Source organism: Vombatus ursinus, unplaced genomic scaffold, assembly GCF_900497805.2.
Source record: "Vombatus ursinus unplaced genomic scaffold, bare-nosed wombat genome assembly UNPS02011014.1, whole genome shotgun sequence".
Taxonomy (NCBI): Eukaryota; Metazoa; Chordata; class Mammalia; order Diprotodontia; family Vombatidae; genus Vombatus; species Vombatus ursinus.
In genome coordinates, this window is record NW_020950792.1 from 14,689,915 (window position 1) to 14,762,003 (window position 72,089).

Sequence of the window (72,089 nt, forward strand, 5' to 3'; positions counted from 1 at the left end):
CATGTTTGCCAGCATGTGTGTGTGTGTGTGTGTGTGTGTGTGAAAGAAAAAAATATTTTAGGTGTTTTTTAAATTTTAATTTGTAGATATTTTTACAATTATATCATCAATCAGGACATGATATAACTGCGAATATCCTGACATTGCTGTTAGAAATTAAACATGAGAGAATGCTTATTTTGATGAGACTAAGTACCTTGTTTAGGGGGCCAATAGTATATCAGAAAACATGTACTACATCTACAAAAGTATAAAGAGAATTTTTGAGCAGGATCATTAGTCTTAAGTTGCAGAATTGGTTTCACACATTTATTGCAAAAGGTTTGTTCCTTCTACGTATCAGGTAGTTTTATTGTTAACAGTCAATTATTTATTACTGTTCAGACTTTTAGCAAAATTTCCTGATTGGCTCAGGGTTCCATCCTTGTATTTTCCCTAACATTTGCATTTGAAAGGAAAACATCCACATATTTATTATAGATAAATGATCAAGAGGAAAATTTTTTTTAAAAAATTAGGGATATAAATTTGGAACTAGTATAGTTTGGAAACATAATTAAGCTTATACATTAAATTAGGAAAAATAGATAAATTCATGATTTTTTCAATGTATCTACTTGATATAATGACAACTGTCTTCAGGTTAGGTGATTCAAATGATAATAAAATATTACCTAGATACAACTGAGAGGAGAATGCCACTTCTTTTTTTTTTTTCAGCCAAAGCCAAGGTTTATTAAAGATAAAACATATTGGCCAAACCCTTAAGGAATCTGAACACCTGTGAGCTATTGGTTAGATTATACAAATCTGAGCATCTTAATGGAGACAAGATGAACCTTACATGAGAACACTACTTCTAATGTTCATTAGCATGGAATTATGTGCAGCCTGATTAGCTCCTGCTGTCATTTCTCTTTGAGTGTCCTGAAAATGTTAGCACTATTGGTTTTGTGTTCTAATCGTACTCTTAAGTAGAATTTCAGGAACAGATCTTAAGGAATAACACGTTTTTTTTTTCTTTGATTCTTATACTGTGTTTTATATACTAATTTATATTATTATCTTTTTCCTACCACTTCAACCTATTATAACTCACACCACATTCATGGTTTTTTGGTGCATTTTCTCAGCATGTACTATATGCAAGCTACCTTGGGAGATACAATGAGCTTATATTTGTATAATTTTTTTTTTAGGTTTACAAAGCACTTTCTTTATAATACCCTATGAAGTTAATTCCTCTAGTGTTATTATTCTCATTTTAAAACTGAACAATCTGAATCTTGGAGTGGTTAACATTTAACCAAATTGGGGCAATTAGGTGGCACAGTGGATAGAGCACTGGCCCTTAAGGCAGAAAGATCTAAGTTCAAATCCAACCTCAGATACTTACTAGCTGTGTGATGCTGGGCGAATCATTTAGCCCCAATTGTTTTCAACAAAATAAACAAACAAGAACAAAATAAAGTATTTACTGCATGCAGTGTAACAGAGTTACAAATTAGCATTTAAATCCACTTCTTAATTAAAATTTACTGTTCTTTCCATTTATTATTAGGCTCTCAGACAATAATACTTGTGGCATTCCCTGGATAGAACCTTAAGATTGCCTTGTGTTGTGTACTAAATAAGTGGAAAATATGGCAATTGTTTGGCTGAGATACAGATATGTAGAAATAGACACACATGTATACATACATACATACATACATATATAAAGAGAGAGACAGACAAACAGACAGACAGAGACAGAGACAGAGACAGAGAGGCAGAGAGGGAGAGATTCCTGTAGGAGTACTATGTTATAACATGCAAAATTCTCTCTCTCTCTCTCTCTCTCTCTCTCTCTCTCTCTCTCTTTGTGGATTTTTTTTTTCTGGAAGCTTGTCTGCAACCAATTAAAGTCCTTTATGACAGGTATGCTATGCAGTTCTTGCTATTCTCTCAATCAATTAAGACTCATATCTCCTGAATATATATCATTTAGGATAGATCTCTTTTTCAAGTCAATTCCTAAGGGAGTATTACATACTGTATGGCATGGCTTTGTAGTAGCATAAAAGACAATAAAGGAATAGTAAACATATACACAACTACAAAATGAGGTATCATATGAAAGTACAATAAGATAGCTTGTAGGTACTTGGGAGTTAAGAAAAGAAGGATATTCCTTTTGGCTAAACATTCAGACAAGATGCTGTATAAGACAGTATTTAAGCTAGTCTTCGAAAGAATGCTAGGATTTAACTAGATGATCAGAGAATGTTGGATAATGAGGCCAAATTAAAGGGGAGGGTACTCCAGGCAATAAAGTGAACAAATGTATCAACTCTATAGAATAAAACTCAGAAAAGTTTAAAGCTAAAATGAACCTACCTTTAAGATACTCTAATAAAACCCCAATTTTATACTGGAGTACGCTGGGGCCAATATAAATTATTTATCTAAAGTTACTCATTAGTAATTGAACTGGGCCTCACACCAAAACCTCTGGATTTCAAGGGGCTCCAAAAGGAAGGGGAGAGAGGTAAGTAAATGAAATGAGAAGGGAAAGAGAAAAAGAAAGGGATAGGGAATGGAAGAGCATTATTGAAAAGGGGAAAAGGGAGAAATATTCAAGTACTGGCAAGAGAGCAAAAGCCTGGAAGGAAGATTACTACTTAAGGTCCCAAATCATTGATTCATATATCAATACCTCATATCTTCTTAAGCATCATGACTATGTATCACTATCATTCTCAATAATGTAACTTTTTTTTTACCAGGTACCTGTTCACCACATGTCTCTTTGCTCTTAATCCCCTTACTGATAGAAACACCTAAAGAAGATGGCCTTAGTTTATATTTTTTCTCGAGTTTATATTTATTCTTACCTCCTTCAGAAATGAGTTCATATCAGGAATTAAATTTTAGCTCATCCTTTGAAAGTCACTATGAATTACTAACACTAGGCTTCCTCCTAATATGTCTGCTGGAAAAAGAGATCTTATATTGAATTATTGAAAGACTTGAGAAACCATCTTCTTATTAGGGAAATGATAGTTGCATAGGTTCACATTGTTGCTTTGGGGATGCATGATATAATAATAACTCCTCTTGTTATACTTCTGTCTAGGGACAAAAACAAGAAAATTAAGAGAATAGAAACAACAGAGGCAATGATGGAGCTATTTCCTATATTTCTATCTGTTCATCTAGTAGGAAAAAATCCTCCAGCCTATGATTATAATGGAAAAAACCTTTGAGCAGTTAAAAAACTGAAGATAAGTTATCGGAAGAATATTTGGTACCAAGTAACAATCCTATGCTCTACTTGTGCTGCCATGAATCAGGTACCATGATATAGTTTCATCTTTCTCCTTGCTATGTTTCTCTAGGCTCAAGAACAGAAAACTTAATACCATGTGACAAGTCTGGGACACAATAATTTTCACTGGTTTCTAGCATGAGACTGGTTTCTGGACACCTCTCAAGACATGGCAACAGTGCCTGATATGAGTATTTGAGGGCTAATGAAGAGATGTGACTTTGAATTAGCAGCCTTATCAGTAGGTCACTTATCATTCACTAACACTCTATCTCTCTATTCATGTCCCAGTGGTGAAGATGCTACCACTCCTTATTAATGTCCTATTTTCTGTGATGTGTGCTCTGTGGAAAAACTTGAGCAGTCTAAACACTTCAATAGACATCTAATTTCTTATTTTCTTTCTATTCATACCACAATGGTTAGCATACCTTCACCCAATAATACTCATCCCATCCTAATTTTTCTGAACACTTGTTTGAATATATAAACCTTATTCCACATAGCACATTGCCTGCTTCCTTATTCCATCCCCTTCAACCTTACCCCCTAAATGTTCTATTCCATATTTACCCACTTTTATTTTTTTCAATATTTCAATTTAGGGAACAAAGTAAGAATTTCCATAACAAACTACAATAAAAAGATGATTGTACATGAAACTGCAAATCTACTGTTTACAATTTGCTATTCCCTCCAAATATACAAAAAATTATCATGTAAATTTCTCCCCACCCCCAACCTTGCAATAGAGATGGCTAACATAAGACAATAAGATACACACATACATACTCACACATGTATACACATTTATGTAAAATTATTCTATACATACTTCTATTTATCAGTTCCTTCTCTGGATGCAGATAGTGTCTCTTCATATACCCTTTATTTTTAATTTGAATATTTATAATATTAACAATGACTTAGAAGATTAATAAGCTCATCATTTCTTATAGCAAAATAGTATTCCGTCACAACCATATGCCATAACTTGTTTAGCCATTCTCCCATGTGATGGGGATCCCCGAAATTTTTAGTTCTTTGATACCACAAGAGCTGCTATAAACATCCCATTCATATTCACAAATGGTTACTATTTGTGAATTTCCCTCCATCTTATTTTTACTCATTATTTTCTTCCTCAGCTTCTCTTTTTACCCTATCTCTGTAACTTATCTTCTCCCCACACTCTCTAACCCCCACTTTACCCACCTCTCCAAAAGTCCTTCCATCTTCTCCTCCACCTTGCCAAATTTCAATCAACACACCCTTCTAAAAGTTCCTCCCTTGTCCCCCAGTTTTCTCACCTCTCTATGTGTTCAGAAGACTTCCACACTCTTCCAGATGTACATGTTGTTTCTTCTTCAATCAAATGTGAATAAGGTTCCAATATTACTAACCCTCCACACCCACCTGTTTCCTCTGTATCAGCTCTTCTATTCACACCCTATTTTTATAATTCTTTCCTTTTACATTTATCTACCCAATTGTGTTTTTTTTTAAATCACCCCATTATACAATATACACAACTCAGCCCCAATCTTTCTTTTAAATGGCTTTTGTAATGATGGCAGTTTTAAGAATATTGATAACATTTTCATATATATATGTATATGAGAATATATACATATACACACATATATTTATATAGTTTAACCTTAATGATTAGTCTTTATAGTGTTTTCCTTATGCTTCTTCTGGATCTTTTACATTGAATTTTCCAATGACTTCTGGTCCCTGTTGCAAATACCTGAAAGTTCTTCAGTTCATCAAGTATCCTTTTTTTTTTCCCATTCAAGATTATGCTCAACTTTTCTGGGTAAGTTATTCTTGGACACAACCACAGTTCTTTTGCTCTTCAGTATATAATGCTACAAGACCTATGGTCTTTTAGAGTAGAATCTGCTAGGTGTTGTGAAATCCTGACTCTATTTCTGCAGCATTTAAATTCTTTTTTTTTTCTTATTGCTAGCAATATTCTTTCCTCAAACCTATGAGTTTTGGAACTTGGCTTTGACATTCCTGCAGATTTTCCTCCTGAGATCTCCTTCATGTGGTGAATGATAATTTTTTAAATATATATTTCTACTTTATCTGTTTGTTCTAGGAATTAAGGGCAATTTTCTTTTACAATTTCTTGTACTATTGTATCCAGATTCTTTTTTTTATCATAACTTTCAGGTAGTACCATAATTCTTATATTGTCTCTCCTCTCTAGATCAGTTGTTTTTCTGATGAGATCTTTCAGATTCTCTTCTGTTTTTTCTCATTTTATTATTTTTTGCTGTTTTTTAATGCCTTTTGATTCCTCTTGCCCAGTTCTACTTTTCATATTCATTTTCTTCTTAGTTTCCCACTAAACATTCTAGAATGACTGCCCTTTAGTTAAACTAGATTTCAACTTAAATATTTTCCTTTCTTACTTTCTCAAAGTGTTATGGTTCAGGGACCTGGTCTTTCCTCATGACATAGCATCCCTGACTACCCTTTTCAATACTAGTATTATTTTCACTTATAACACCCCCACCCAACATACTGATGGAAATTCTGATGGCACAAATGTGATACTCATGGGTACTTGATACTTTCCTTCTATCACTATTACTTAGTAATATCTCTTTTTTTGAAGTTCTTCAATCTAATTATCAATCTAACATCCAATCAAGATTATGATAGCTTCCCAAGATGCTTCATTTTTTCATTTGTGCCTGGCTCATGACCTTCATCTCCACCAGAATTCAATTCCTGCCTTTATGCTAAAAGACTTCAACATAAATATTGACTCTCCCTCAAATATCTAAATTTCATAGTTCATCAGTATCTATTCCGGTGCTTACTTCTCCATTTCCACCTCAGATACACATAAAGACTGTCAATCTCTTTATCTTGCCATCACCCACAAATATCCCACCATCTCGTTCATGAACTCTGAATTTTCTTTATATGATAATAGTCATCAAAATCTTGTCTGAGGGGATGTATGGAAATTGAGACTCTAATGCACTGTTGGTGGAATTGTGAACTGGTCCAACCATTCCAGAGAGCAATTTGGAACTATGCCCAAAGGCCCATAAACTGTGCATAACCTTTGATCTAGAAATACCACTAATAGTCTAGTATCCCAAAGAGATTAAAAAAAAGAAAAAGGACCTATATGTACATAAATAATTATAGTAGCTCTTTTTGTGGTGGCAAAAAATTGGAAATGGAGGGGATGTGGAAATGGCTGAACAAACTGTGGTATATGATTGTAATGTAATGCTATTGTACTATAAGAAATGATGAGCAGATGATTTCATAAAAACCTGGAAAGACTTGAAGTGAGCTGAACCAGATGAACATTGTACATAGTAATAACAATATTTTATAGTGATCAACTGTGAATGGCTTACTGTTCTTAGCAATACAATGAGAAAGGATTGATGGAGTCTGAATGCAGACTATTTTTCACTTTATTTTTTGTGTTTTTTTTCTCAGTCTGTGTTTTCTTTCATAACATGACTAGTATGGAAATATGTCTTCCATAATTACAGACACACACACACACACACATATATTTAATTTCTATCAAATTGCTTACTGTCTAGGGGAAGGGGAAGGAGATAGAGGAAGAGAGCTTGGAACTGAAAATATAAAAAAAAATGTTAAAAATTTCCTTTATATGCAATTGGAAAAAAATAAAATACAATATTCATAAAACCACAAAAAAACAAAATATTTTATCATTCCATCATAACCTATTTTTATGAATCTTAAGCTAACTCTTCATCCTCATTATGACCTCCAATCATTCCATCCTTCAGATTTTTCCTAGACCATCACTCCTTACTTGGCTACATTATCCATCTTTCACATGTTGTCCCCTTAGTAAGCTAGTTAAATCCTACTCTACTTTCTATAATTAATTCTTTTTCCTCCTACCATATCAGTAATCATGCCATTCCAAATTCTAACCTTAGATTACTTTCACCATCTTCTGTCTTCTTTCCTATTTACCTGCAAATGATTGTAGCTGAAGAAAATTTTATACTATGCTGACTGGGTTCAATATAAATTTAACTGGGTCATCATTATAGTAAGGCAATCATTTTATACCTCCCTAATTGATTCACTACCTCCCTTAGAAAAAGTTCTATTCTATTTTTTTTCCTTTTTCAAGTTTCACATGGCTTACCCATCTTGACTTTAACATCTGAAGACCTTGCCTCATACTCCAGTGAAAAGAATAGAAGCCATTTGCTTATTTGTTTGTTTGTTTGTTTGTTTGTTTGTTTGGTCTAGGCAATGGGGTTAAGTAACTTGGCCAGGGTCACACAGCTAGTGAATGTTATGTGTCTGAGGCCAGATTTGAACTCAAGGGGCAGCTAAGTGGCTCAGTGGATAGAGCACCAGCACTGGATTCAGGAGGACCTGAGTTCAAATCTTTTCCAATGGAAAATTGTCATAATGTAGGACTTCAGATCTTTTGACATCTATGAATTCCCTCTTTCCTCTAAATAAAAATTATTTAATGAATCCTTGCCTGGAAAATAGAATTTAAGAACAAAGTAATATGAAAAGCTATAAAGCAGAAATAGATAATACATTGCAGACAGTTTTGAGATCTGGGCTATTTAGTTTCATATTTTATCAAGAAAAAAGAGAGAACTGGGTACAGCTAGATGGTGCAGTAGATGGAGCTCTGGCCTTGGAGTTAGGAGGACCTGAGTTCAAATCTAGCCTCAGTCACTTGACACTTACTGGCTGTGTGACCCTGGGTAAGTCACTTAACCCAAGTTGCCTCACCAAAAAACAGAGAGAGAGACAGAGAGACAGAGAGAGAGAGAGAGAGAGAGAGAGAGACAGAGACAGAGACAGAGACAGAGAGAGACAGAGAAAGAAAGAGAGAGACAGAGAGAGACAGAGAGAGAGAGAGAGGGAGAGAGAGAACCATTGGAGTGACATGGATGAATCTAAAGACATCAAGTGTGAGGGTGGGTTAGAAGAAATTAGATGATTGAATAGGAAGTTTTGTAATTGAAAAATCCCTGATCGGGGAGTTAGGTGAAATGGATTCTGCTTCTGGTTCTTGACTCATATTAAGATTTGTGTAACTGTGCACTTCAAGTTTATTCTCTGTAAAATTAAGGGATTGAATCTGATTACTTTTAATTACTTTTCCAGTTCTAAATGTATGATTCAATGACTTCTCTATACCTCAATTTTCTCATCTGTAAAAACATAAACTAGAAAATATATAAAAATACCTTTTATTCTATCATTCTATAATTGTGTGACTGTGAAGTTGATGCCTAGGTGCCCTGGGGCAAGACATAGGGGAAATGGTCTTCACAAATTCTTCTAATATTATTTCAGAAGAAATTTTTATTTTTATGTTTCTGATAGGCTTTTTGACATTTTGAAAGCTATGTACAAAAGGGCATATGGAGATTTTAAGCAAAAATTTCAGTAAGCATTGGGGAAATGGGGGTATGAATTGATGTTCCTATGATCTATAAAGCTTAGGTGGTCATGGAAACTTCAAATGGCAAGTGTGACAGGCTGTTGATAGAATAAGACAAATTTGGGTGAAAAGCACCTGGGTAGGGGTTTGTATTTTTGTTGGATACCTAGAGGCAGAATTGCTAACTTTAGATGGGGAGGTGAAGGTGGAAGGAGCTAGAAAAAAAGGGGGAAGGAAAAAGTGGAGGAAAATTTTGCCTAGGGCAAGCCTTGTCTGACTAAATATATCTGTTGGCATACGGTTTCTTTTAATCTCTGTTCCTCAACTCTGACCCATTACACTGTACTTTGTTTGTTTTGGTCTCTGTTTTATCTTGTGCAATGGTTTCTTTTGTTTTTTTACAGTCACATTCATTTGCTATTCTTGTCTGTATAACCAAGACACCTGGACCATGCCAGTATATTCCGTTTGTAGCAACCCATCCTATTCCTTGATCTGGAAGCTTTACAGCTAAATCAATAAGATCATTTATAAAAATGACTAAGATGAGCAATTCCATTGTGTCAAACTTGGATTCTTATATTAACACAAAAGAATGAAGTAGCCTTTGTTTCACCCATATTCTTTTTTTGTTTTTCAATATTTTATATACATGCAGAGAGATTTATGAATAAAGAACAGTGGAAGAAATAAAGAAATACTCCTGTAATAAAGAATGTCATTTAATTCTTCTCTCTCCTCCTTCTCCTCCTCTTCCTATCCTCCTTTTTATCTCTCTTTCTCTCCTCTTTCCCTTTTCTATCCTTCTATCCCTCCCTTTCCCCCTTCTCCTCTTCCCCTTATCCCTTTTCCTCTTTCTCCTCACCTTTCTTCTCCTCCTTCTTTTCTTCTTTCTCTTCTTTCTCCTCCTCCTTCTTACTATATTTTTTCACATAATAAGAGCTTTTTTCAAAAGTGTTTTCTTTTCTATTGTTAAATGTTAAGTTTCCTGCAGTGTCAATCAGTATTTAGAACTCCCTTCCTATGTGGAGTAGTAATGGTTGAATAGAAAGGATAATGGATAAGAATTCAGAAGACACAGGTTTGACACCTTAGTATGTCTACATTTCATACTCACACCCCTTGGCTGACCACAACTCTTCTTTAGCTATATAGCAGAAATAACACAACTTACCATCATTGTCATGTACTTCATAATATTAGGAAGGGAGATAGTGAGGATTAAGTGAAATAATATGCAAAAGTTCTATTTATATACCAGATGTTACTTTAACAAAATACAAACACATCTTCTGGATGATGATTCATGATATAGTCAGTTGGCTACTTAATTTATTTTTCTCAGATATTTGATATTTTTATCTTAAAATTGAGAAATGAATGACTTTTAAAAGTCTGCTACTTATGACCACATAGCATAAATTTGTAAGCAGCTTGATAATTTCTGTCAGTTACTTGGAAGATCTCCAATAATATGATTAGGAACTTACATATAACATGTCATCTTAGTTTATAAAATGTTCTAATTTCCCCAAATATCCTAATTCTCATGTAAACAAAAGAAATACTCAAATGTAAATACACTAACAGTCAGTTCATGGGTATTTTGGCTTCAGTATGAATACATTCAAGATGTGGCATCATTTCATAATTTCCTGTATAATTTAAAGAAGTCTTACTATATCAAATAATTTATTGGTATATATTTTTTAAGACTTGTATTATACATAATTTTAATTCATAAATGTTTTTACATTCTTCATTCCTCTGGTAAAACACTTTTGCCCAACATATATTTCTTTCATTGACAATTCATTTCAAACAAAATCCACCTTCACTAGTACATTAGAATAGTATCAGAAAGTTTTTGTGATATAGTAGAATGAACACTGAACTTAGAACCATTGGACTTGTATTCACAATGAGACTTTTCCAATTACTACATGCATAACCTTGGATAAATCACTGGTCTCAGTTTATTTATTTGTAAAATGAGAGTATTGGATTAGAAGTCCTCTTAGATCCATTGAAGCTCTAGATCTATTACTTCTGTTCATATTCCTGAAACTGTTTTATACATAAGACACTTTGAAGGTCTCAAGTTTTACATTTAAAGAGAAGCAGGTGATCACCATATAAACTACATGATTTAGAATTCCTAGAAATATGATGCTCAGAACAATGTGGTGCTAGACTCACATTTTCAATTACTGTAGCCAGGAGAGCTCTATAATCACCTTTAACATGTAGAGTCTGTTAAAATATATTATTCCCAAATTAAAAACCAGAAGTCTGTAACAGCTACTGGTTGATGTTGCTTGAAAGTTGCCAAGTGAATATCCCAGAGATATACCCTTAAAGCTTTCTAAAACAGTGAATCCTTTCCTTTGGGGAATGTACCTCTGAGGAGCTACAGAGTTATTTTAAGGGGTCCTTGATCCATGTGTGAATTAAACATTTTAAATATACAGGGTGACTGTGCTGCATGTTCATTATTTTATATTATTCATGTTTCATACCAAGTGGATTAAAAAAAATAACTTTAATACCCCAACTTACTTATTTTATATTTACTTTGGATATATTTTGTTCTTACTTATACCTTTACATGTGTTTTGTTTTGTTTTTTTTTTAAGGCAATTGGGGTTAAATGACTTGCCCAAGGTCACACAGCTAGGTAAGAGTCAAGTGTTTGGTCTGAGGCTGAAATGGAACTCAGGTCCTCCTGATTTCAGGGCCAGTGCTCTATTCACTGCGCCACCTAGCTGCCCCTTATACCTTTACATGTTGAGGCAGCTAGGTAGCACAGTGGATAAGTGATGGACATGAAATCGGAAAGACCTGAATTTGAATATGACCTTGAACACTTCCTAGCTATGTAACCCAGGCAAATTATGTAAGCTCTTTCTTCCCCACTTTCCTCTTCATAAAATGAGGACAATAAAGGCACTAAACTGAGTATTGTTGTGAGGATAAAATAACATAATATTTTAAGGTATTTTGCAAAGTGCTATAGAAATTCTGGCTGTTATGACCATTTATTGATTGACTAGTTTATTCATTTGCTCATTTTACTCTAGTAGAAAGTAAAATGCTTGAAGGCAATAACTGATTCATTTTTCTGCTTTTTTTTTTACCCAGCACTTAGCATAGCTTCTAACAAATAGTAGTTACTCAATAAATGCTAATTGAACTGATTTGAGGAGAATTGAAGTGAACTGAAATAAAAAACTATTTTTTTGCAAGTAAGCATCAATTTTTTGGTTCCCTCTTCTTTCTGAGTGCCCAGAACAAGGTGAAACAAACTATGAAGAATAATATTTTTCCCCCACAATACATGTGTGCAAGTGGATATTTTTTTTTCTCTCCACCTGTGGAATTGAAATCTAATTATTGAAATAAACTGACTGTGGAAACCAGAGTTAAGGTTGTAATTCTTATCATTTCCATCAGATTTCTAATCTCCAAAATCTTTAACAATTACACCAAATCTTGCGTTAAATAATTTAATATGATAAACGAGAAAAAAATTTGTGGTCTCAAATAAATGTATTATTATTTTTGTAATATATTGATACTTTTGTTTTAAAAATATTTTTGCTATTCAGAAATTTCAGTCATATATAACTCTTTGTGATCCCATTTGGGGTTTTCTTGTCAAAGATACTGGAGTAGCTTACCATTTTCTTTACCACCTCATTCTACAGATGAGAAACTGAGGCAAACAAAGTTAAGTGATATGCCCAGGGTCATATAGCTAGTAAGTGTCTGAGTTCAGATTTGAACTTAGGTATTCCTGACTCCAGGCCCAGCATTCTGTACACTGTACCACCTAGCTGTCTTTTAAAAAATATAGATTCATTTAAAATTGTTTCCTTCAGAGTAACTTATTTTAATAACAAATTTTTTTTCAACCAATACTTATAGATAATACAAACAATGCTATTTGGAGACTTATGAACTTTTTTGATATTAAAAAGGGATTTTCATAGTCAAAAACTTTGGGAACTATTGCTATAAAGTAGTATTTTAATAGTCATGGAGAATTAGTATTTCTTTGAGGAATGACTACTGAGAGACTTGAAGTGATTAGGAGAGCAAGTGGTTAATTGTGGGAATTGTGTGAACCACATTGACTCCGTCTTGTGACTTGATTTTAGAGATAGTTCAGTTCTCTTTCTATTGAATTATGGGTTTACTCCAAATTCTGTCTTGTGAGAAAACTTTAGTTGTTGGAATTGGGAGAAAACCTTACTGTACTATTTGAACTTAGCCTTATGTGTCTGGAAAACTGGATCAACTTGATCTGCTGCTTAGAAACTCTTAACCAAGGACTTAGGTTATGCTGACCAAAAATCCAGTATGATCCAAAGAATGATGCAGAAAGTTTTCTTTAATACTTGTACATCTCCAGTAACACATACGTCTTTTCTGAAAACTGGCTCTGTACTGATCAATTTCTTTGTTCCTTTGATTGTTTATAGACACTGGTGGGGAGTGAGACACCTCATTTTTGATTTCAGGGAATTATACCTGTTCACTCTTCTCCTCCAAACTTGGGAAGTTTCTTAACTTTCATCCAATTAGAATTCAGATTATCCAATGTTGTATTGTTTCTTTTTGAATTTATTGGTTTTATTTGATTAATTGTTTTTAACATATAAAAGTCTGTCTTCCCCAATATTTGGGGTCCAGGCCTAAGCTGAGAAAGGGGACTGTTCCCACTTTGTTAGACAGTTGGCATCCTTTGCTTAATAAATCAATATGCTCAGAAGATTGAACCTTTGTTTCCTCAGCCATTTCATCTTTTACCTTCTGCACTATTTAGTTCTAGATTATATTCAATATGTTATTCTCTATAACCTCTAAGGTCACTTCCATTTCTAAATCTATGATCCAATGAAAGCAATTAAGAATTTTATTTATTTATTTTTTCATTTAAGAGGAATATATCTATTTAATGGAAATACACTAACTAAATAGACCTGGAACTTGAACTATGTTTCTTTGTTTGGATGTAGCCTTAATATGATTCTGAGGTCAGAAATATTTTGAGTAAATGCATGGAACTAATACTATTGCTGAAGTTATCACTGGATTTTAAATGCATGGCAGCTTTTAAATTTAATGATAATCATACTGTTAGATAAATAATTACAGTAGGCAATTTTATCACTAATGTTCTTTGCTTGTTCATCTGTAAAATGAGGAGGCTAGTATAGAAGATCTCTAAGGTATTTTTCCAATGACATGTTTATGATCTAACTAATAACTTTTTATCTTAAAATATCATAAGATCTCAGAGGTAGAAGTTAAAATGTCATACACCTCAACAAACAGTATTCTCTATATTCATGATCCATTCATTCTATTGGGACAGGAAATGCTAAATCATTTCTGGGTCTATTGATTTCAAGATGACTCATTAAATTATAAAATAAAGTTAAGGTATACCTTAGTTAAGGTATAATACCAATTAATACTCTATCAAATTAGGTCCAAATCAATCAATTCTTTTGAAAGTTCTGGATGAAATAATATGTTACCAATAAATTCAAGAACATTTTTCATTCAAATAAGTTCATTCCCCACATTTTTTTGTGCAATGATTTGTGTTTTATGGTAACCTTCACAGAGCAAGAAAAGAGTGACCAGAAAGCAATTTGAATTCAGAATTCCTCCAATTTGCTTGACAGACACATTGAATTTATTTAACTTTTCAGAAATGTAATTTACTGTAAAACTTTTTTGTAAAGGAGCATATGGTTTAAGAACTATAAACTAATTGGTGATATGCTATGATCCCATGAAGGTGAGATGAGTAATCCCAATTTTTATCTGCTTTATCATCTACAATGTTAAGTGTTTCATCTCATTCTTTTTCAAATTGAATTGTAAAGTTGGGGAAAATATAGCAAAGAAAAAATGTGGGGATGAAGTGGAGATGGAGTATTGCAGCCTAATATTAGATAAAGAGATATCCATGCCAAAACACGTTGAGGTGAAAACATTGGATAACATTTGTAGGACTAGCCACTACTATTTTGTACAATTCTATCCCAAACCACTACAAACTCAAAGATGAAAATTGTGAAATAAGCAACAATATAGTAAATTTCCCCTTTGTAGAAGTAAACTTCATTTTCATTTTGATATTCATACTTTGGATATGTGTACTGTCTCTCTCAAGTTTTCATTTCTTGTTGTCTCTCATATTTCTCTCCTCTCTGAGCAGACAGAATGCTTGGTGCTCCATCACGTAAGACAGATCCCTTGAGATCTTTTCATATTTTACAATATATCCTCTACTGGCCATGCCTAATCTATGAAGAACATAACTTACAAATAAATAATTGAATGCTGAGTGCATTGTATTTGCTTTTTATAAAAAGCCACACACCACTGACAACTCAGGTTGCTCTTTAAAAAAATATGAACAAATTGCTTTTTTTCTACCCATCTTTTAAACTCATATTTATTAAACTCATCCTTGAAAACAACCCACACACACACACATATACACATACACACACATGCACTTGTGTGCATGCACACACTCAACTAAAAGTGCACTACCATGCATTTTCCATTACAGTCAAAATAATGTCTTTTTCTAAACTAAACCATAAGTTAATATGTTTGTTATAATTCCTAATCCATTCATGGCCACTTCACTGTGCCTTTCCATGCTGTGAAGCTTCTATCCTTATTTTATAATAGATCCTCAATAAAGGATTTACCCAATGTACCAGATGTCTCCCAGTTGAGTTGCTAATCTATTGTGTCTCATTTTCTTAGTATAATGAATCCACCTTCTCTTCCCATTATACATTACCTATTTTGTTTTTGTTTTTGTTTTCTTGACTGTTTAATTACAATTTTTTTGGTAACTTATGCCCACCAAGCAATTGCCAATTAGCTCATTTAAAAAAAAAAATTCATTTACCCTGAGCTTAATGTGTTCCATTAATTACATAGGTATAACATCAATAGAGATTAGTTAAAGAGATTAGTTGTTGCAGTAGTGGAAATTTTGGGGGTCATTGAAAAATTATATTATTTTTCTAAATATAATCCAACTTAATCATATCTTCATGTTCCATTCTGGCACCAGATCAATTTCAATACTCAGATATTACCTAAAATAGATTTGTTGATGAAATAATGTGGTCACCTGCCTTTCCGACAATGTCATGATACAGGCAATATGTGGTATACATGTTTTTATTTCCATTTCTCTTCCAGTTTTTATGGTTAGATCCAACTCCTTTATGTTACTATGGAATTTTTTTAATTTGTGCTTTTGAACTGGACTTGTGATCATCAGTATAAAGAGTTTACAGCAGGAAACCAGCAGAGAAAGAACTGGCACCTAGGTCTTTCCTGATTCTGAGGCCAGTTTTCTGTACCCTTGAAGCGTTGTTTCACTCTTTGCTCAGAATGTGCTGTTTCCTCATAAGACATTATGTCTGCCATCAATATTCAGAAAAACATTGAACGTAGAATTTTTCTAGACCTTCTAGTATGGAATCTGGTACATTTGATGTATATATCAGAGCTATGTCTTTAAAAAGAAATTTAAAACTTCATTTTGGTTTCATTAGTAAAATTATTTCTTAAAATAGTAAACAGAATATGGTCTGAGATTATTTACACTTTTCAGACAACTCCATGGCTATAAGATGTAGCCCAGTGAAGAAAAAATAATACATACAAACATGTCTGCTCCCTTCCCACATTTGAAAAATGAATGCATGGATAATTGCAATAAAGAGTTTATAGAAAAGAGAAAGCAGACATGTGTTAGTGACTTTCAGACTTTCAAAGTGTTTTTTTTTTGTCATTATCTTGTCTTGTTTTGGTCTTGATTCATTCCTTAACAAGTGCCTTTCATTATATTTTTAAAGTTTCTTGAATTTTAAGATCTTTAAGACATCTTGAGAGTCAATTCCTGATTTTTTAAAAAATTGTGCCTGCTCCAGCATGTATTTCTCCTGTATAGTTCAATGGACCCAGAGACTCATTGTGAATTTAGTGTCTTAAGAGCCATTTTTGCTCCTTAATATAAAGAATCAGATGCAGAATTAGGAGACAGAATATCCCATTTCACTTTTGTAGATAAGTTCCTTATAAAAATCACCACAAAAACTCTGGTAGGCTCATGATATTTTAAAAATTCAATTGAGCAGATATTTATCAAAATTTTTACTGTATACAAAGCACCATATTAGGCACCAAGTGTAAAAATAGCATTTAGTCAGTTCCAGCCTTCAAACACCAAGATAACACAAAATGCATTTATTAAATATTATCTATGTGTGAGGAACTGTTCTAAGTACTGAAGTTACAGATACAAACAAAGAGAACAACAGATTCTGTCCTCAAATATTTTACATTCAAATAGGTTAAGAAAACATATAAAATAAGTTTTATCATCAGGGAAAGAGGGCAATAAACCTTTGCATGGGCATGATGATGATTTCGGGAGAGTCAGAAGCGCAACTAGGATAGAAATGAAGCTTAGCTAGCTTATGTCAGAACCCAAAATGGAAGACCCCTAAAGGAACTCTTGAATAAAGGAAGGAAATTGACAGGGTAGAGGGATGTCCTAGAATCAGAAAGGTCGAGGTACAGAGAGAAGTTCCAGAGAACAATGACAGCTAAATCATGGTGTTGAAGATCAAAGAACTAGATACACAGCCAGGAGGGGAATGATATATGGCCTACTTTTGCTTTTGGCCTCCAAAGTAGCTAACATTCTGTTGGTAGAAATGTCAGTTAACTGTATTTCCATTTAAATAATTGTATTTATTCTGTATATTGATCCTCTGGCTCTTATTTTACTCCTAATCAATTTATTAAAAATTTCCCATAGTTGTCTGAATTCTAGTTGTAGACCTCCACCTCTAATTTCTGGTAACTGCCCTGTGCAATGATAGGTGAACTTTTACTTTATGTTTCCCAGTTGCAGGCTTCCATGTCCCAACAACATCTACATTATCCTACCTCCCTCACTCTCTATCTTTCTGGGTCTCTTTGAAATATTTTCTTAAGCTGATACCATAAGCAAACTAGGAGAGCAAAGAATAGTTTATCTGTCATATTTATGGAGAATAGAATTTATGATGAAACAAGAGATAGGGAACATTATAAAATGCAAAATGGATAATTTTGATTACATTAAATTGAAAAGTTTTTGCACAAGCCAATGCAACCAAGATTAAGAGGGAAGCAGAAAATTGGGAAAGAATTTTTACAACCAGTGTCTCTGATAAGGACCTCATTTCTAAAATATATAGAGAACTAAGTCAAATTTATAAGAATATAAGTCATTTCCCAATTGGCAAATGGTCAAAGGATATGAACAAGCTGCTTTCAGATGAAAAAATTGAAGTTATTTATAGTTATATAAAAAAATGTTCTAAGTCAGTATTGATTACAGAAATGCAAATCAAAACAACTCTGATGTACCACATGACACCTATCAGATTGACCAACATGTCAAAACAAGAAAATGATAAATGTTGGAGAAGATGTGGGAAAATTGGAACATTAATGCATTGTTGGTGGAGTTGCAAACTGATACAACAATTTTATTTTTGTTTTTGTTTTTTTAGCTAGGCAATGGGGTTAAGTGACTTGCCCAGGGTCATACAGGTACTAAGTGTTATGTGTCTGAGGCAGGATTTGAACTTGGGTACTCCTGAATCCAGGATTGGTGCTGTATCCACTGCACCACCTAGATACCCCTGATCCAACCATTTTGTAGAGCAATTTGGAACTATTCCCAAAAGGTTATTAAACTGTGCATACCCTTTGATCCAGCAATACCAGTACTAAATTTGTATCCCAAAGAGATCATACAAATGGGAAAAGGACCCACATATACACAAATATTTATAATAGCTCTTTCTGTGGTGTCAAAGAATTGGAAATTGAAGGGATGCCCATCATTTGGGGAATGGCTGAACAAGTTGTGATACATAGATGTAATGGAATACTATTGTGCTATAAGAAATGATGAGCAAGTGGACTTCAGAAAAACCTGGAAAGACTTGTATGGACTGGCGCTGAGTGAAGTGAACAGAACCTGGAGAATGTTGTACACAGTAACAGCCAGATTGTGCAATAGATAACTTTGATAGACTTAGCTCTTCTCAACAATGCAAGGATCTAAGATATCTCCAAAAGTCACATGATGGAAAATGCTATCCACTTCCAGAGAAAGAACTATGGAGTTTGAATGCAGATCAAAGCATGCTATTTGCTTTTTTTTTCTCATTTTTTTTCTTCTTCTGGTTCCTCCTAGTGGTTCTAATTCTTCTTTACAACATGACTAATGTGAAAATACATTTAATAAGAATGTATATGCAGAGCCTGTATCAGATTGCATGCCATCTTGGGGAGGGAGGGAGGTGGTAAAGGAAGGGGAGAAAATTTAAAATCAAAGCTTATGGAAGTGAATGATGAAAACTAAAAATAAATGAATTTAAAAAATAAAATAAAAAAACCAAATATTTTCTTAAGATCAAGGATTGTCATGTTTACCTGCATTTTTATATCCAACATGTAGTTGGTTGGATGTTGTCCTTTGTTCTCAAAGAGGACCAAAATGACATACTGTTATAGTCAAATTACAGTGTGTCTGACTTTGACTGATTATACCAATACAAGCTCAGAATGCTCTGCCAGAGACAAAAGTAGTTCATGTGAATATTTGGGTCAGATTCTCTAAATTTGTACAGCTTGAGTTTCTTTTGAGCTACTTCATCTAGCACACAATACAATATTGGGCACATAGTAAATTATTAATGATTTTGTCTATTTAAATATCCTTATACTTATCTATATTCATTATTTCTCATAGCATAATATAATAATATTCTATTTAATTGTTATGGATTTTTTTTCAGCTATTACCCAATCCAAAGGCACTCACTTTGTTTCTTGTTCTTTGCTCTCTAGCAAAGGACAATCTGGGTGAAGAGAGAGAAAACAAGACAAAACAAAAAACAACAATGTTATAATAATTACATAATAATAACAAAACAATACATAAGTATAACACTGACTGACTTGGCCCCTATTCCCTGAAGTCCAGATAGGTTATATTTCACCCTACCCCCAGTATTCTCTAGTATCTTCAACAGGATTTGGGTATTTCTAAGTATTCCGCCAATGACTATCCCCCACCATTGATGTTCCCTCAATTGTAGGATATAGGTCCTGTGCACCCCAGTTCCATTTATTCACTAATAGTCAAATTAGCCTTAACAAAGGAACATATACTTCAAAATATGTGATACCAATATATAAACATATTCCACAATACATGGTACTTAATTCACTCTGTATACCATCATAGATTTCAGGGAAGGAAAAAGGTTAGATTTTTTACTTGGATTTCAATATAGCATTTTACCCAATCCAAAGTCCACCTTGCCAATCAACCCAGTTTCTTGTGACTTTCATGCTGGATAGACTGGCTACAACATTCCATCTGGAATCCTGTCTCCAGGTTGCTATGTTTCAAATTCCCAGGTCTGGGGAAATAGCTTCTAGTAACTGAAACTAAGAAGTAACAAATGAAAAGACTAGAACAGAAGCCCCAGACCAAGAGAAACCTTGGAACCAAGGGGTGAAAGAGAGAATAGAGGAAGTAAGTCCTTTCCTTCTCACCAGTTCATGCCACTTATGCTATGGGTTAACTTTCATCTTCATGCTCTATGTTCTAAGCAGGAGTAGGAAAGAACATGGAGGGGAAAAGAGAGGGAGAATCAGGCAATGCTATACTTTTCAATCTATGACTAGGGGCAGAATGCCTAACCAAAGGTTAGATAGAGCTGATCCTAAAAAAATAAATAACTTTGAATATACAAAATTTAAAAGTTTCTCCACACCAAATGCATTTAGAATAAGAAGGGAAATATTGATTGGTCAAAAATTACAGCAAATCTCTCTCTCTCTCTCTCTCTCTCTCTCTCTCTCTCTCTCTCTCTCTCCCTCTCTCTCATGTCTAAGATTATAATTAAGTGTTACCAAAAAAATAATAGTAATCTATCAATAAATTCACAGTCAAATGGTATGAATAGACAGTTTTCAAATGAAGAAATGTAAGGTATCAACAATTAAATGAAAACACTTTACAAATCACTGGGAACAAGAGAAATGTAAATAAAAATAGCTTTGAGATTTCACCATATTGCAAATATATTGACAAATAAGATGAAAAGGGAAAATAGCTATTACTAGAAAAGTTATAGAAAGGCTGTGACACCAATGCACTTTTGGTGGATCTTTGAATTGGTTTGAAAAGATGAAAAACAATTAGGAATAATATCCAAAAAGTCACTGAACTGCATATGCCCTTTGACCCACCGATATCTAAGAGGTATTAACTCCAAGGAGGTTGAAAAGAGATGGAAAGTATCCATACATTCAGGAACATTTATAGCAACATATTATGTTTTTGCAAAGATCTAGAAACAAAATATGTGTCCATCAATTGAGGAATGATTGAATACATTATGCTAGATGAACATAATGCAACTTTATTGTTCCCTAAAAATGATAAACATGACAATTTCAGAGAAATATGAAAACATGATTATGAATTTATTAATCAATAAACATCTTTAAGCACCAGAGGCAGAAGATAATCTTTGCCCTCAAGGAGCTCATAATCTAATGAGTAAGACAACAAAGAACTGTATAAAAACAAGCTAAATACTGAATACATAGGAAATAATTTACAAAGAGAAGACACTAGAATTAAGAGGAGTTAGGAAAGGCTTCCTTTAGAATATAACATTTTATGTGTAGCTTAGAAGAGGTCAATGAAGCCAGTATACAGAGAAGAGGAGAGAGAGAATTCCAGTCATGTAAAACAGTCAAAGAATATTCAATTTAATGAGCAGAATCACATGAACAACTTATGTCATAACTACAATAATAATATAAAGAAACAGCTTTGAAAGGCCTCAGTACTCTGGACAAAGAAGTGAACAATAATAACATCAAAACAACTGAGGAAATATAATTGTCATCTCTTGGCAGAAGTATAGAACTAGACATGTACCAGTCTTCTTTGAAAGACTTAGACTCATTGTTCTTTGATGGTACCTGGGTAAACACCCTGAAAGTAGTTTTTTCTTTCCAACTTAGAAAGAGAAAAAGCAAGAATGAGAGTAGGACTAGAGTACAGAGTTTGGGTCTAGAGAAGATCAAACAAGAAGGCATCTGAGAAAGAGGAGAGAAAAAAACACATAGGAAGGAGGAAGGTAGAAATACTTTTCCCACTTTTCTTTCATGAACCAGCAGAGGTGCCAGCAACAGTGGTGTTGATAGTAGCAATTTCCCTGCCCAAACTCAAACTACCCTTAAAGGTAAAACAAAAAAAAATAGCAAATTATCAGACTTCGATTCCTCATAAATGTTTGGTTATGTGCACTGAGGTAAAAACAACAGTAGAAGCAATAGCAATCAAAGACACAGAGACAAACTAGGGTTTTTATTCCCTTCTCTTATTGTCAGTCAGTCCTTTCAGTCATGTCTGACTCTTTGTGACCCTATTTGTGGTTTTCTTGGCAGATGCTAGAATAGTTTGCCATTCCCTTCTCCAAGTCATTTTCTGATTAGGAAACTAAGGCAGAGAAGGTTAAGTGATTTTCCCAGGGTCACACAGCTAATAAGTGTCCGAGGCCAGATTAGAACTCAGATAGATGAGTCTTCCTGATTCCAGGACTGTTACTCTATCCATTGTGCCATTTGCCTGCCTATCATCTTCTACTAAATTACTTTAACTGTGTATGACTGACATGTGTTTCTAACTTTCTCCATAATTCTGCTAAAAAGTGCCAAAAGGGGACATTTGTGAAAGAGGATACCAAAGACCACATCTAACTAATTTAATTTCTCTTGAACACCTGCAATTGACTCTTTTCTTTGCAATTCTTTCCTGTTTTTGTGACATGAGGGAGTAGTACTTCCCTGAGAGCCACAAAGTAAAGAGTGAATTTTTTTCTAGAACAAAGCTGGTATCTCAACCCTCCCAGAACATTGATAGGGAGTTTTTGTGTTAACAGGGGGCATAATCAAGAGCAAACAGACCAGAAGAATAAATGCTTTCTGTTATCTTAGAGGTTACATATGTATTTTCAGAAATTACTAATGTGAAAAGGGTTATGTGTGTGTGTGTATATACATATATATATATATATATATATATATTTGTGTGTGTGTGTGTAAACACATGCATATTTGATGGGGGATCAGTGAAAGATGAGTCACATAAAAAGAAAAGCATCAATAAAGCATTGTTCATGATACACAGAAGGAAAAAATAGTTCAAAAAAGGGTACAAGTAAAGCAGTTTCGGGACTCTTATTGAGAGTGAGGGCTTAGGAAGTTAATAATATATTATTAGAGAGTTAGTTAACTAGGTAGTAATTAAATTTTTGAAGTGAGAAGGAGGAATAATGCTAAGAATGGTATGATCTCTAAAACATGGGAATCACAATGAAATCAGGTTTTAAAAGCAGAAGTCAGGGGCAGATTAAGGTAGAAATCTGTGGGATCTGGATTGTAATGGAGAATGGGCTCATGAGCTTGGATAAAGTGTGCAATTTTGCATGAAAGATGAAATGAATTAGGAACCGAATTAAAGGGATCTGACAACTTGAGAGGAGATAGGATAGCATCACAAGAGTCATGTAGAAATTTCAAGGTTTATGGAAATAAAGTTAATAGAAACAAGTGAGTCAACTGAATTTAGGAAGGTTCTCAGTTTGGTGTCATAAGTAATGTGGGAATCTGTAGGTCAAGAAAATTATGTTGTTTAGAGTTTAGGAACAGAGAAAATGGGATTTCAAAAGGGAGAATAGTGCTTAGAATTTGAAGCAAAATGTAGAACATTAGGAGAACTGATACTGGAAGTCTGGATTGATAGGAACAGAAATTAGAGCCAGGAAAGAAAGGAGAAAAGTCAGGATTGAACAACAATTGGGCCACCATCCAGAGCAATATGATAGAGATTGGAGTAAAGGTTCCATAGGGACTGGGAGGGAATGGAGCCTGGAACACTGCTCCAGAGGTTATGAGAGTTTCACTTAAATTAGAATAAAAGGTTGAATGAAGGACCCATGATAACAGAATTCAATCCTGGAGCACTTTAAGTAGGAAAAAGCAAATTCTTAAGGTCTATCTTTTAGCAATGTATAATCTAATTTTTTAATAGACTTTAATGCTTTGCTAACATGAAACAAAAATCACAGTGCCTAAAATTCTAAATATCAAATTGTATTAGCATTCATTCATTTATTCCTCAACCACTTACTATCTTTATACATAAAACACAAAATACTAGGAAAGTGACAAAGATAATTAGTAGAGGATCTGTATCCTTCTAGAATTTATATTCTTAGGATCTGCTAATGAATAATCATGAAGTTATGATTTGTTGTTGTTTTTGTTCACATATCATTTACTTTTTTGCAGGTATATACATTTTTCTTATTTGTATTATCTTGAGAGCAAAGACTATGGCAAACCCAGATGTTTCAAAATCAATCATCCCATGACTCTTCCAATAGAAAGCAGTAATTTCTTAGATGTTAGTATGATGGATAATATGCTATTACTGATTGGCAGGGTAAGCATTTATTAGGAATGTTCTCCTTACTTTATGATTTTATCCAGTAAAGGAAGCTCTGATTCAAGGCAAGTGTCACTTGTAATTGTATTTTCTGATAAGGGGAACTGTTTTATCACCTTAAAGAAAAAATGTAGATCAAAGTCCATCATAAAATGTCAGAAAATTAGAGAGCATATTAGTAAATTTTAAATCACTAAATTTTACTGTAGATAGATCATTATGATTTTTAAAGTCTAGAATAGATAATAAAATAATGTCTACATGATACTCAAGACTTTTCTGTAACTAATTTTAAAATAAGTATAAGGATAACTAGATTTTATATTCATATAGTTTAAATATTTCACCAATAATTTTGTGCAAAGGATTATCTCCTAGTTTTAGCATATGGAGACCATAACAATGTGCTCAAATGACAATGAGAAGACCATTAAAGAAAGAATCCAAAGTGCTCAAACCTCTTATTTAATAAATGGAAGAATTAGACCTAGAGAGGTAACTTGCTTATGGTTATATAGTTATAAATATCTGAGGTGGATTTCAACTTAGATTTTCCTCCAACCAGTTTCATCATTCTATCAATTACACCAGAATAAGACATATTGCATCCAGGAACAAATATCTTGTCAAAGGCTAGAAAAGGGGCTTAGTAATAGTTTTAAGTAACATTGCATGATATAATATACAAGTAGTCATCTATTCACCACTATTGAGGACTGAAATGTGATGATGATGATGCAAAATGTTTTACTAATATCTCATTTTAACATTACAACAACCTTAGGATGTAGGTGTTATTTTTATCCCCATATTTTACAGATAAAACTGAGGTAGAAAGAAATTAACATCCCAGAGTTACAAAGGCAGTAAGCATCTGAGATTAGATTTGAACTTGGATCTATCTGAGTTCATTTCCTTTTTTAGTTTTGTTTTGTCTAGGCAATGGGGTTAAGTGACTTGCCCAGGGTCACACAGCTAGTAGGTGTTATGTGTCTGAGGTTGGATTTGAACTCAGGTCCTCCTGAATCTAGGGCTGGTACTCTTTCCACTGTGCCACCTAGCTACCTCCTCGCATTTTTTTTTTGCTTTTTAGTGAGGCAATCAGGTTTAAGTGAGTTGCCCAGGGTCACACAGGTAGTAGGTGTTATGTATCTGAGGCTGGATTTGAACTCAGGTCGTCCTGACTCCAAGGCCAGAGCTCTATCTACTGTGTCACCTAGCTGCCCCCTGAGTCCATTTCTAGGACTCTATGTGCTATGCCACCTATGAATTTAATAACACATAAAAGATTTACATCCCATACAGGAAAGATTTTCTTATATAAGTAGAGCTTGTATAAGATAACAATAATCTTTCATGAAAGTCATCCAGATGAAAACAAAATGTGGGTCAATTATCTAAACCCCCAAAATTTGGGTTAATTGAAGTACCCAAAATATCCAGATGTTTCTCTTCAATCTTTATTTAGAATTTAGGTATCATATAGATTGATCCAAAAGTTTAACTATTTGAATTAATTAAAAGTTATAATTACAATTAGAGCTAAAATTTGAAAATATATTTGTTATGAACCATGGGATGTAAATTGTATAATGTATTTAAATAGTGTTTAAAATGAATACAAATATTTTAATTTTCTTACTAATCTTTATGGAAATATTTAAGACAAAATTCTTTCTTATCTTCTTTCTTACTCTGAAACTCTTACCTAATATTTAAGTTGGTACATTAAAATGGTCTTTCATCACAAGTCCCCTAAAGTTATTGGGGGAAAAATTGGCATGCACAGACACTTATGTTATGCTAAGATTATATTTACAAAGATGTTTGACCTGTGATATATTTTTTTTTCTGAAACAGCTCACATAGTAAATGTAGCTGAAAATAACTTCTAATATCACAGAATAATGGCAGTTCAGATTTGAAAGGAGCTCAGATATAATCTTGGACAACACATTCAAAGAGACCTCTAAGATCAAACAAAAATGTAAGCCTTGTCACTAAAATTTTAAGAAAACCAATACTTTTGTATTTACAGATCTTAGTCAATCTGTTTTCAATAAAGTATTTCCTCTTAGCTAATGTGGAACCCTGACAGTCCAGTGTTCTCTTGCCAGCATTGTCTTTAGGATTTTGTGTACACTTCTTGAGAAATATTTCAGTTTCTATTATAAGATTCTCACTTTTTGGCTGACCTACTAAGAACATAATTTTGGGGAGGAGAATACTTCATAAAGTGATTTGATTTTTTAAAATCCAAAAACTGAAAGGAAGTCCCTTTCATTTACACTTTTTACTTGGACTTATATATATATTTTCCCCTCCATTACAGCTTGGTTAAGCTTCTTGTCATGCTAGATAACAAGAACATCTTTTCATATCCTGACATCTTGTCACCGAAACAATGAGTCATGTTAGTGGTGAGCTCTCAGAGAAAGGTTCTGGAAATTATCAAAAGGTTCAACATTTCCTTTGGCATTTAACAAAGCTGAAAATCCATTTAATGTGTCATGTATTCTTTTGTCAGAAATAGCGAACTACAGAGTTTAATCCTAAACATAGATGAATGGCTTTCTATATTGTTACAAAGGATGAGAATCAGATGCATTATTTTAATTATGCTTATACACATAATTATGCACAATGCATTTCTTCAAATAGTTTTAAAGGTACATTAAATTCAGTTTTTTTTCTGAAAAGCATCTGTGCACTTTGAAAGCTATAATACACATTTGAAAGAAAAAAACAACAACACTGGAAACCATTTTGCAGTTCCACAAAGCCTATGCTGACAAATTAGTCTCTAATATAAATGAAATATAGATGTTAGTCACAATAGAAAACTAGAGTATCAAAAGAAAACCAAATCAACTTTATTGAAACCATAAAAATGAAAATAAAAGTAAAATATTTTTCTTCAAAGCCCACAATATAAGTCAAATGTAACTTCTGAATCATTCTGCAATGCACTTTTGCAGAAAACATCTACATTCAGATCAATGTATTATGGCATTGTGTGGTTTCCTGAATACTTATCTTCCTTCTGCCTTGTTCACAATTTTCAAATTACATTCAAAATAGCAAATATGGACACCTTTTTCCAAGATCTACTTTGATGCTTCATTATGTTGTGAAGGTGACCCTCAGTTCTATAGGAACAGTAATAGAATGTATTTGTATCAATCAGGGATCAGTTTGGAACAAGTGTAGGCAAGTTCATCACCGTAAAGTTATTTGCTAAATTATTATTGTAATAAAAGAACTCTCTGTGAGCCATTATTGAGATAAAGAAGAGACATGATCACTATTGATTATAGACCTAAAATAATGGAGGAAATTATAGATACTTGAGGTGCTTATGTCTAACAGATACATTCTTTGACTATATATTCAAAATCAAAAAGAAATTGAGATAGCGATTATGGTTCCTTTGACTTCAACAACTTATTATTTATATTAATTTCAAAAGCAAAATATTAGGTCTTAGCTGACAGTGATGTGTGACCATTCATGGAATTTCATAGATATTTGACAATAATAAACATTTTAAGACAAATAAAGCATATCCTTAAGTGACTGTTCTATAAGAAAAGCAGCAATAAAGTTACAGCTGTGTCAGATTAACCAGTTTATACTTCCCCCACAAAATCTTTAAGAAACAGTGGTAGAAAACTTTAGTGTAGGTCATTTTGCCTGCTTCAATACAGCAGAATAATCTTAAATTAGAACATTCTTGTACTCTATTATTGGATTTTTACTTGGTTTTGTGAACTTGGAACTGCATTTCCTGAAATGTAGGGATTCAATTCCCTTCTGGCTAGCTATGTAAATTGATGTGTCTTCCTCCAAACCAGACCATTAATATCAGGGCCAGGGAGCTGTGTTGTAGAAAATGGATTAGACTTGTTCAGTGTGACCTCAAAAAGGCACAGTTAGTATCATTGAGTAGAAGTTTTACAGAGGCAAATTAAGATTTAATGTAGGGGAAAAATCTTTACAATTGAACTTGTCTAAAAAGTGGAATGGACTGCCTCAAGAAATAATCTTTTTCTCTTACTGAATTTCTTCAGGCAGGGGTTAGATAACCATCTGTCAGTGATACTGAAGAGAAAATTTTTGGTTAAGAATAGGTTGTCCTATATGATTGCCTCTAAATTCTCTTCCAATTCTTAGATCATTTTATTCTGAATGCTATCTTATGTATGTCTTTCTGGGATAATGGTGACCTCTTAGGGTAGATCTAATTGGTCTGTTTCTCTTTGGACAGCTGAAAGGGACTAAGAAATGGTTTTGTGCCTATTAGTTTATGAGGCATATTTGCGACTGCTAAAATCTGGTTTCAGTTTAGATCAAAGTAACTCTGAGAAATCTACAAAACACTCAGGGAAGGAATATGTACACATTCTATTAGTGTCTACACAGTGAAGGTAATTCCCTTCTGTAAGATAAACAATGGCCAGCAGAAAGTGGTGCATTTTAATTTGTCACCTGATTACATATGTGACAAAATTATTAGAAAAAGCAATTCAGTGTTATTCAACGCATTCATGTCCTATAATGAGTCTTTTTTTTTCTTTTTGATGAGGTGATCGGGGTTAAGTGACTTGCCCAGGGTCACACAGCTAGTTAGTATCTGAGGCTGGATTTGAACTCAGGTCCTCCTGACTCTGGGGACAGTGCTCTATCCACTGTGCCACTTAGCTGCCCTATAATGAGTCTTACTGAAGGGAAAAACAAAGTATGGATGCAAGAGAGGCAAACAAGTTCAGGTTTCAAGTCACTGTATTAGAAAAACAATAACCAAAAAAGAATCAAATTAGGGGAGTATGAATGTTTTCTAGAAAGCTAAAAGGTTTGAGTCAAAAATGAAAATGGTTAATGAAAGTAGTGTTAGAATAATAAGCAAGGCTGAAACAAATCTCAGTGCTCCTCTACACCTAAAACCATTTTATCCTGACAAAATTTCATAGCTATTATATCCCCTTCAAAATCTTAAGGAAAATGCCTTGGGGTAGATTTTAACTGACATATGATACAATTCTAATCCAATTTCAGATCAGTTGTGAAGTCTTGTACCTCTGATTTAATCCACATCTCTGATATCCATCTACTTCTCTGTGTTCACAGCATAAACCTGCTTTGCTAAGCCCTGATTACTTATTTCTACTATAGCTATAGTCTCCTAATTATTGTCCCTGCATTCAGTATTATCACTTTCCGTTAGACTCTTCTATCAAATGAAAAAACAAAAATAAAAACAAAAACACGATTTTACTAAAACACAGTAGTGATTATATTATTCTCGTACTAAAAAAATTCTATTGTTTTCCTGTCTCATTTTGGATCAAATACAAACTCATCTATTTTATATTTAAAATACTTGACAATCTAGATACAATTTATCTTTCCAGATCAAACAGACATTACTTCACCTCATTTACTTTATTTCTATATTCCAATTAAACTGACTGGCCTATTTGTCTGTTACTACTCATCCATGATATCCTACATTGAAATCTTTACCTATAGGTTCTGATCCTCAAGTCTATTTTAGAGCATTTACTGTATTCACAAATCCCAAATAATTTCATATTTGTTTCGTACATATCTTGTGTAGTAGGACAGCTGACCTATAAAATCTGAATAAGAATGTGTCTATGTCCTGGCTCTTTGTAGTAGGCCATGTGTCCTCTGTCCCCTTGTTAAAAGATTTGTGATTTGGAATGACTTACTAATCCCTTATTTATTCTTTGACTAGGATCTGTGTTGAAAATGATTGATAAATAAAAAGGAACTTCCGCTTAAAGGAGAGTGATTCCACCATTCCATGTCTCATCTCTCTCTATCTCTGTCTTTCTGTTCCTGTCTTTATCTATATATCTGTTTGTCTCTCTCTGTCTCTGTTTCTTTTTCTTTCTTTCTTCCCTCCTTTGTACAATACTTTGTATAATGAAAAACATTCAAGAAGGAAAATTTTTCACCTTTACTTGGAGATAATTGACATAAGCCAAACTAAGCTCTCTGTTTAACGCAGGAACTTTAAACCTGGGGGGCTATTAATTAAAAAAAAAGATATACAGTTTTATAACTTCATTTCAATATAATTGATTTATTTTTTAATCCTGTTTTATACATTTCAAAACATTATTGTTAGAAGAGATCCATAAACTTCCTCAGACTGCCAAAGTGGCTCATGACAAAAAACAGGTTAAGAACCTCTGGTTTAGGAAATGCTTTCTGGAGTTTTACTCGCAAATTGGGGACATAATGAGACAAAGAATATAGGGGGGAAAAGAGTTGACTTCCTCTTCACTGAGATACTCCCAGGAATAGACCCAGACTTGTTTGAGTCCAAAGTATCCCCACCTCCAGTAAAATGCAAAGAATTAAAATTAAGGAGGTTATGGTTTTTATATGTCTCTCCTGTCCCTATGCCTGTGCCTATACATTATAAATACTCAAATATTTGTTGATTGATTTGATTCTTATTTTTCTGACTCCTAGTCACTTGCAGGTTATATTCTATTGTGATATTTATGGAGTTAGGAATGTAGCCCAGGTCACTGAAGACCCTTTCAAGATCAGAAAATCAAGATCAGATGAACTTCCCAGGACCATCAAAATGGTACTGCCGACAATATCAATATTAATGGTCTCTTGTCTATATTTTTGTATTGTGGAATTCAGTTTTTGTGCTTTCTTCTTACTAGATGATTCAGATATCTCTCCACAGACTTGTTTTCTCTGTTCTGGCAATTAGACTCATTTTTCCTTCTGTTTTGATCTCTACTTCCTCAGGAAACAGTTTTTATTCACATATTTCAGTCTGTTCATGACAATAACTGGTATTCTATTTACCTCTCTGGTAATCCTGAATGAACTTTGACAATCAGGGATCTCCTGCACTTAGAGTTCAATACTGTCCACATCCAATGTGTGGCTAGGATAGTGTTCCATGGATCACAAGTTGATTTGAGGTAAAACACAAGATAATGTTGTTGAACAATGTAATTTGTTTCTCCTTAGAACACATTTATCTATAATAATATGTAAAACAAGCTTAAAGATAAAAGTGATCAATGGATAGAGCAATTTGGTCAAGAGCAAATTTTTGTCTGAGTATGTCATAGACCTATTTGGCAAGCTGGTGAAACCCATGGACCATTTCTCAGAATAAGGTTTGTAAATGCAGAAAACAAAAGCATAAGATGGCAAAAGCAATTAAGCATACTAAAATACAGTTTCAAAATATTTAACAAGAACAAAACCAAAATAATTTTAAAGATCACAGATTAAGAACCCATGAAATGTAGAAGATAGCTTGGATCTCTTTCAACTTGAAATCTACAATGATATGATCATTACATTACATTATACACTCTTTCCTCCCTATATTTTCCATGGGCTTTAAAGAAATAGAACAGAGTAATAGGAAATTGCATCCAAAAGTTAGTTATAAAAACACACTGAATTTTATAAAAGGAAGTATGACTTAGCAGATAGAAGGTTAACCTTGGCGTCTGGAGGAACAGGACTTAAGTTCTGTCTAGGATTCTAGCTTGATGACCAAAGGAAAATCACTTGCTTTTTCATTTTCCTGGTTCACTTCCTGACATTTACAATTCCAAACAAGTTGTCTCTCTTTATCTATGGAGAAGTTTAAAAAATAGGAATTCATTACAACCAGAAATCACAGACAAACTCCTTCCACAAAAAGTCACTATATACAGAAATTCTGCTACTGTTGCTTTCCCAATGTAGAAATCTCCCAACCACATTAAATAATATCTTCATTTTTATGAGTATACAAATTCTCAAGGTGAATTGATGTAGTTCTCAATGAAGTTAGATGCCATGAATTGTTTTTCTGTCACATAAAGCCATCCAAAATTTCCCTAGGGCATTTATAATATATTGTGGGAGAAAAAAATCTCTTACAAGTTTCATCTCAGTATTTTATGTTAGCTAACAGAGAAATTTTATATTAGGTAGCAATAGTTATTGTCTATGTTTAAAGCACTTGATTTTAAGAGTCTGAGAAAAAACTTACTTTCAGATAATATCAATGTTTTTACATTACGGTATTAATCCCTAGTGTTATATGACCTACTGTTGCAATTTACAAAGTTCCTAAAGTTAGGTACCTCTTAACCAAAATAACAATGCAGTTTTCTAATAATAGTTTCATCCCCAGCAGGAATTCAATTTCTGGAAGAAACTGGTTCACCATTCAAATGACATAGTGAATAAAGATAAGTTAAAAGTAACTATAAACTTGATAAGATTAATTCTTATCAAGTTTATGATAAACATCATTGAATTCAATTCAATACACAGCTATTAAGTGCCAGTGTTAGACTCCAGGGATACAAATGCAAAAATGAAACAACTCTCAAACAGCTAATATTATACTGAATGGTCACCAAGTGAAAAAGGTGATTTACAAAGAAAGCAATTTTAAGATGAAGAGAGTATTACAAATTGAATTGTGTAGGGGGAGAGGGAACATCAGGAAAGACCTCATGAAGGATGTGGAGCCTAAATTGTACTTTGTATACTATGAACTCAAAGAAGAAGAGAGGTAAATAAGCATTTATATAGTGCCTATTACATTATAGAAATTGTTCTAAAACCTTTACAAATATTATATCATATGATTCTCATAACAGTCCTGCAAGATAGGTGCTGTTATTATCCAGATTTTACATTTGAGGAGATTAAGGTAAACACAGGCTAAGTGATTTACCCAGGGTCACACAGCTAGTAAATGCCTAAGGCCAGATCAGAACTCAGCTTTTACTGACTTCAGGGCCAGTGCACTAACCAGTATACCACCTAGATACCTTGATGTGATCTCTGTCCCTCTGACTCCTCTACAGTATACAAATGAAAAATAATCAACACTTAATAATAATAACTTTTATTTCTTAGTCTGTGGATTTTGTTAGTATTCATATGCATATATGTAAACATGCATACATATATATGTATATATATACACATACACACATACATATATGTGTGTGTATACACAAACACACACATTTGGAGTAGGGCAGCAAAGATAAATTAGTGCTGTGTTGAACCAAGAAGATGACTGAAATCAGGGAGATGATGAAACAATGAAGAATCAAGCCAGTTCTTCAGCTTTTGCATTTTTGAGAGCAGAAAAACATATTAATTTCTTGTGTTGTGTTATTTTTCCTCTATAAAAATGCATCCAAGGGTATCACCAATTATTTTTGAAAATAAACACAATCTTCTCTAAATAGTCTTTTTTAACCATATCCCCATTAAAATATTTCTTCTTCATAATGTAGACAATACTTTTGTCATGAAATGAATCATATACATATACTTATGTATTAAATATGTTATATGAGTAAACATTATATAATATATTAACTATATTATACATACTATATACATACATACATAAACACACATGTGTGTATATATATACATTATATATATATACACATAATATATTATATATATATATATATATATATATATATATAATTTAAGAAGAATGAGTGTTGTCATTCTTTGAGTTCCAATGAGAAAACATTCTGGTATATCTCATGATCAGGTATTCTGAAACCTGTCTTAACATTTTAATGGCATTACTTCCATGGGTGTGTATGTGTGTTAGAGGAATGAAATTGTACCCAGATATTTTTGGACAATTTTAAATCTCTATCTCTGACAATTTTTGTCCTCTTCCTTTGCAAAATTAGGGAGATGAAACTACCTAATTTTAAAAAATGACCTGGAGCCTTTACAAGTATTGTGAAACAGTTGAAAGCATTCTGGGCCAGGAGGAAGGAAAGATCTGGGTTTGCATACCAACTCTGATTTTTACTAGCTATTTAATTATGTATAAGTTACTTTACTTTTTCAAGTCTGGGTTTGCTCATTTAGCCAATGGGGATAAGAATATCTATATTCCTGTCCTAAACAGTTGTAGAAAAGATCAAAAGAAATAATATATGCAAAACACTCTTCAGTCTTTAAGTTCTCCATAAATGTCAGCTATTATTACTGAATATCACCCCGAATATATTCTGGTTGTAAAAGAAGTCCTTTATTGAAAATACTTATCTCTCATCAAAATCTGTAGACTTCAGAGCTAGAGAAGGTCTAATTGAACTCTGTGGAGGTATTAACCAAACTAATTCCATATAAACAGATTTAGCCTATCCAGATGACTGGGTATCAAACAAACTGGCTAACTCTTTATAACTGGTACTCTTCCCAAACTCATTTTAAATTACATTGAAGCAGGATAGTCTTCATATTTTTGGACAGGAACCAGATTGAGGTGCCTTTAAAATTAATCCAAGGAATGTGTGCTGTTATTTAGGTTGTAGTTAAAAAATCAAATGCTCTAGACCCCTGCACATCATTGTTAATTCCCATAAATTTATTTTTGATGATTTTCTTCTTAGTCATGTGTCTTCAACATGTTTTATTCTAAGGTGAGTGATGTTTTTCCAAGATGTACCAAACATGTGAAAGGAAGTTGCCTTAGAATTAAAGAGATACAAGTATGAGCAGAGGCAAGAATGAACTTAATTAATATTGACATTTATTTTCCTTGTGGTGATTTTAATCTTAGAATTGGCTTAATGGACAATGCAAATTGCCATTTTTGCAGTTGTAATTTAAGTGGAAAGCCTTGAATAAACTAATATTAATAGCACTCAAGTTATTTTCTTACAAAAATGTCCTAAAAGGCTCCTTTGGTCTAAACAAAACAGTAGATGTTAATAGCAGAAATGAAACAAACAGAAAATAAATGTTTCCAGGCATTTCCTAGTGGAAGACAGTTCATATGTTCAAATGACAACCCCTAAGGCCTGCCTACCCACTTCCTGTGGAGTTTCTGGAGCTCTTGGTGATATTACCAGGCTTCCTCCCCCTTTCCCTATTAATTTCATCTTTCTCTTTTTTAATAATTCCAAAAAGGAAATTTCAGGAAAATAATTGTTGTGAAGATCAAAGGTCTATGAATCAAGAGTATACTGTATAAATGGCTTGATTACAAACATCCCCAACCTTTGAGTCTGTAGACTGAATACGTAATTTTGACAGCTTGGGGGAGATAACATGTTTATGTGAGCATGTATATGTCAAAGAACTCCTGAATCTTGGGGTTATAATGTAACAAAAATTGTCAGAGATAGAGATTTAAAATTGTCCAAAAATATCTGGAATGTAACCCCCTTGAGAAAAAAGAGACAGTTTTGTTCTTTGTGCTTATGTCTCTATTGCCTTATACTAGTGACATAATTGTTTAATAAATGCTTGTGAATGAGTTATTGATCTAGTCCAAGCCAGACAAAAATAAAAAGGTATTTTCTCTATAATATCTCTGAGAACTGATTGCCAGATTTCTATTTGAAAAATTTTAAGAATGGGAAACCAATGCCTCCTAAGGTAGCACATTTCACTTTGATACAGGTTGATTCAGCAAGCATTTATTAAGCACCTACTACATACCAGATAATATATTAAGCACTGGAGATTAAAAGAAAGCACATAAAAATGCCCAACACTCAAAGATCTCACCATATAATTGGAAGAGATAATAGAGTAATGACTTTGTATAAACAAGATAGATAGATGAATATATATATATATATGCATACATATATATAAATACATGTGTATGTCTATATGCATATATCTGAAACATGTACCTATTGCTCTGATCATTCTGCTGAATGGCAAATCTGTTCCACGTGCTACACAACAGCCCTTCAAATACTGCAGACAGCTTTTGTGTTTCCTCTAAGTCTCCTCTTATTTCCTATGTTATATTAACTAGTCCTTTTGCCACCTTAATCATATTCATATAGATGTAATCTAGTTTGTCAAATTATTTCATTAAATGTATCTAACCAAATAAATTAGTACTCTAGATATGGGACTTCATGACTGTCATCTTGCTCTTATTGATGTTTAATACCTCTTTCTTATCTAAATCTAAAAATCCTATAATAAAAACTTCTTATTCCAAATGAACTCCAGGATTTTGCTAAGGATCAACACCAAACTCACTTGATTTTGAATTTAAAGATTCCATCACTTTCACTTTCTTTTTTCTTTTGGAAAACTGTTACATGAAATGCTAGTCTCCAGTACTGTGATGACTCTCCTATCATCCATTAATTTATGAATATTACTGATAGCAAATTTCAGCAAATGCATTCCTTAGTTCATTTAGTACCTTACACATAATTTGTGTTTGATGATTTAAGCTTATTCATATGGGTATTCTCTTATTATGTCCTCATTTATCTTTGCATATATGTACTTATCAACCATATTTAGTCTAATCATTTTCCATCATTATTTTGCTATGTTCTTGAACTACACCATAGATTAAATTGTCCCTTTTGATATCCTTAGCCTTAATAGTCAGCCTCAGTTCATTCTGAACTTTTTTGCTCCTGACAATAGTATTACAATGCTATGAGATTATTTTGTATTTATACTGCACGTAATTGGCTACCTTTGCTTCTATCTTTTGACAGAATGGGAAGGGATCTCGACAGGCATTTAGTCCAAACTATAGATGATAGAATACCCGTTTTAACATCTATAACACATCCAGATTCCGCTTAAAGACCACTAAGTAGGGAAAACTCATCATCCCTCCAGGCAAGACATTCCACTAATGGAGAGTTCTAAGTTGTATAGGGCAGTGGATAGAAAATGAGAACAGGAGCAAAGAAGCCTTAGCTTAAATCTGGTCACGAACAAGTCACATGGCCTCTTTTTGCCTATGTTTCTTCACTTGTAAAAAGGGGATACTAATAGCACTTGCATTCCAGGGTTGTTGTGAGGATAAAATGAGATGTTTGTAAAATGCTTTTCAAACCTTAAAGTTCTAGGTAAATGCTAGTGATTATTAAAAATAAGCCTCTTTGCAATTTCCACCTATTGCTCTTATTTCTACTCTCTGGGCCAAATAAGCATATCTAGTTGCTTCTCCCCGTGATGGCCTGTCAAATGCTCAAACATAGCTATCCTGTTCTCCCACAGACATCCATTCTCCAGGTTAAACTTGGTCCCTGTCTGTAATTGCTACCTTGATTGCCCTTTTCTCTGGACAATCACCAGCTTATCAGTATGCTTAAACTCCTGTGGCAAGAACTGAATACAATTCTCAAGATGAAGCACCTCAGATAGCTATAATCCTATATCTCTCTCCCCCTTTATGGATAAACTCCTTTAACAAGCACAGCCAGTGCCTTAATTTACTGCCAAAACACTCACTTCTCTGCCATCTGGTTCCTGACCTCTTCAATAAAGTGAACATGTCCTTTCCAAAGTTATTAAGGATCGTTTAGTTTGCAAGTTCAGTGATCTTTTTCACAAACCATATCCTTCTTCATTCTCCTCAGCTGTTGACACTGTTGATCACTTTCTCCTCCCACATATTTTCTTCTCCCTAAGTCTTCATGATAGTTTTATCCCCCTACTTCTCCTATGTAAAGTCCTACATATGGTCCTCTTCTCTTTTTCTGTATAAGGGTGACCTCATTAATTCCATGTGTTCATGTTCATTATCATCTGTAAGTAATTTACAAATTTATCTATCTATCTATCTATCTATCTATCTATCTATCTATCTATCTATCTATCATCTACCATCTCTGTCAATCTCTCCATATCTATATATAGAAAGAGGTAGATGTAAATCTGTATCTACAAACAATCGCACTGGTGAGCAACAGTAATCATGTATCGCCAATTTATTTTGGAGTATCTTGAACTGAATGCTTTATAAGCATCTTAAATTCAAAATGTCCAAAACAGAATTCATTATCCATTCTTCAAACCCTCCCTTCTTTTAAAATTTGTATATTACTGGTGAAGGACATAACTGTTCTTTCAGTTAATCAGACTTGCAAACTCTGTCAATCTCAATCTGAGGAATATCTCTTTCTGCCCAATGTGTTTTTATACTTTCAGATCATTTCTTTCAGAAGTCCTCTTTTCTTTATTCACACATCCTCCATCCTAACTAAAGCCCTGATCACTTCTTGTCTGCTTTTTAACTAGTTTCCCTGCCTAACATTTTTCCACACTTGACTCTATCCTCTATCCTCCATTTGACTGAAAACATGATTTTTTTTTATAGAATAGGTCTGATAACGTCATGTATTCCCTATCTCTATTCAAAGAGCAAATAGGGAGTACTTAACGAATGTTTGCATGATTGAAAATGGCAGAGTCTATTTGTGTTATAACCTTTTGATTCCTAGAAAGTTTTGTCCCTTACTAATGTAGCCCAAAATGTCATTAGTTGTTTTGGCTATTTTTATCACATTGTTGACACACATTGAACTCGCAGTCCATTGTTTCCCAGATCTTAAAAAACAAAAACAAAAAAAAAAGAAACAAAAACACTTGCAGTCAATACAGTCCTCTCTCTGCCTTCCTATAATATTTAAGCAGTTGACATTCCGTAGAAGAGTAAACTGAAGAGTAAATGGAGTTTAAATGACTTAATCATAGCCACAGAGCTAGTAAATGTCTAAGTCTGGAGTTGAATCTAAGTTTCTTTGATTCATAGTCCAGAGTCCTATGCACTACACTGCTTTCCAGAGATTGGGAAGTAAAAAGCAAAACAAACAAACAAACAAACAAACAAACAAAAAAAAAAACTCAACCTCTCAGGTAACCTCAAGGAATTGATCTTATTACTTTCAACTTTTGAGTGTATACATTTGGGTGATTTTTTTTTCAATGGGCTTATTGAAATATTTTGTATGTGAATGGTATTGGGGAGCATTCAATGCTAAGAGCTGCCTTTCATGGTTTTATTAGAAATATGACCACAAATTAGTAGGATTAGTAGACATTACAGATTGTAGATATTCACCTAGATGAATACCATTTATACACACACACACACACACACACACAAACACACACACACACACATATATGTTTTCATTTGGTGAATCTATGCAAACTTTTTTTTAACAAATTCGTTCTGAATTTGGTAGAAATGACATTTAACAGAGTAACATGATCCACTATGGTATAGTATCCTACAAGCAAGGATGATTTTAACAACTTTTAAAAAATAAATAATTACTTCATGTGGAGGTATTCAACACTACATAAAATAGGTTGTGAATATAAAATCTTTTTATACATAAAAAATCTTATTGGTATGATCTAAAAATCATGACATTCATATTTACTGATTAAAAAAGAAAGTGTGCTAAGAAAAACAATGATTTAAGTTTATATATGATAACTGTAATATATATGTATATATATATAAAACCTTCATCAAAAGTAAACCTTTTCATCATATTTACAATAGAAAGATTACATATTCAGAATTAAATGTGAATGTGATTCCCTAGTATAATGTTAATTAAATAAGCTCTAAATATTGTTGAGAAAGAAAATTAACTAAAATGAATAAAATGTGAAGGAAAAATAGGGTAACCACTCCTATGGTTCCTTATGTTGATAATTTATTAGAACAAGGAAGCTTAAACTCAAATATAATGTGGGTAGTTTAAGAGAAAAGTTGCTAAATATGAAAAATGTTAGAATTAGTCATTTATAAGTTGGGCTTGCCATATTTTATTATGAATCCTTGAATAATTATGGAAACACTAATGAAATTATGATTTATCCATTAAACTAACTACTAAGCATAAAAGGTGGCTCTTAATAAAACATTCAATAAGTTTATTCAACACCATGTGTACTAGCATTATGTTAAGTTTTACAACTTGGAAAAGGAAGTTTAATCAGAAAGTCTTAATTCAGAGGTATGTACCTGTCAAGATTGGAAGAGAGTCAGCTAAACAGTACTTGTGCCTAAAGTTATTTGTTAATATGGTGTGAACTCATCCATTGGAAACAAGAGTTGGAAGGAAGACAGTGGAACTTTACAGAAAGAGAAAAAACAGTGACAATCAATGTGAAGTATAATCCATTAAGTCAATAACAGAAGAATAATACTACTGTCTTGTAGGAGCTGGATCAAAGCTATCATATACTATGTCAGAACCCATGTCATGGGTCTATTCAGCATAGGTCTAGGAATTGTTCCAACCGGATTCAAGAGAATGAGCAGGAGTGAATGAAGAATGTGTTGGCACTGAGGCAAAGTTACATTCTGGCTTGTCATGAATACGTACCATTCTTCCTCTGTATTTTGATTTACAGTTTTTTGGTTGAGTTAAGTTATTAAATACACTCTGTATTAAAACAAATTAAAGATTCACTTAATAAAAATAATTTGCTTCAAAGTGAATTCTGTGCTCTGAAAACAATCTTTAGCCAATGATTTCAGCTGATTTATCCCATTAATAATTGAAATTAGCATTAATATATTATTTAAATGCTTAAAAGGCAAATATTCGGAAAGAAAACATTCAGACTTTTAAAACTGTTACTCAAATTGACAGTCAATGACAATTTGATGAAGTTTAATTACAATTTTTTTAACAGTATACCTGATTGAGTGAACTAAACAACTGTTTCTGTCCTAGAATACCTAAAGGCATTTCAATTACTTACTGCATTAGTCAAATTATTTCTTTCAATACGTAATACAATGCACATGATTTTTACCCTAGATAATATAGAGTTCTCCCTCCCCACCAAAGACAATGTGGACACAATTATCCCAAATTATCTGAAACTCAGGGAATGTGAATTGCCCAGAATGAGAGAAAGTTGACATGATTTTGAAGTCCATCTCCAGAGAAGAAACTGCTATCAAGTTAGAAGGAACCAGATGGAAAATAATATATGAAAACATGTAAAAAAAATTCTGAAATTACCAAATTACTGAGGTAGAAAACTCAGTTAAAGTCTTCAAACACGAGTAGGTTAACTAGCAGGGAAGATATTTATAATAGAAGGTAATATATTCTCCAGATAAGCTAAAGAGTAGAGACCTTTAGGATTATTAAAATTTCAAAATAAAATATTGTAAATCAAAAGGAAAATGAATCAACACCTGATTCACTCAGTAATCTCTTCTCCTTTGAGGTTCCCTTAATCTATATAGAACCTTAACCAAAACTCTGGTAGCTGCTGTCTAGCTTCCCCAAAGATATTACCCTCATTTCTTTAATGAGCTCAGGGCCAGTCTTGTAGTTTTTCATTTATTGCTGAACTGCTGTCATAATCCTAGGTGCCTCTGACATATATAATGATACTTTCTCAAGCCCCCTTACCTCAAGATTCCTCAAAGTACTCATTTCACATGACCTATTTCTTCATCTCTTCTTGTATGTACACAAAGATGATAATACACTTGATATGCAATCTCCTGTTGATGTACATTTCCCATATTCCCAAACTCTGAAATTTATCATCACAATAATTTTTTTTATTTTTAGTTCTACTTGCAACTACAAAAAAATTATTTTTCTTCAACATTGTGACCTTCAATCCCTCAACAATTCAGTTTTTTTCTCCCTGCACTAGCTACATTCTCCTCCCTTAACCATATTAGCATCTTTGATGAAGTTTAATCTTTTGCTGTCCTCTTCTTTTGAATCTTATGATCCCTTCTTGTATTACCACCCTTGCCCTTCAATGCCTCAGCTTTTTATCACTCCCACCAAGTGCTGTCTTTGCTCCTATGCACATGCTTTTGAACAAAGCTGGAGAAAAATCATACAACTATGTTGTTTAAATCCACTACAAATTTATTTCAAATAACTTCACTTGGGCCCTCACTGCTGCAAGGCCATCCTTTTATACCTCCCTAATTAACTCACTATACCACTCGCCACAGTAGTTCTTCCAAATCTTTTCATTCCTTTTCAACCCTTGCATAGCTCCCCCTCTATTTCATATTCTATGCTGAGAACTTTGCCTCATATTTTGCTGAAAAAAATTGAAGCCACTCACCAAGACTTACTTCTTCCTTTCTTCTTATCTCACATCACCCAGATGCATTCTGCAACTATCTCCTCCTTCACTCCTGCTGCACATGAAGAACTTACCCATATCTTTCCCCAGATAAACATGTCTACATGCACAAATAATCTAATATTATTCCACCTTATCCACTAGATTGGTCCCTCTATCATTTCTACTTTCTCACATAACTCTATCTCTGTCTCTGTCTCTCTTGGTCTCTCTCTGTCTCTCAGTCTCCCTTGGTCTTTTTCTCTCTGTTCCTGTTTCTCTCTGTCTCTCTCTATTTCTCTGTCTCCCTGTTTCTCTGTTTTATCTCTAAAGACTTGCATCAATGAAACAGAGAAAGAGCAGATAAATGGATTTGCCTTGTAATTAAAAAATACTAGAAAAATAACAAATTAAAAACTATCATTTAAAAATCAAAGTAAAAGGTCTGAAAATCAAAGGTGAAATTAATAAAACTGAAAGTTAAAAAATGAGCTAGGAGTTGGTTTTATGAAAAAAACACAATAAATTAAATAAACCATTGGTGTATATGATTAAAAAAAGAATAAAAAGAAATTACCAATACTAAATAAGAAAAAGCATGAATGCACAACTAATGCAAATGAAAATAAAGCAATAATTAGCATATATTTTACCCAATTATTTGCTAATAAATTGATGATCTAAGTGAAATAGATAAATATTTACAAAAATATAAATTTCCCAGATTAACAGAAGAAATAGAACACTTAAGTAACCCTTTCTTGGAAAAAAAAATTAAAGAAGCCATTAATGAACTCCATAAGAAAAAATCCCCCATGTATCAAGATGACATAAAAATGGGTTCATAATTTAGACATAAAAGATGATACATAAGCAAATTAGGATAGCAAGGAATAGTTATTTGTAAGATCTGTAGATAAGGGAAGAATTTACGAACAAATAAAAGAAAACATTATGAAATGCAAAATCGATAACTTTGAGTACAAAAAATTAAAAAGTTTTTGCACAAAGCCAATACAACCAAGATTAGAAGGAAAAAAGAAAGCTGAGAAACAATTTTTATAGCCACTGTTTCTGATAAAGACCTCATTTCTCAAATATACAGATAACTGAGTCAAATTTATAAAAATACAAGTCATTCCCCAATTGATAAATGGTCAAGAAATATGAACAGACAGTTTTCAGATGAAAAAATTAAAGCTATGTATAGTCATATAAAATGATTTAAATTATTATTAATTAGAGAAATAAAAATTAAAACAACTCTGAGGTATCACTTCACAACTATCAGATTGGCTAACATGACAGAAAAGGAAAACGATAAATTTTGGAGAAGATGTGGGAAAATTGGAACACTGATTCATTGTTGGTGGAGTTATGAACTGATCCAACCATTCTGGAGAGCAATTTGGATCTTTACCCAAAGGGCTATAAAACTGTGCATACCCTTTAATCCAGCAATACCACTATTAGGTCTGTTTCCTAAAGAGATAATAAAAAGGAACAGGATCCCATATAAAAATAATTGTAACAGCTCTTTTTGTGGTGGCAAGGAATTAGAAATTGAGGGGATGCCCATCAAATGAAAAATGGCTGAACAAGCTGTGGTATATGAATATGGAATACTATTGTGTTATAAGAAATGATGAGCAGGGGGATTTCAGAAAAGCCTGAAAAGACTTACATGAACTAATGCTAATTGAAGTGAGCATAACCAGGAGAACATTGTCCATAATAACAGCAATATTGTGCAATAATCAACTATAATAGACTTAGCTCTTAGCAAAACAACGATCTAAGACAATTCCAAAAAACTCATGGTGGAAAATGTTATCTACCTCCAGAGAAAGAACTTTGGAGTCTGAATGCAGATTTAAGTGTATTATTTTCACTTTTTTGTTTTTTTCTTTCTTGTAATTTTTCCTTTTTGTTCTGATTCTTCTTTTGCAACATGACTAATATGAAAATAAGCTTAATACAACTTAAAATGAAATATATGTACAAATATGTATAACCTATGTCAAATTGCTTGCTATTTTGGGTAGGGGATAGGGGAGAGAGGAAGGGAGAAAAAAAATTGGAACTCAAAATCTTATAAGAGTGAATGTTGAAAAAAAATCCCCAGGACCAGATGGATTCATAAAGTTAATTCTAGCAAACATTTAAGGAACAATAAATTGCAATATTACATAAACTATTTATAAAAATAGGCAAATTAAGAATTCTATCAAACTACTTTTTTTGATAATAATATGGTATTGATATATAAATCAGGGACAGCAAAAATAGAAAGAAAACTGTGGACCAATTTCCCTAATGATCAATTGTGAACAACTTAGCTATTATGGTTAACACAATCATCCAAAACATTGACATAGCACTTATACTGAAAAGTGCTTTATACTTCCTGAAACAGAAATGATAGTCTGAATGCATAAGAAACCACATTTTTTAAAATCCTTTTGTTTTCTTTCTTTTTTTTTTTGCTACATTGTTAATATGGAAATGTTTGCATGATTTCACGTGTATAATTGATATCACATTTCTTGTCTTCTCAATGGGTGGGACTGACAGAGGGAATTCAGCATTCAATATTAAACAAGTTTTAAAATATTAAAAACATATACAAAAATTCTCCTAATAACAATTAGAAAAAGGAGGTCCAAAAGCTCACTGAAGAAAATAATTCCTTAAAATTAGAATTGAATGAATGGAATTTAATGATTTTAGGAGAAATCAAGAAATCATAAAACAAAACCAAAAAAAATGAAAAGAAAAATAGAAGCAATGTGGAAAAACATTGGGAAAACAACTGACCTGGGAAATAGATCCAGGAGAAGTAATTTTAAATTTATTTGACTACCAAAAAGTCATGATCAAAAAAAAAAAGAGCCTAGACATCATCTTTCAAGAAATTATCAAGGAAAACTGCCCTAATATTCTAGAACCAGAGAGTAAAATAGAAATTGAAAGAATCCACCGATCACCTCCTGAAAGAAATCCCAAAATAAAAACTCCCAAGAATATTATAGCCAAATTCAATAGTTCCCAGGTCAAGAAGAAAATATTGTAAGCAGCCAGAAAGAAACAATTCAAGTGTCTTGGAGCCACAATCAGGATAACAAAAGATTTGGCAGCTACCACATTAAAGGATCAGAGGACTTAATATATGATATTCCACAGGGAAAAGGAGCTAGGATTACAAACAAGAACCACCTACCCAACAAAACTGAGTATACTCCATCAGGGAAAAATGGACATTCAATGAAATAGAAGTGTTTCATTCATTCTTGATAACAAGTCCAGAGCTGAATAGAAAATTTAACTTTCAAATATGAAACTCAAGATAAGTGTACAAAGGTAAACAGGAAAAGGAAATCATGAGTTACTTTATAAGGTTAAACTATTAACATTCCTACATGGAAAGATGATATTTGTAACTCATAAGACCTTTCTCATTATTAGGGTAGTTTAAGGAGTACATAAAGACAGAGGACACAGGTTTGAGCTGAATATGAAAGGATGGTATCTAAAAAAATAAAATTAAGAGGTGAGAGAGGAATGTACTAGGAGAAAGAGAAAAGAAGAGGCATAGTGGGCTAAATTATCTCACATAAAAGAGGCAAGAAAAAGCTTTTATAGTGGAGGGGAAGATGAGGGAGTTGAGGGGGAGTGAGTGAACCTTATTCTCATTAGAATTAGCTCAAAGAGGGAATAACATACACACTCAATTGGGTATAGAAATATATCTTACCCTACAGGAAAATGGAGGGAAAGGGGATAAGAGAAGGGAGAGCAGATTGGAGAAGAGGGTAGTCAGAAACTAAACACTTTTGATGAGGGACAAGGTGAAAGTAGAGAAAAAATAGAATAAATGGGGGCTAAGATGGAGGGAAATAGTTTTTCACAACATGACTATTATGGAGGTATTTTGCATAACTACACACATAACCTATCTTGAATCACTTGCCTTCTCAATGTAGAGGGTGAGGAGGGAGGTTAAAATTGTTTTTACATGTAACTTGAGAAAATAAAAATTAAAAAAAATCTCTCATTAACATCTTCTTCTCTCCTCTGACACTGTCACCACCCCGGTGAAGCCCATCTTTATCTCATGCCTGAACTATTTCAATAGCTACGTAGTTTTTCTGCCTACCATACATCTTTCCCCACTCTTCTGTCCTCTGCTTTGCTGTCAAAGTGATGTTCCTAAAGTACATTCAGAGAATATCACACTCCTTAATAAAAGAATTGCAGTGGATCTTTATCACTTACTGGATCAAATATAAAATCCTCTGCTTCATATTGAAGGCCCTTCAAAATATGCCTTCCCCCAACTTTCCAAACTTCTTACACGGTATACTCATTCCCACATGTGCTCTTCAATCTGGTAAGTTTGATCTCCTATTGATTCCTCAAAGAAGATACTCTAACTCCTGATTTCAGGTATTTTCACTTACTTTCCACACACACACACACCCATGCATAGGATGTTCTTTCTCCTCATCTCCACTTGCAGGTTACATTGACTTTCTTCAAGTTAAGGCTAAAATTCTACCTACTATAACAAACCATAATCCTTTTAATTCTGCTGCCTTAACCCTTACTGATTAATTCAAGTTAATATGTATATAGCTTGATTTTATATAGTTAGTTACATATTTTAACCTTCATTGAATTATGAGTAATTAAGAGTAGGGTCAATATTTTACATCTTTTTTTTTATTCTCCAAACTTAGCACATTTGCTGGCACATAGTACTCAATAAATGCTTATTGACTAACTGACTGACATGATGAGACAGTAAAACTCAATTCCCAAGCTATGGATTCCCAAGCTATGATATACAGGCTATGATACATAGAATTAGTATAATTTTTTTAAAAAGATACCCAAACAAAAAAGAATTTGATTTGGAGAAAAGAAAGCAGAACTAGGAGAAAAATATTCACAGTTATTACATTTATATAAATGAAAACAAATTTGAAATATAGCTGAACTCACAGTCATCAGACTGATCAATCTTGGTTCTAAACAACAAATTGTGAAATGTACTTCTTTTCAGTGGAGATTTAGTGGGGTCACAGAAAAAGAATATGATTATTACCATCTTTTGTGGGTTTTTTTAAGCAAATTGTGCTTACATGCTTATATTTGTTACAAAGGAAGATTCCCTGTGTGTGTGTTTGTGTGTTTTGTATGTGTGTGTTTGTGTGTGTGTGTATTGAAATGGTTGTGCAAAAATAAACTGGGAAAGTGATGAGCAAAAAATAGATAAAAATAAATCATTTTTAAAAATTAATTCCATGTGAATCAAAGGAAACCAGCTCTTCATTGCTGTAGTGTGGGCTTTTTTGCATGGTGCCTCAATGTGAGAATTAGGTTTTATTATGCCAGAATGAATCATAACAAGATGTAAATTTATACTTTTAATACTGTATATTTAGATGTGAAGTAGCAAAGAAAATGAGAATACACATAAAGACTGCTGAGTTAAGAGTTTTATTTTTCCCCTTCATTGACTTGGCAGTTATCATCATTCCACAATGTCATTGGCTCTCTTGAATCCTTTGAGTGTCAAAGAAACTTGGATGAACCTCTGAGATAGTTCTGTAATAGCTACAGTTTGATATGTGACGCTCTGTGCTTTGTTATGCCTTTGAGGAAAACAAAATCATAGAATGCTCTCTCATTAGAAGGTGTTCCATAGAATTCTAGGGATATTCATTAATCATATTTCCTTTTCCATCAAATCTATTCTAGAGATAACATTTTGTTTGTTTTTGCTAAGTTTTTATTTTTTAAAGAACAATAGAAGAATAAACTTTGTTTTAGGTTAAGTAAACTATATCTTCTGCTTTTTAAAACACATTCTTAGTTTGTTTGTTTTTTTAACCTGATATTTCATTCAAAAGTTTGGATTCTTATAAATATGGTATTTATTTATTTGGGCAAGCCTGTAGTAACATATGTTCTCAATTTTTATCTGGCTCATGGTCATCATTCAGAGCTTAGAATTTTTTACTTACATCAAATTTACATGTGAGTCTTAAGAATCTGATTGAATTTCCTTATTTCTTTTCTTTTAACATTCGCTATTACTGGGTTAATTTACTAATAAGATTTGTGTACAAGGTTTTTTTTTTCTTGCTTGTTTTAATTTTTTTAAGCATTCAATGATCTTTATTTATTTTTCTAACGTTATAACAAAAACACTGCACATTTGCAGACTTATAGATTTTTCCCCACCCACAGTATTTGTCTAATTCAATATGTTTCCCATCATCTTATATGTCAATGAACACATTTCTCAGTGAGGTACCTACTCTCTCACATTTAGAAAGATGAAACCAGTTTTGAAAACCAGGGGTGGGAAGGAATTGTTGCTAAATTTTCTGATGTCAAACTTACTGGAAGTAGTTAAAAATATGGCAACAGCAGATCTCTACATCAATACTGAGAGTAACCAGAGTTTTATGTTACTAAATTCTTTTGGAACTGAACTCAGAGTACACGAGATAGAGGTTATGTTGAAGTCTATGGGATTGCCAAATGATTTTTTATCATTTTAATGTTAAATAAATGAGTGACTTAATTATTATCATTGTCTTCTCAATTCTTAGCTTCCTGGTTAATACCAGGAAGTTAATATAAGTGTCAAAGTTAATACCAGAGGGTGTGTGAATACACAATATTAAGTAGTCACAAATATACATTTTGGATTCTGGGGTAAAATATTTAGTATAAGTCTGAAACTCCAGGTTTTATTCATGCTGAGTAGTTTATCCTCTTAGTATCTCATTGTATATGTTAATAAAACAGATATATGCAAATTATATAAAAAAGAACAAAGTAGGTAGGATAAAAAAGCTTAGAGGTCATCCAGTCAGATGCCCTCATTTTACAGATGGGCCCATAAAGACAAAGAATCTTGCCCAAGTTCACAAAAGATATTAAAAATAACAACAAAAGCAGAGGTAGGATTCATATCCAAGTCTCTGAATTTAAATCTATCAGATCTCTTAAAGAATTTTATACTTTTCCTGGGCCACATACACTATTTTCTATTTATCAATGTGTTAATCTCTTCTATGAGAATATATATACTTTTGTTTTATTTACTGTCTTTTGTATTCATCATTATCTAACCCAGTAGCTTATACCTAACAGGTAGTTAACATATATTTTAGAATGAATGAGTATAGGAGTTAATTTCACAGTACTCATAGAATTTTGAAACTGAATGGAAATGTATAGAAAATCTAGTTCAACTCCCTCATTCTATGTATGAGGAAACAGAGGCCAGTAGTGAGAGTGAAGATGGCTTCCTAAGATTATATGGTTAAAAAAAATGACAAATCTTGTGGTTGGAGGGAATGAATCTTTTCTGAAATAATGCCTATAATTATGCCTAATAAAATTATATGACATTAGGTAATATTTTTTTATAAAATATTTCTATTTTAACAAAGGACTATTCATACTTTATCTTACCTGTTAATATAGTTCTCATGTGACATAATTAACTTTTGATAATTGAAACTCTCAAGATCTTCAAACAGCAGGGATGAAATAATTGCAATAGATATTATCTCTCCTCTCCTATGTTAACCCAAGACTCATTGTATCCTAAGTCCAATTAGAGTATTCTTTCTTATTTTATCTTTCTCCACTGTTAAAAGGTAAAAGTTAGAAATAATTGGAGATCAACAGTCAAAACAGTAGCAATACCAATTTGGAAATGGTTTATTTAACTATTTCATTAGACTGGGTTTCCAGCCTGGTTTTGACTTGATAAACACCATTCCTTTATCTCCTAAGCTAGACACTCTCAGATTAGGCTATTACTTTTGGATTCTGGAAGAAAGTACAAGGCACGACAAATTAAATAGACAGACTTGACATAATCATTGCATGGCACTGTAGTATAAAAACTGATGTTTTTGCTGCCTTATCCTATATACTCAGGAGGCATGGTCATATTTCATCCCACAGATACTTAAAACATTATTTTCTTAAAGCATATTGATATTTAGTGATCCATGGATTCATGTATTAAATATATTAATTTTTCACTTTCAAAGGAATTGTAACTTTCTCAAGTGTTCATTATATCAGTGATAGATGTGAAATGAACCTATTAGTGATTAGTACAAGACCATAAATATAACCTATTAAATTGTGACAAGAGATATATTAAGCATCTTGTTTTCCAAGTTCCTAGCATCAGAATTTTTATTTATAACATATATTTATGAAAACATAAATATGGTCCTTTATTCTTGGTGTTCTTAAGCCTCTATACATAGCATCATTATGAATTATATTAAAAATTAGATTCTCTCTATTTCTCTTTCCTAAAATAAATGTAATAAAAGAGAATAGAACTATTTCTGGGAAATTGTTGAATTATGAAATAATTAAATATGTTTTGTATTTAATAAGGGAAATAATCCTTACTGAAGCTTAAACAGGATCAAAAGAGAGCAGGCTTATATGTTTGATCAGATTTTCCTTTATTAAAGTGAACCTGAAAAAATTTCAGAGGATAACATAGAATGAGATAAGACTTTATAAACCTTAGATTAGTACCCAGTCTTCATGTCATTCTCATATTAATATGTTTACTGATTTACAAAAGTGTTGCCTATGTTGTTCAGGACTTCAGTAAAATGGCTCTCACTGTGAGATCATTAGATAAATTCTACCATTCAGCATACAGTGCTTTCTTTAAGTATATTTCCTTGACAGAAACAAGGAGATATTGCAGCAATGGAGATTTATTTTTCTTCCTGAGACAATAAAAATACATTACACACACACACATATACATACACACATATTTGGATACATTGTTATTTGACTTATTCACTTTGTTAGACACTATTGAAATACACTTTCTATTTGAAAGATTAGGAAATAAAATCAAAGATGTTTTAGAACTGCCCCAATAATTTAGAATTCTGATTCCTTATGAATACATTAGATTAACATAGGAAATGTTGCAGAACAACCTTTAACTTAACATTGCCTGAAACTTTCCACATCTATGTCCACGCTTATTGTTTGTTTAGTATAGAAAATAGCGCACTGAGATTGAAGTAAAAAAGATCTGGGTTTGAATCCCATCTGGAAATAGTTGTGCAACCTAGAGTAATTCATTTAACATTTTTGGCCTCACTTTTCTCCTTTATAAAATGAGAAAGTTGGACTTGATAAACTCTAAGCTCTCTTCCAACTCTCCATCTATGATCAAATACTAGGACAATAGATTTCCATGAATCATATGATTTTGGAGCTAGAAGATACTCCAATTCACTTATTTTAATCTTCTGTGATTACATGTGAGGGATCTGAGATCCAGAGAGATGAAGTGACTAGTAAAAGTTAAAATAAGAAATTGAACCCAGGTCCTTCCACTACATATATACCTTCTTCCACCTCCTTCATTTTCCCCTCTAAAATTTGAAAACAACAAGGAAGTCATACATTAAAAAAAAAGCCTCTACATACCCCAAAATATTTATATTACCAATTTTGTGGAAGCAAAGAAGTGAATCATAAAAGTGACAAAAAGATATTTCCCTGCCTCTCCAACTCATTTTAGAGAGGAGAGAGAAATTAGGAGTGGCACATTACACATTTCTTCCAGACGTTACCAGTATATTTTTTGGTTTTATTTATTTTATCCTATTTTTCTTTATTTTTAAACATATTCTTTATTTTTTGAGATGACTCTCTTGGAGGAATAAAATAGAAATTTAGTGGAGGGGAAAATATATGATCAATTTCACTTCAAAAACATTGTTATGAATTTGAGGACAAAAGCACTTTTAAAAGATTTGTAAAATTAAACTAATTATATCATTTGATATGATATTTTTAAAGAAGCTGGAAAGATACAATGACAACATATATGCAAAATACAACAGAAATGTCAGCATTACTATCGTGGCCTATCTTCATCTATAGTGGTGTTTGGACATTGACAATGTAATTTATAAAGATGACAATGGGAAGAGTAGTTTGACCTGACCAAATACATGCAGCTAACATCTATGCTAAGTGAGACATAATTTTAAAGGACCTAAGCAATTTTTATATAGAGCCACTTGAATGGAAAAGAAATCATGTCAAAATAATATTATTTTTCAATATGCTTCTTTTCTCCTCTCTAAGAAATATTAGAAACTTAGAGAGTAAAGACCAATGATTTTATAAGTAGAATGTGGTAAAGCAGGGATTTGAATCCAGGTACTCTCACTGTGAAATAGTAAAATGGCATAGTAGCTGGTGGCAGGGATGGGGGGAGTTTCCTTAAAACCAAGAAGACTTGGGTTCAAATTTCAAGGACCTGACTATATCAGAGAAATCAGAGGTCAAGGATATAACCTTATTTTTCACTTCAAAACTCTTACTTTTGCTTCTGTACTATGGATCCTTGTGTAAATTTATGGTATTTAACATAAGATTTGTCTTGTGTCAAACAAGAACTAGTATACTTCTTGACATACAGCACTTAGAACAAACAAAAATACTTATTACTTTTCCAATTAGGTGTTTTTGACAAATCACAAAAGTTTTTTCAGGCAATATGCTACCATATGCAGGTCACATGTACCCCCATGTAAATTCTGAAGGTCCTTATCATAACTTTTATTAATTCATAACTCATGGTACAGGGATAAATTCACTCCTCTATGTAACAGGGCATCACTAAGGAATTAAGAGTGTATTGTTAATGCCATCAGTTCAAGTACTCACAAGTGCACTTTGCCCCAAGATTAAATAAAAATTGAGCATTGCTTCATCAGCCAGCCTTAAGTAGCTTTTAAAAGAAGAGTATTTACTAACATGGTATGGTAGGAGCACTTGGTAAAATAAAAGAAGTCTTCCTAAAGTCTATATACACTATATAGAATATATATATGTATATATATATGTGTGTGTGTGTGTGTGTGTGTGTGCGTGTGCGTGTGCATTTGCATGTGTGTGTATATTCTCCCATAAAAACATGTGGAATTCAAAGTAAAAAGAGCTCTAGCTTGAAGAGTAGATGAAGCAAAGTAATAACACAATTTTTGTTTGTTGAAGTCCTTTTCTCTCATTCATCAGGTCCTGAAGAATTTCTCTTTAAGCATGGTGAATTCATATCCCCCTGTCCTTGTCTCTAGATAAAGGCACTGCTGTAAGCTAACCAAATAATATATCTAAGAAACTAATGGGAAGATGGGAAGTCCAATCCTGACAATCCTTTGAAGATCCTAATAGTCTTCCTGAACCCAAAGATGAGTGGGAGAATAAACCTATGCCAAATTTAGAATATTGACCAGCTCAAACAGAAGACTTACCTTATAAAGAATTTCTGGCAGTGTATATATACTAATATCAACATAAAGGGAAAAAACAATTCCTCCTTTATGGCTAACTAAAGTTTATACTGATACTCATTGTTTAAAGATGACAACGGACATAATGACTATCTCAAAACTTACATTATAATTTCATTGATAGAATAATGGAAACTAGAAATCAAGGAAATAATTTTTAAAATAACTTATCTTGAGGTTTGACCTTTGGGAAGAGCACCCTCACCTGTCCCTGAAGAACGAAGATAGACAACCAAAGAAGAAGAGACTAGATCACCTTTAAAGTAAAATTAACATCAACATACAGAACCTATGCTATATTCCCACCCCTTGTAACTCCTTTACATTCTCAGTTTCCCACTTTTTTAATTGTACTTTATCCCTGGAAACATTTCCCCTACTAGTTGTTCTTTCTACTATTTATGTTTCAGTGTCTTTAACTAAAGTTTCATGTGATTTTCACTTTACAGACTTTTCTTTTATAAAAATATTATATTGAGGAAAAGGTATAATGAAGTGTGATTTAGCCTCATTTCTGCCTTCACTAGGAATGATCATAGGCACTAGATTTAAAAATATTTCATTCAGATTCAACAATTAACTTTAATACCCTAAGGGAATAGTGAAATTGTTTTTAGAGTCACCAAACACAAGGATAAATTTCTAAATTATATTTGCAACAAAACATAAAGCTAAATCTCTCATAGTTAAGTATATTTTTACTTGTGCATCTCTCTCATGATCTTTCTATTTTTCTATTCATTTTAAATTTTATTTATTTGGTGGGAGTGGTGGGAGCCAAAGGCTGAGCCTGTGGGAACTGTCAGGGGGGAAACTGTCCAGCAACTCAGATCAGCAATTGTTCTGTAATTGTGTAATTTTTTAGAGTTACAGTTGTTTAAAGACATTGAGATGTTATTTGACTTGTCTGAATCACATAGCTAGCATGTGACAGAGAGAGGACTTGAATTCAAACCTAATTTACTTGAAGACTGGTTCTCTGTCCACCACACTCATGATGTTTTTCACTCTCTGGTGATACATAATTGGGTAAAATTTACAGGAGTTGAGATTTACTTGCTCTCCCCCATCTACAAAGAAAAGAAACCCCTGGAATAGGTTATCAGATGTATAGCAAGTTAAGAATTACGTAGTAAATTATCAATGAATTGAAAGTTTTGACAGTCTCATATATTCTCCTTTATATGAAAGAGAAAATGCAGTTGTCTTTAAATATTATATCAAAGTAAAAAAAAATAACCAATTCCAACACTCAGTCATCCATATGACATTTCCAAGGACCTTTAATGGAATGCCAAAAATATTATTGGAATCGAAGGCTGAGAGAATTTGTTTGTATGTATGGCATTTGGGCCTGTAATATTTGAAAGACTTTCCAAATGCAAGATCATGAATGGACTCTACTGTGGAGATTATTAGGAACTGTAAAATTCAGTGGAGTGCCAAAAATTGCCAGCTGGAAAAAGGATAGAAGGGTATCAACAGTCTACATTCAGAAGGAATCCTGATGTGTTGATGTAATAGCCTGATAATAAAATGATTTGCCTGCCTTAATACTCTATTTACAAAGAGTCCTTTGAGTCTTTGAAGTGGGAGGCTTGGGAGATCATATAAACATGGCCTAGGATGAAAACAGTCTCTTTTGGACTATACATTTAGCTCTGTAAACATTAATTCTAATAAATCAGTTGCTAAAGTTTGAGGTATTTAATAAATATATTTAATAGAGGGTTGCTTATTACCTGCTATCATCTGTGAATTTAAAATAAAATTGTGTTTGGTAGAATGACCAGGAAAATAAATCTAAATAGCTAATGTATCTGTCTAGACTCAAACAAATGTAATATCACCCTAGTCCACGAATAGATAATTGACTGGTTGTTAAAAGCAAAGCAGGGACACATTGCAGCAAACCCTAACCACTAGTGTACAATTTGGAAAATAAAAGAGGAAGAAAATCTTCAAACATGAAGATTCTTTGAAGGACAGACATTACTTAACATACTTAATCTATGAGGGTGGAGGGACTCTTACACAGAGAATTAAGTACAGAATTCCATATATATTTGTAGCCTGAATCACATTTTATAATAATTATAACTGTGCATTTCCATCAAAACTCTTTGTGTGTCAGTTACTTAGAATTTAATTAATATGTGTATTTCAATTTATCTTTGTTTCTTTGATAGATAAGTGCTTTTTTCTTCTTCTGGGCATTCCTCATGTGTAGATAAAAAATACAGGCATATTGAATCATGTACCAAAATACCTTTTATTCAAATAGGATGTAACCTCTTTCTTAGAGATGTCTTTTGTCCCTACAGAGTTCTTGAGTCTCCTCTAAATAGAGTGAATAGAGAAACTAAGGTCCTTTTTTTACACTCAGGTGCAATTAAGACTAAACAATTTAAGTGTTTTTTCAGGAGACTACTACGACTGATTAGATAAAACTGATCCCTGAATTCCTATTCTTCTATTGCAGTGGTTCTCAAACTTTTTTAGCTCAGGGCACCGTATTGTTATTTGTTGCTAGGAACTGTGATTTACTATAGGATAGTTGTTAGATTGCACAATCACATGCAATTACAAATATAAATTCTATACAATTAGCAACATGACTAGGATTGTTACATGCCACTGCTTAAGTGTACCATGGCCAACCCAGGGTAGGATGCTGATTCACACTCTATCTAGGAGGTATCAATAATTTTATTTAGGACATTTATACTTTGTATAGGTTTGAAGACCAGGAAAAATGCCTTACCCTTCAATATTATTTAGTTGACCAGACAATTCCTGGTTACACCTGATATTCTAAGACCCAATATATTTCATCATATGAAAAATATAAAATTAATGTTCAGTAAACATCAAGATAACTTGGTAGAAATCTTTTGACCTAACCTTGGAACCCTAAAGCAAAATTAAGGAGTAGTCCATGATTTTTGTATGTTACTGACAGGCTAATGTCACATTAGGATTTACAAAGAACAATGAATAATCTCAACCATTTCTCTTTGCTAAAGCCCAGTGCACTGTTTTTAGTGAAGGGAACCCAAGATCAGATACAATTCAATAGATCAAAACATTCTATATAATTCTAATTCAGCTATTATGCCATTAATAATTCCCACCAAGTATCATGGGTCATATTTTCTTGTTGATTGCTACTTCCTGACAATTATGATTGGAAACTAGGCTCACATCTGTTGTGATGTCATCCTCACACTCAAAATATAGGAGGATGCATTAAGTTCAATCATACTAATGCATGAATCTTTCTAAAACCATTGTCATCATAAGGATACCTTAGAAGATAACCTCTTTGCAACTACGGACACTTTGGTGGGATCTTGGGGAAAATTAGCAGTGACAATTGCAGACTCTTCACATTTTGAGGAAAAGACAATGTATAAAATAATACTCAGTGAAAAAAGAATATGTTTTGGAACCAATTGCATTAGATTACATGGCAACTATAAATATTATCAATTGAAGAAACATAAGAATTTTGGAATCAATTATACCCCCATATAAGTTGAAATTAATATTTCTAAGACATTGTATGAATTACCTCTTTCAATTCACTAATGGTATCCTCACTTTCCTAATTTTCCCCATATGGTTGAAAGTTTATTTTTATAGAGAAATATAATCAAGGCAGAGTCAAAGCAATGTTTAGTTATAAACATGAAGAACAGAGAAAGTTAGAACAATATGGTAAAAAAAATCATCAGACAAAACATGGCAACCTCATGTGCTGGCACACAAAAAAGAAAATTCTCTGAATACATTTCTAATTGTAGTTTCCCTCCCCCTTTCCAATGTTCATTTTAATAGAGATTAAATGTGTGTTTATTTCTAGTGGAAGAATTTATTTCCTATCAATGTACCAGATAATGATTATAATATTTATTTTCTTTCTATTTTTTGTTTTATTCTTCTGTGATTTGCATTTTGTTGGCAGCCTTTCTGTTTTAATTTGCTTCCATGAAAATACAAGGTATGAAGCTGTATTCTTATTCAGTATATGTGTCCTAAGGACCTTCTTACTGATCTCCCAGAAGTGCTTCTTTGCTATTTATACATTTTTGTTAATAAAATATTTATGATGAAAACATTGACCTTATTGTAGCAACCAATGCTAATTTCCAAATCATTTTCAAATAATTAAAAAATAAATATTAAGTAAATACAATATTAAATGTTATAAAATGTGTAATAATATGTGGTATAATATTTTTTTCCTTTGTGTTAATCACTTTTTTGTAGTTGTAACTCCCAGTGCTCTCTTCTACCTTTTATTACTAAATTTTAAAAAAAGGCATAACTTGGAGGTGGAGAGGTTGAGGCTTTTCCATTATTACCAATATTATCTGCAGAGAGATAGTGATGATGATGATGATGATGATGATGATGATAAGGAGCATGAGGATGAGGATGATGATGATGATTATGAAAGGCATTTGCATAAGAAACTTTATGGTTTATAAGACACTTCATACACGTTATCTCCCTTGATATTTATGTAAAAAATTTTGAAGGGAAACAAGTTAGCTAAAATTATACCTATTTTATGGATATAAAAACTAATGGTTTAGAATATTTTAATGCCTTGGCAAAGTTATACTAATAAGTCACAAAGATGGGATTCAAACTCAGATCTTCTGAATCAAAATCTAATGTGCTTTCCACAGTATGTCATTCATTTTCTGCCTCAACATGAAGTTGTACTGTTGGATTATGGTTCTTTTTGTTTTTTTGGATATTGCCTCTCTACATTCTCTCTCAGTGATCTTAGGTTAACTCATAGATTCAATTAGCATCACTATTCAACTTCATTCAAATGCAAGAGAATCAGCTATCCTAGCTCTCCTGAGATCCATTTTTTATTGCTAATGCCCTATTAATCTACTTTTGGATGTCCCACAGACTTCTAAAATTCCCTATGTCCCATGCAGAACTCATACCTTTGCATACTCTCAACCTGTACTTTCCCTAACTTTCTTATTTTAATTAATGGACTGTCTGTGGGGAGGGAGGGGGAGAGGAAAAAAAAAAAACGATGGTAGATGAATGTTGTATGCAGGGAATAATCAGTGGGTCATTTTGTCTACAATGCAAATCATTTTAAAAGGAATTTGTAATGAAACTGGAAAGGTAGACATGGAACATTTTGAGGCTTTAAATAGAATTTTTTTCAGTATGAAGATACAAAGAATAGACTAATTCTTAGTAAATCACTTTATGAACTTACTTTATGCAACATTTTGTTACTATATTTCAATAAAGAGAGTTCTATTAAGCTCAGTATTAGTCTCCTGGATTAAGTTGATTTCATGGAAGATTATCTCTAATATTATTTTTTTCAATAAGCAAAGGACTATTGCTAAGGCAATGCAGTGTTTCTAACCCCCAAATGTGTCAAAACCTTGTATATAGAGGACAGGGAAGGGAAATAATCATAAATTTAATTATCAGAAAAAAATTTGAAAACACCAAATATGGCATTTGATCAGTCTGGCATCTGATTAGTCATTTACATTAGCTGATTGCCTGATTTTAACTCTATGGTACAATATGCCCCTCCAAGGATAAGTTCATCACTTCTAAACTCAGTACCATGCTGCTAACTCAAACTCTGATTAACACCACCTCCCACCTGTAAAAGAAAAAAGGAGGGAGGGCTAATGGATAGAGAACCACACTCCTTCCTATGTCTTCCTTTATAGGAAACTGGATTCACCTCACTACCTCATGTTTGCTTCCCTGTCTGGTTTCAACTTTAGGGAACAAGATGCCTGAATACCTGGTATCCCCTGGTGTCTTGTCCTCTAAATTCCCAGCTTTCCTAACTCTTTTTGTTACCTCCCATTTAGATTGTAAGCTTCTTGAAGGCAAAGACTCATTATTTTTATTAATTGTATACCCAATACCTGGGACATAGCATGCACTTAATACATGTTGAATGTATTGGAATGGATTTGGTCAGAAGACCTGTGTTTGAATGCTGACTCTGCTTCTTGCTAGATATATGATCTTTGGTAGTTCACTCTACCTCTGTTGGTTTATAGTTTCCTCAGCTTCAAATGAGGAGGTTGATCTTAAATTCAATGACTGCATTAGTCTAAGTCATTTGAAAAAGATACAGATTTTATACCACCATACTTCCTGATTAGGGAAAAAAATGCCCGGGATCTGATATTCTGGCTGTTAAGATAATTCTAATAAGCAATATAAAAAGTTACATAGGGATAACTCACTTATGAGACTATTCCCACAGTTTTTGCTTAACTAGTAATATGGGTTACACTATTAATATTCCTTGACTAGAACATGCTGGAAGAACTGGAAGGAAATAAGCACAAACCAAATTTGCCACAGCTATATTTCTTTTATTAGATGATGAAAAAAAGAGCATCTGCTTTTTGCTGTATTTTTATGTTGGCTATTGTTCATTTCCAGTTAGGAATGCTTTGGCAAGTCAAAAAAAGCTGAGTAAAATCTCCCTTGGGCACTGGGTGTGGTAATGTACCACACAGTAATTTTCAATTTTCCTTAGCCAGGATTTTTGTACAAAGTTTCAACTACCACAAATCAAGAATATGGGGGAGAGGGTTAGCATATGCCTCTGATCACCTGTCAGATTTCTCAATTTATGAGGAAAAGAAACTGAATTTTACCCTAGTGCAGGTTAAAGAGAAATATCTGAGTCAATACAGGTAAAATGCATATCATCATTGGGGGAAACTCTCACTACATTTTTTTCTACAACTGTAGGAGACAGAGTAGCAAGAAGGTGGTAATAGCTTAGAGAGTATGTGGCATAGAATATGCTAAGGGCTGACTAGTAGTGACAAAGAATTGTGCTTTAGATCAAACTTGCTCAAAGTGTGGTCCCTGGACCACTAGCAATCTATGAATATCTTCCAGTACATTCATGGCATACTCTCTGGCATTTGTTTATGCCTTGTTTTCCAAATGAATAAATAATTCACTTATTTTATTTAATTAAAATCAGGCAGCATCTCATTAGTTGGTGTTTCATCAAAAAGCATCAAAAAGTCATCCAATTCTGATGAGACTATTCTGAGGATGGCAAATCAAAGTGGGTGGGACTACACAGCCAATGGAGTCTTTTCCCTACTAAGGTGGTCGAAAGATCAAAAACTATCTTCGGCACCCTTGCTTTGAAGGAATGTGGGGAAAATATGAAATCATCTAACTCTTTTTAACCATTTGTATACTTTAATTACTAAGATATTTATGAAGATGGTGATTTCAATGGGTTGTTATCAACTGCATGGCATTTTTAATGGTAGTTAACAATAAGCACTTATTTCTTTGAAGAAAAATGTCTCTTTGGGATGTCTTTTGACCAAGTGCACAAAAGAATATGTATGACATCATTGCAGTGATTACACATCATACCACACTACTCATTCAATAATTATGTGACCATAAACAGATATAAAAAGCATGTTGAACAATTTCCAAAAATATTCCCTATTTGCACTTGGGGAAACTGGATGCAGTTCCTTCTCCACAGGATGTGAAAGTCTGTTATCTTATATTAATGTGGTTCTTGAAACAGATTTCACATATTTCTCTGTAAAAGTCATCTCCATCCTGACTCTGTGTAATAGTTTCTGCACCATGCACCCATCTCTAAAGATAACTTCTCACCAGTCAGGCTAAGTGGTTAGAGACTGACATCAAGTCACCCTCTGAGAATTGCAGTGGGAAGTTGGATGCTTAGGTATTCACTCTTTGGAGTATATTCAAGGTTGTTCTGTGCTCTCCAGGTCAAGGAATACCTATTGTATAAGATGCAGGTTCTGTCTCATAGTCTATTTTATTTTTTCAAAATATAAGGTTGTTGGCAAAAAACAAAATGCATTTACTTTTCTAATCAAAGTTTGACACAAAAGTCACCTACTATTATTGGAAAACAATTCATAATGAAGATTTTTTCTCTTAAAAGGCTGAAAGATTTTTTTAATATTATGTTTTTGTTATTCTTTGCTAGTTTGTTTAGTTGTTTGGTTTTACTTTCCTAAAGCTTTGCAAAAGTCATATAGTGTGGCCAATTAAGAAATTACAACTCATTATAATTAGTTTAAGAAAAAATGTAAATAATCATTTCAATTCAATTATTCAAGCAATTTTAGGTATCTGTTGGGGGTAAAATTAGGCCTTATAGGACTGGTGCTATAAAAATGATGAGTTTGATGACTAAAAACAAACAAACAAACAAACATGGATAGACTTGCATGAAATAATGAAAAGTGAAATGACCAGAACCAAGAAAATATTGCATATAGTAATAGCCATATTGATTTGAAAATAACTTTAAGTAAATAAGTCATTTAGACTATCATAAATACCCAAATTAATTATAAAGGGTATACAAAGGAATATGCTATCTGCATCCAGAGAAAGAACTGATAAATATAAATATGCATAGAATGATTGTGTCTGTCTCTGTGTGTTTAATAGTAACCGTCTCTAAAGTGGGGGGAGGAAAAAATTAAGTGATTATTATGTATTTTAAAGAAATAGCAAGTTGTACATAATAGATTCATGTTTCATGTGCAATCATCTTTTTTTTTATTATACCATATCATGGAAATGCTTGTTTCATTCCTTAAAATTAAAATGAAATAAGGGGCAGCTAGGAGGTGCAGTGGATAGAGCACCAGCCTTGAAGTCAGGAGGACCTGAGATCAAATTCGGCCTCAGACCAAACACTTGACACTTAGTAGCTGTGTGACTCTGGGCAAATCAATTAACCCCAATTGCCTAAAAGTAAAAAATAAAATAAAATAAAATAAGATAAAATAAATAAATTTAGAATGCAAAAAAATGAAGTACATAAAAATTCTATTGGGTCAATTTCTGGGAAATTTCTTTAATAATTACAGACACCATGGGCCTGAATTATTTGAATCTTTATCACACCTCTCCAGTTCACTTTTTTACATAAACCTAATTTATTGAACTAAAATTTGAGACATTCTAACAAAAAAGCCCCAAATCATCAGAGTTTAGTTAATGCCAATAAAATGTATTTGTATTCTGGGAAAATACTTATTATTATAAAATACATTTTCATAATAATATATACATAATAATACTGCACATATAAATAAACTCATATCAATACATAAACAATATGTACTGTTTTATATATTTAATTAGATATGGTGTTTGTATATACTAGTACATATGCATATATGGATACACATGTGTGCATATATCTATATATCCATATCTCTATCTATCTAACTTTGGAAAATTATAGACAATTTGCCCTTCATTTCAAGGCTAATCATGTTGACTAAAGGATCCATTGCCCAGTTACTCATTATAATTCAAAGCTATTCTGAACTAAAATCAAAGAGATGCAAGAATTTCTTTTAATTTTTTCAGTAGAAATTCAAAGACTGGATGAATAATTTATTTCAGAAGGATTGAGTGCTAATAGAAAGACAACAGTATTTTCTGAAAATGTGAGAATCACAAGAAAACCCCAAGAATGAAAGTATTTCAAAAGAAAAGATGATGTATAAAAACATAAGCAACCATTAATAAATCTTAGGGTTTGAAGGAAATCTAAAAGCATGTAGTCCAAACCCCATTTTATAGATGAGAAAACTGACTCAAGGACATTCCTTCCCCAAAGGAATCTAGATAGCTAGTAACAAAGCTAATACTAGAACTTATGTCACATCAGTTATACTTGAATACTTTTTCCATTTCACAAGTTACCCTTAGTGATAAAATAGCTTTCATAATAAAACTAATATTGATCATCACTTATCAAGTGACATGTATTCTTCCCAAGATTTGAGATGAAAAGCAAACTATGAAAATAATATTGAGTTCTCCAAAAGAAATACATTCTAAATATAATTGCTAATATCATCAATGCTAATGTTATGGATAGTCTGTAGAATCTATTAATTTTTTTAGGAGATCCATGTAAGGGTCATTTTCTTCCACCCCACTCCAACGAATATGATAAGGCTATTTCAAAAGACAGTGGGAGTTATTTATAAAATCTTTGAATACCTGAGATTTATACTTATGGCTACTAATGACTATTACTGTTGTAACTGTTGTTATCTACTTAGCCTATTATTGTTATTGTCTATTTAATCTGTTATAAGTAAACAACTTTATTTCTATACCATTCTCTTTTATGACTGAATCTTCTGATATAATTTTGGAACTGTCAAATAGATATAGCTTTATTCTGTGTTTAACAGATGGTTTCAAAATTCTATTATTTGATTTTCTCTTATAGCATAACAGGGTTTTTTGTATTATATTGTGATACAATGTAAAGAAAATATAAAGAAGACACTTAGCATGTTGGTCAGATTCTCTGTGTGTAATTATGGTAGATCATTGAGAAGAGTTACACAGCACATGCAGGAATAGATGGACTGTGATTTGTATCATTGAAAGGATTACCCTTATTAATTCATCTTCCACATTCAGGCTCTCATTGACATCTGGCTCTCTTCATCAGGCATAGCTTCCCTGACTGCCCTTTCTATAATTGGTTGTAATTTCAATCATTGCGGGAGGACTTGGATTACTCCTTGCTCCCCTTTACCATTTTAGATTTTGCCTCTACTTGCCTCACTTATTAACCTCTCCTCCTTTGAGCTTCATTCAATCCACATCTACCATGTAATCAAAGTTCTAATTTCTCTTTCCTACCAACCTCAGGACAATCTACTTCTTAACTTAATTAGTTCAAAGCCTGTTCATAATGTTCCCCCAAATCTAATCCTCATAATAGACATCAATCTATATATTGATACTTATTTCAACAACCTAATCTCAGTTACTGCTTACTTATTTCACATAACTTAGTCTCCTGCCCCAGCTCATTTGCACAAAAGATGATTATACTCTTGATCATGCCATCTTCTATGCTCATGAACTCTGAATTTCCCCATCCAATCACAATATATTGTCATTCCATCTCTCCCTCTGTCTTGCAACCCCAAACTATGTTTTCTAACACAGTAACTTCTTCAATATTTCAATTATGTTCCAGACCATTACCCTTGTACTACTATCTACATTTTCCTCCTTTTCTTATTCTTGAACCCTTAGTGAACCATTTAAATTATATGCTCTTCTCTTCTTTTGAGTTCCTTGCTCTCTTTTCAAATCACCAATATCTAGTCAAACCTCAGCCTTAGATTACTCCCACCATTCCCTGTCTTCACTCACACATGTACCCCACTAAATAAGTGTTGAAATTGTACTGACCCGGTAACTATAAATTAATGTTATGTAATCTCAACTATGCCCTGTTTCAAATAAATAATTTTATACCTCCCTAATTGACTCATGGAAGTTCTTTCAAATGTTTTCATCTATCCTCATACCTCCCATGAATCCTTCTTCCCAACCATTCATACAATATTTGTTGTTCAGTCATTTTTCAGTTGTGTCTAACTCTTCATGACCCTGTTGATGCTTTTCTTGGCAAAGATACTGGAATGGTTTGCCATTTCCTTTTTCAGCTCATTTTACAAAAGAAGAACTAAGGCAAACAACAGAATTAAATGACTTGCCCAGGGTCACAGCTAGTAAGTATCTGAGGCCAGATATGAATGAAGGAAGATTAGGCTTCCTGACTCTAGGCCCAGCACTCTATCCATTGAGCCACTTAGATGGCTCTATTCATATAATAATCTTCCCTCATATTTTACTGGAAAAAATTATCTCTTGCATACTCCCACTTCTCTATGACACTGTCCCCTAGCCTGTTGTAATGCTCTCATTACCTTACCTCTGGGCTATTGCCATAGTTTCCTGGTTGCTCTGCCTGCCACATATCTTACCATACTCCAGTCTATTCTCCACTCAGCTGTCAACATGATATTCCTAAAAACCCCATTGGTTGCTGTTACCTCAAGGATCAAGGATAAAAAAGTATCCTGTTTGGTATTCAAAGGCTGTTATATCTCCCACTACATTTTAGTCTTCTTATACCATCACACATACCTCAACATACTCTGTGATCCAATGATACAGAATTCTTTCCAGATCCTTAATCACAAAAATTTTCATCTCTCATTCTGGACACTTTTATTGGCTGTCTCCCATGCCTGGATCTCCTCCCTTATCTCTGTCCTTGGTTTATCTGGCTTCTTTCAAGTTCCAACCAAAATTTCACATTCTATAAGTCTTTCAATCACTTTTAATTCTAGTGACTTGCTTCTATTTATTATTTCAATTTTTCATGTATCTACCTTGTTTATTCATAGTTATTTTCAGGTTGTCTAACATTAGAAAGTTAGGTCTTTGAGAGTACAGACCTCCTTTTGCTTTTCTTTCCTGCCCAGGACTTAGCACAATGCCTGCAATATTGTAGGCACTTATTAAATATTTATTGGCTGACTGAATTTGGTGAGAGTACTGATCCACAGGAGTATATTTCCAAATGTACATTGCTGTCAATCTTTCAATTTAATTCATTAAACATATATTAAATACCTACAGTTGGAGAGAACTATAACCTAAGGGAGAAAAAGAATTTAACTAATATAAAGATAGAGTGGTGAGTTAGCCACACATGTAGAGAGAAGCCAACATATTGTGAGAGCCTTTCATTGTGTGGTTCAAAGAGGGGCATAATAGACATTTATAGTTTCCTCTCCCCCCACCCTTTTCCAAGTTATGTTTGAACATACATAGCAAATAGCAAAGAAATCAATTTATCCAAATCATAGCAAACTAGAAATCAGAGAAGGTGTAAGTAAGAAACTATGATAGGAAAATATATATCAGATACTGCAGAGTGAGGGATCTCTCCCATTGAGAATGAGGCAACTCAGCTGAACCAAGAGAGAGGTTCATGGATTTCATCCAAGGTGAAACTCCCCAAAGTCTCTAAACTATCAAGCTAGGAATAGTGACATGATTATCTGTTCTTCTCGTGTCCTTCAAAAGTCTTTTCCTTCAGGTTGCTGAAGGGATTGTATTCTTCCATATTCTTTACTGAAGCTGGAAGTTAGAAGTGTCTAAAGTAACTTGACACTTGAGTCCTGAAGAATATAGGAGCTCAAAGATTCTGAAAGGAATTGAACCTGAGAAGTTCTGAAGGGACTCTGGCAAATATGGAGCTCTCTTACCTGTGTCCAATTCAGTCAGGTCACAACATTTATTTCTCTACTAATAAGGAGGGATCCTATAGCAATAAGCTTTGGGAGAGGGGTTATATTCCCTAAGATATGGTCTTTGCACCCATGGATGCTTAAGTGTGATGAAGACATTTCAATAATCGATTACTTTACAATAAAAAATGTAAATTAACTGTATCAATGCACAATCCCAATGATTCATTGAGTTGTCAGTCTTGAAGTCTGGGAGTAGAGTATAAGTCTAGGCAAATTATCACAAGATGAAATACTGTAATAAAGCCTACTGAAGTTGGAAGAGGCTTGTCAGCAGGTTTCTTTCATAGTAATGTTTTCATTTATTTATTTATTTTTGCCAAAGAAGCTCTCAAGGACCAGGAATGAAGTTGTAGAGGGAGTGTGGTCTGTGTTGATGGAAGGAGTAAACATACTGACAAAACCCCAGATCACTTAAGAAAGTTCAAGTTCAAACTATTGTCTATGACATCCATTTGAAGGAAGAATTTTTATTAGTGATGAGACCTGAATGCAGTTGCACTGAAGTTATGAATCTCATTCAGAAGTTTTTTAATATGTTCATAAACAAAATATGAAACAGCTGTTGAAATGAGGTGTGACAGTGATTCATATTTTATTGAGTAGTTTCAAAGTGGTTGTTTTATTTTTTTTCTGTTCTTGCTACCCAGTTGCATTTAATTAAGTTCATGGATACATATGGTAAATCACAGCACAAATTTGGGAGCCTAACTTTGTGTCTTCTTATGACAAATGAATCCTAATAGTTTGAGTAGCTTGACTCCAAGGAGAATTCATCCATCTGGGTGTAGTTTCCACATTTAACCACAGTAGTCAAACTTTTGGGTCTTATGACAATAGCATTGAAATAAGGGAATGAGCTGCCCTAGTATATTCTATTCTACTTTCAATTATAACCAAGAAATTGAGAATTGTTTGTAATGTCATTTTTAATCCCCAATCAATTGAATATGAGTGTGTTTTCTCAAAGTTTATTTCTAAATTTGAGCTTTCATTTTTGTTCTTTTATGTATGCTATTTGAGTAATCAAAAGCAAAGAAATGCATTTTTGTTCTTGCTTATAGGCTTTTGCTGAGCATAGTATTTTGCACGTATTATACAAAATTATTTGGTGTAATGTCACTTTTCCATTCTACATTTTAACCTCCATATATAGCCAATTGTATCTCAGATAGATATTGAAAATTCTGATTTGTCAGTCACTGTCATGTAATTCTTCAAAATATGCAAAGTAATGAGAAAACCCATACTGTTTTAACTTTCTCTGGAAAAGAAATATTTTTACCTTTGTGCTTTAATATAAACTACTCTATAATAAAAACTGACCTTTAAAAACATTCCCCATTTCTGTGTGTATCTATCTGTCTGTCTTCCAATAAATTCAAGAATCAAAGAATTTCAATTATCAATTGGGGCATGGCTCTTAACTTTTATAAATTGGACTCAGTTCTCTATGTGTTTGAGGAATGAGGCTTTTATCTGAGAAATTTGCTTCACATTTTTTTCAGTTACTATTGCTAACTGTATTTCCCTCTATCCTATTCCCACCCCACTCTCATTTATTCTATTCTCTCTCTTTTTACCCTGTCCCTCCTCAAAAGTGTTCTGCTTTTGACTACTCCCACCCTCAATCTGGTTTCCTTCTATCACCCCCCACTTTTCTTGTCCCCTTCCCCTTCTGCTTTCCTGTAGGGTAAGATAGATTTTTATACCCAATTGTATATGTATGTTATTCCCTCTTTCAGTCAATTCTGGCAAGAATCACACCCCTTTACCTCCCCCATCTTCCCCTCTGCTATAAAGTCTCATCCTGCCTCTTTTACATGAGGTAATTTACCCAATTCTACATCTCCCTTTCCCTTTCTCCCAGTGCATTTCTCTCTCATCCAGTAATTTGATTTTTTTAAAAGATATCATCCCTTCATATTCAACTTACACTTATTCCCTCTGTCTATATTTATATACTCCTTCTAACTGCCCTAATAATGAGAAAGTTCTTATGAGCCATAAATATCATCTTCCCTTGCAAGAATGTAAATAGTTTAACCTTATTAAGTCCCTTATGATTTCCCTTTCCTGTTTACCTCTTTATGCTTCTCTTGAGACTTATATTTGAAAGTCAAATTTTCTATTCAGCTATGGTCTTTTTATCAAGAATGCTTGGAAGTTCTCTGTTTCATTGAAAATTCATTCTTTACCCTGAAGGATTACACCCAGGAGGTGACTGGTAGATTCTTTCAATATCTATTTTACCCTCTGGTTCTACAATATCAGGACAGTTTTCCTTGATAATTTCTTGAAAGATAATGTCTAGGTTCTTTTTTTTTTAATAAAGGCTTTCAGGTAGTCCAATTTTTTTTAAAAAAATTATCTCTCCTGGATTCATTTCTTAGGTCAGTTGTTTATCCAATGAGATATTTTGCATTGTCTTTTTTTTCCATTCCTTTGGTTTTGTTTTACAATGTCTTGATTTCTCATAAAGTCACTAGCTTCCAATTGCTCCATTCTAATTTTTAAGGAAGCATTTTCTTCAGTGAGCTTTTGTACATCCTTTTCTACTTGGCCAATTGTAATTTTTAAGGAGTTTTTTTTCCTTCAGTGAATGTTTGTGCCTTTTTTTTTCATTCGGCCAATTCTTCTTTTTTAAGACACTCTTCTCCTCATAGACTTTTTGTACCTCTTTTACCATTTGATGTAGTCTGATTTTTAAGGTGTTATTTTCTTCAGTATTTTTTTTTTGTGTGTCTCATTTACCAAGATATTGACTTTTTTCATTATTTTCTTGCACTACTCTCATTTCTCCTCTCAATTTTTCCTCTACCTCTCTTACTTGATTTTGAAAAATACTTTTTGAGTTCTTCCATGGCCTGAGACCAATTTGCATTTTTCTTGGAGACTTTGGATGTATGAGCTTTGACTTTGTTATCTTCTTCTGAGTATGTGTTTTGATTTTTCTTGTCACCATAGTAACTTTCTATGGACAGATTTTTTTCCTGTTGTTTGCTAATTTTCCCAACCTATTTCTTGACTTTTCAATCTTTGTTAAAGTAGGGCTCTGCTTCCAGGGTGGAGTGCAAGCTGTCCCAACCTTCAGAGATTTTGTGCTGCTGTTTTCAGAGATAATTCTAGGAACCTGTACGTTTTCAGTTCTTCCTAAATGTTATGATCTAAGGAGAGGTGTTTACTACTCTCCTTGCTGTGGACTGTGAAGGACCAAATGCACTCTTTTCTGCCCTGGAACTATGAGAAGGGTCCTTTCTCCACTGTGGCCACAAGCTCCAGTATGCTAGTGCTCCTCCTTTCCCTGGGCTTCCACCCAGGACTGTGATCCAGATCCAAGTATGAGCAAAGCAACAGAGTCCTGCTTCAGTGTTAGCAAAGACACATCTGTAATCTCTTTCTGACCAGTTTTTCTACCCCCTTACCATCTGTAGGTAGCCTGGGTAGATATTGTGGAAGGACTTACTGGGTAGGTCTGTCTAGATTAAAGACTGAAGCAATGATCACTGTAAATGCCTTGGAATGAAGAAGGTAAAGGCAGGTGATATAAAATGCATTGAATTTCAGAAGGTTTTGAGTGTTGATACAGTTAATACACACACACACACACACACACACACACACACACACATTAATTTTCCCAGTAGTCAATATAGAGATATTAAAGTTTTTTGTTTATTTTGTTCTAATCAGGTATGATTAGATTCTGCATTAGGTAAGACTACTTTAGCAGCTTTGTGAAGGATAGATTGGAGAGGAGAAAATAAGAAATAAAAAAATAGAAGAAGGTAACACAGTTAGAAAGACATTGCAATCATTCAGTTCAGAGGTTATAGGTACTTGAGGAAAGGCTCTAGCAGTGGCAATAGATTATATGTAAATAATATTTCAAATGTAGAATCAATAAGGTTTGGCAAGTGGTTGGCTATGGAAGAAAAGAGATTACAAGAAAAAAATCAATAGTAACTCAAAAGCATTAAGCCTAGGTGTCCAGGAGAATAGTAACCCTCTTTGCTAGAATGGGATAAGTCAGAAGTGGCAGATTTAGGAATAAAGATAAGTTCATAGTTTGTTTATTGGCCTTTCCATCAAGCTATCCAGCAGGCAATTAAACATGTAAGATGGAAGCTATTGAGAGAGGCCTGAATTTGATTACTGTATTACAGATTCATAGATTTATAAATAAAAAGGACCACACAAGTCACTGAGCTAGTTGTTTTAGGACAAAATAGAATGTTAACTGAATTTACCATCACACAAATAGAAACCATGGTATAGCTATGCATTCACCCCAGGTTATATAATTCCAAATGTTAACATATAAAGCTGATAATCAAATCTTAGGAGTGATCAAATATTACCCAGGTAGAGAATATAAGAAAAAACAATCAAGAACAAACTTTGAGGCAACTTAGAAGCTGAGTTTATTTATAATTCACATGGATGTTCAAATTGGCAAGTTCTATATTTTACTTTCCTCTGCTTTGAGCACTAAAGATTCTCTTTAAATGCATTTTTTGTTGAAAAGATAAGAAAATTATTCCTTTATCCATTGCAACTGGTATAGTCATCTTTATTATACTTATATCATATCATTTTAAATTGGGAACTAGCAACATTTCACTGAAGGTGACAAATATTTCACTCTTTTTTTCCTCCTAGCTTTCTGGGGACAAAGTGATTTCAATTTTGAGTGGGCAAGAAATACATAGAAGGCATCCCTGTTCAAAACTGAAGTAGGCCTAAATTTGTGTCAACAAGCTCCTCTGTTAACTTTCAAAAGTCTAGTGAAGTTTATTATTTCTATATGATCTTGGGAAAAATCACTGACTGCCCCTGGGCCCCAAGTTCCTCATCTGAAAAATGAGAGGCTTGGTCTAAATTTTTGTTAAGGTTCTTTACAGCTCTCACATTCTGTGATCTATAATCCAATCTCCTCCCATCTCCTCTATGATCTTGCTCTATTCATCATCCAATTTCTGTAACCTTCAGTCTTTTTCTTTAGGTTGGTTCTTTCTTTTCTGCCAGCAAGCATTCTCTGGCTCACTATCTATGATCTATGCTCTCTCTACTCAGCAGTAACTATTAAAAATCCTTTAGTGATCTTCATCTCTTTAAAATTATGAAAAATAAGTATTATCTACTTTGACTTTTTTACTTTATATTTGCAAGC